This window comes from Crotalus tigris, unplaced genomic scaffold, assembly GCF_016545835.1.
Source record: "Crotalus tigris isolate CLP2741 ecotype Arizona unplaced genomic scaffold, ASM1654583v1 scf7180000024383.4638030, whole genome shotgun sequence".
Taxonomy (NCBI): Eukaryota; Metazoa; Chordata; class Lepidosauria; order Squamata; family Viperidae; genus Crotalus; species Crotalus tigris.
Window position 1 is genome coordinate 3,027,276 of NW_024100553.1, and position 72,089 is coordinate 3,099,364.

Below are 72,089 nucleotides of genomic sequence, written 5' to 3' on the forward strand. Positions count from 1 at the left end.
TGAGCCAGCCATGCTGAGGGGAAAGGGAGAGGTTTCCAAGCTGAGCCGTGCTGGCTCAGGAATTCTGGGAGTTGAAGTCCACGTCATAAAAGAGCCAAGCTTCCAGACTTCTTATCATCTTGCTCTTCTCTGCACTTTTCTCAGCATCTTTTTTTGTATCATGGTGACCATAACTGAATGCAGTATTCCAAGTGTGGCCTCACTAGTGCAATATTGACTGATTCTGTCACTTCTTGTGATCTTGATGTCCCTTTGTTGATACAATCTGGGACTTTATTGGCAGTTGGAGCACACTTATGGTTCATACTTAAGTGGTGTCCATTAGAACGCATAGATCCCTTTTGCATTTACTAGTGTTGAGCCAGGTTGTTATCATAGTTACTACTGTTGACCTAAAGATGTGATATCCAGAAAGCTTAAAAAAGAACACTCATTTTAAGAAGAGAAGCCCCTACTCTAAATATATAGTAGGCAGTATTTATACAATATCCACAGCAGTTACCTCAAGTTAAGGATAAATATATTCATCTGAAAGTTGCTGTTTATTTCTCTTGTAACATACTTCATCTAATAAAAATAAAATTAGTTGTGATTAACAAAAGGATATGGTTTTAAAACTGGCAGGTATGCCACACAACTTCAGATGAATGGAAGAATGAAACAATACCACAATAGGATGCCCAATGTGCTTCTGTAAAATGTTGGAAAGAAGGTCATGGGGAGACAGTACGTTTTACTGAAGACCTGATGACCATGATGGCACAATGATTAAAAGAGACAGGTGAACTAGCCCTTTCCACTTCTGCCTCTCCCCAAAATAAAAATACATCTGGTTGCTTGAGATCGAAAGTCAGCAATCATCACTTCAACAGACCGCATGCTTTAAACATTGTTCCCATGCTTTCAAGACACCCAACTGAAGGAATCAATTCCTGAAACCCTCTGAAGCAACGCTTGGATAGTCTGGTCATTTTTCTAGTTGTTCCTTCAGCAGAATGGGGTGGTTTATTCCAACTCTTTGGGAACAGGTACCTGTGGGAATTGTAATAAAATGCATGAATTGGAGAAGGGAACGGCCAGAGAGAAAGCTTTTAAATGATAGAAACAGCATATACATTGCAAAAGACACGGTAAAGTTGAAAACCATTTCTTGACTTGCTTTCCGGCAAAACATAACAAAGCAGCTCTTATTCAGCAAAACATATAGTGAAGCTATTTTTCTTGAAAGTAACTTGGTTGCAGAAAAATGCTATTCAGCAACTCAGGATTTTGCTGTTCCAAAAATAAAATCTTTGCTCTGGTATCCCACACCAAACTATGTTTCCGTTGCACAACAAAGTTCCTACCTTATTGAATGCAAGTGACATAATAAATCAGGGAGGCAACATTCTGGAATCTCATCACATTTTATGTATCTGGTAAAAATCCTTAACCTCGTTTTCTTTTCCTATTTCATAGGCAGCTAGAAGTTGAAAAACATTCCAATGCACTTATATTTGTCTTTTTGTCTCATTTATGGTATTTTACGGACAGTATATATTACACACACAGGGGAATGATAGCTTTTTTAAAAAATATAATAGTTGTCATCACTTTTGGTCAGATGTAGCTCAATGAAATTCCTGTTTTAGGTAACACTTAACTAGATTTTCCAAAAGAATCTGACAAACAAGAAAATGTTAATAATGTCAGTTCTTCTCATATGCAAGTAGAAATGTATTGTCTCTATGCATATTTAGAATAAATTGTAAATTATAAAATAAATTACATATTTGTTCTTCCCAGCTAATGTACTGATCCCCCCCCCATTCAACACAAAAGTTAGAACTTTAACTTGATTACATCCAAATCTGTGTCAAAATGTGACAAAGTCTTTATCTCAATGCAGTTTTTGTCTTATACTCATTACTAAACATTTATATTTTCTAGGCTTGACTTGCAATTCCTGCTCTGGTGGTTGTTGTTTTTTCATTATGTCTAGACTTTACCAGGCTAGAAACCAGGAAATTGTGAGTACTAGTCCTGCTTTAGGCATGAAAGCTGACTGAGTGATCTTGGGCCAGTCATTTCCTCTCAGCCCAACCCACCTCGCAGGGTTGCTGTTATGGGTTAAGTAGGAGGGGAAAAGAATATTAGGTATGTTCACCACCTTGAGTTATTTATACAAATAATAAAGGCAGAAGGTAAACCAATCAATTGATCAATCACATTTGAAACTGACTAGGATTTTCCTACATTTTCTCTTTTGAAAAGATAATTTACCCATAATGCCATAGTGCAAAGAACTACCATTAGCTGTAGTATATACAGCTTTGGCTTGGATCTTGGAAACTTATATCTGCACTTCTGAGGGTGGCGTAATTTACTGGGAATGACTTCGCTCATTAACAGGTGCAACATACTGGCCTTGTCTCAAGTGAGAGCTTCTGAGGCATCCCAATCAATCAAAAGAGAGACACTGAATCCAGAGCTGGTTCGGTATGAAATCCAGCCTGCTGTGTAAATGAGAAGGGATTGTGGCAGAAAATGCACCTCGTGTCCTACAGTGCTTTCAGTAGATGGCATTTAAGAAGCCTCATCCCAACTTTGAAGGATTTGTAAACATTCTCAAGTGCAGTGGTTAGAGAAGGAAAGATCAAACCAGGTGAAGCAGCAAAATGTTAATTTTATTTTATCTACTTCCTTGAGTGTGTGCAGGTGCATGCATGAAACGCAGAGATATGTACTTCAAGTACTTTAAGTTGAAGCCAATATAATGCTATTAGAAATACTTATAAAATGTTGTAGTATCATTTTTTGTTACCAGATTACCTTACGCTAGAAGTCACCATTGATGGGCAACTTAGAAACTTACTAAGCCTCCTTGTTTCTATTGAGTATTCACCCCTTGACAAGAATGTTCCTAAGATCACAGGCCAACACATAGAAAGCCATTTAAGCATTACAGAATGCTTGTCTGCATGGACTATTTCTGATTCTAGTCAAAGAAAGATTTATTCTGCCAAGTACAGTTATGAGCAGGTGCATATGAAAAGGTCAGTTTTATCTTCTAAAGTTATAGTTGTAAAATGGCTCTATGGCTGAGCAGAACATAAATCAGGAGCAGATAATAGATTTCTAAATCATCTGTGGGAGATCAGTAGGGTTTCTGTTTGTGTTTACTTATAATGATTTAGTAATGATGGCAACAAAATGCTTCCCTCCCCCTTACTTATCCTTGTAAACGTTTACCCACGTTTACAATTAGAAATTGGGGGAATTAGTAGTCATTTTGCTGGTGCCTCCTCCCCTCCCAGAATTTTGGAAATGTGGTTTCCATAATCTGTTGTCTGTGGCTATGATGGAAGCTGAAATCCAAACTTCCTGAAGAGTATGAAGCTGTTTATCTCCGTGCTAAAGCAAAGAAATTGTATAATAATTAAAACTGAATAGTTTTGTGAAGGAGAAAAGCATTTACAGGTAGTCCTTGACTTACAACCAGCAGCAACTGCCCAAAGTTACCAACAGACCCCCCCCATCCCCAAAAATACTTACAACCCAGTTCTGAAGTTCTGATGGCTGGCCGTACATTTCAGATGCTTGGCAAATTGGCATTTCAACCATTTGCACGTGATCATGTGATGGTGATTTACAATATTTTTTGCCCAAACCTGACTTTTACTTCCAGTTTTTAGTAAAAAAAACAACAACCAATGGATTTGCTTAATGATCACAGCATTCATTTAACAATCATTGCAAAAAAGGAAGTAAAACAGGTCCAGCCACATGATGACCTGCTTTATGACCATTGCCACATGACAGTAATAGGCATGTTGCATTACCATCGTAAACCAAGGACTACCTGTCAATACTAATCACATTTTATCAGCTGTCAATTCTGCCTTTTCTAAGAGCAGCAATCAAGTAAACAGCCAAGACTGCAAGACATTCCTTCATCCTCCGGCCACTCCATACTTACCGGTTTCAGATAAGCTACGTTACTCTGACGAATATCTTTAAGTAGCTTGTCTCTTGGAGTGGTCTCCACCAAAGGAGGGGGCCGTCTTCTTGGAATAGGTTTTAGGGTCTTAATCACATCTTTGAGATTAGTTTTTTCAGCTGGCTCTACATATTCCTGGATAGAAGGTTTGCGCTGGACTCTCTTGAGCTTCACTATCTTGAAAGCGGGAAGGTCACCACTGCTTTCCTTATCCGGCTCTTCTCTTCTAGCAGGTTCCTCTCTTCGGCCAATCGATGGAGCCTTGGGAACCAGCGTCACTGGAGGCTGCACTGAAAGAGGCATCATTGAAGCCGGTATTGGTCCCCCTAGCAATTCCCACATCCCAGGAGGCAACCCAAGTCCGTTCTCCAACATAGCGATGAGTTCTTTCTGCTGCTTTAACTGTTGCAGTTTTTGCTCCTCCATCCTTTTCTGTCTCTGCTTATCAAGGTTTCTACTAAGGAGATTAGTGACCACCATTCTGGGTCCTGGAAGTTCAAAGTGGTAGCCTATCTTAAGAAGTGTAGGGTTGGCTTTCAGGAGCCTGGCAATCTCCATTTCTGACTGATGACCCAACATGCTTCTCTGATTGTGGAAACGTAGTTCTGTAAGCTTCTCGTTGTACTGAAGGCATCTCATGATGGCGACAATCCCTTTACCTGAGATGAAATTGGAATCGATATTCAAAGTGGTGATACTCCTATTTTCACGCAGCATGTTGGCCAAGGCAAAAGCTACATTGTCATCTGCCCCAACGTTGGCTAAGCTGAATGTTTTGATGTGCTTGTTCTTCTTCATGGCATTGACAAAGTCCACTAGCATCTCCTTGGGGATGTTCTCAATGTTGTTTAAGTTGAGTTCTGTCATTTCTGGATCATTTCTCCGGACTCTTTCGAGACTCCCTTCTAAATTAGTTTGATTTCCTGAAGGCCGTGCACTTAATTTAATAAAACTAGTATCTAGAGCTAATTTTTTGGGAATATTTAGCTTTGAAATTTTCTTTTCATTTTCTCCTTCTTTTTCACTTGATTCTGTGCATGATCCTTTAGTTTCCTGGGTGCTCTTGCCATTCTCATGAAATTTTTTTGTTTCCATATCTTTGTTCTCTGATTCTTCTATTTTCTCTTCTTCTTCTTCTTCTTCTCCTTCTTCCTTTTCTTCCTCCTCCTCCTCTTCTACTTCTTCCTCTTCCTCATCCATTTGATTGTTCTCTTTGTAATCCTTTATATCTTCATTTGCAGCATTACTGGCCATTGGTTTTTCATTGCTACTATTGGCAACATTTTCTTCAGGGTGTTCTCTGATGGGTCTCTATAAAAACAAAATGCTAAGAGCTGAAATAATTTTAAATAGTTTTACCACATCATTTGACCAAGACTTAGAAAGGTGATGAATTTGTTTTTCTATTAGGAAGATTTACAAGTTCAAAAGGCACTGTAATATACTTCTGTGTTACTATAATTTGCATTAAGCCTTTATTTTTCACATTTTTGAATTACTCATCTCAGAATAACAGATTTGGAAGAGACATTGGAGATCTCCTAGTCCAACCCCCTACGCAAGCAGGAAACCCTATACTATTTCAGACAAAATCTCTCTTTGAGAGGGACTCTGGGCAGTATGCAATAAAATGTTATATAAGGACAATATATAAACTTAAAAATTTGGAAGGAGGCAAGGATGATTAAACACTGTTAAAATTAGTTAAAAGGTGAAGGGAGAGCTGTCAGGGCATCAGCCTGCCCCAGAGCTATGTGATCCTCTAGGGTCTCCATATAAGGCCACAGGGCCATGTTTTGACTCCTTTTTGGAAGGCCAGGAGAGTGGGAGCCTGCTTCACCTCCAGGGAAAGAATATTCCACAGGGTGGGGGCAATAGCAGAGAAGGCTCCCTTCCTAGACCTTGCAGCAGAATTTGGGGTCTGCAACATATCTTTTCTGCCTGACTGGATGGGATGGGCCAGTGTAATGGAATATAGGTAGCCTGCCCCTAAGCCATGTGGCGCTTATGTTGGCATCCATTCCCTCACCCCTCCAAAAAACCCCATTTTGATGAACAAAGGTCTAAGGATTCAAGATAGCAATAGGAATTTATTCAACATAGCAGTTTTCCTCCTACTGTTATTTTCTACTGGAATTCAGTGACTTTGGACACTGTATAAACTACAGCCCTAAATTATGCCACTCCCTAAGTCTACTTTATTTTTCTGAAACTACATTTCAGTGGCCTTTGTGCTAACTCTCTTGTCAACAAAATGCAGGTTTACATGCTGCACAACTGTCTTTCCTATATTAAAAAAATGAGGAGTAACTATTTTTTTTGCCTTTGCACACATCAACCTAGTTTTGTAACAAGGACTGACAAAACTGTGTAATAATCAGGCATCTAAAGAAGAATTAAAAAAAATAATGGTCTAAGAATCGGAGTTGCACCAAATAGTCATTCTGATACTTTTTGGTCCAGTCTACAATACTGGGTTTTCTTTAGGCCATACTTTATGATAAGCCATTGGACCTAATATGTATAGATGGAAGAGACAGACTATTTATACCAGGGGTGTCAAACTCAATTTCATTGAGGGCCTCATCAGCATTGCGGTTGCCCTTGGGGGGCTGGGTGGGTATGGCCAGGGTAGGTGCAGCCTACTGGGTGGGCGTGAATGGAGTAGGTGTGGCCTACTGGGTGGGCGTGGCCAGCTATACATCGTTCGCGTCAAGGGTGCCTGTGGTGACCTGGGCAGAAGTGGGACAGATCTGAGGGTCTCTGGCAGAAGGAGGTGGGATTGGTCCATTTCTTCATTCCCACAAAGGTTGACACTTCCCCAGCATGCACCCAGGGGGCAGGGCCAACCCAGCAGGGGCTGGTTTCTTGCTGTTTCTGGACAGCCTTGTGGAGCTAAGGCTGAATGCATTTCAGCATAGATGGCCACCACAAAATTGTACATTGGCTCCCGGCCGGCCTGGGCCAGGGCCAAGGCAGTGGGGGCTGTTCCCTCACTGTTCCCAGGATGGCTTCACGGGCCACATGAAACCATTTCGTGGGTCGCATCTGGCCCCCGGGCCTTGTGTTTGACATGTCTGATTTATACTATGTGGAATAAAAAACCTGAGCCTGGTTTATGTGTCTTTTCGCTCTTGCCCCCTTTTGAAATATGCATATCATTTGGAAAAACCCATGATGTAATTCAGGGGTCTTCAAACTTGGCCCTTTTATGACTTGTGGACTTCACCTCCCAGAATTCCTCAGCCAGCGTGCCTGGCTGAGGAATTCTGGGAGTTGAAGTTCACAAGTCATAAAAGGGCCAAGTTTGAAGACTTCTGATGTAATTTTTCATTCTTGTTCCCTGCTCTTCCAACAATCTTTTTTCCTTCCCCATCTGCTGGATGGAGGGATCATCACTTAGAACCCCCAAACGTCATTTACTAAGACTGGTTTGGAAAAGAGAAATAATATAAAACATCCCTTATAGTATTCATCCATTTTATTATGCTTTAATATAAGAATTACTTCATAAGAAAAAGGAGTGTGAGGTGAACTTATTTCCATCGCAAAATCAAGTCTACTATGTTTTTTTCTATCCTGTTGCCTTTTGAAAAAACACCTTTGGGACAAGATTTTCTCAGGGCCAGGTGAAAGATTCTAATTGTATTCTACATTACATATTCTGATAATTCTAGTATCAGCCTTTTCTTGGGAATTTGTGAAATCTTTCTTATTTTGGCTGAGAGTCACTCACCAATCCTTTGATATCTCTGTTGATTGCCTGCCTATCCAAAGTGTTCAGGTCAAAATCAAACACATTTGCCCTCACTGATACCCATTTTTGTAAAATATATCTACACTATTTCCTATGTTCTACAGATAGTCTTCAAATTACAACAGTGACCGTCTGAAGTTCCAACGCCAGTGAAAAAAGTGACATATGACCATTTTCTCACACTTATGACCATTGCAACATCCTCATGGTCATGGGATTTCCATTTGGATGTTTGACAAGTGCTTCATATTTATGACAATTGCAATATCCCGAGGTCATGTGATCCTCTTTTGCAACTTTCTGACAAGCAAAGTCAATGGGGAAGCCAGATTCACTTAACAACCTTGTTACTAACTTAATAACTGCAGTGATTCACTTAACAACCGTGGCAAAAAAAGTCGTAAAACGGGGCAAAACTCACTTAACAAATTTCTCACCTAGCAACATAAATTTTGGGCTCAATTGTGTCTACTGCCCTTCTCAGCCTTCTGAAGATAAATCACATCCCTCAGCCTTTCTCTATTCTCCATTCTCTATTCTCCATTCTGGCTCAGGAATTCTGGGAGTTGAAGTCCACGAGTCATAAAAGAGCCAAGGTTGCCTACCCCTGCTCTAGGTCATGAAATGTAAAGAAAGCTGACTTGTGCGATACTTACATGATATTTATCTAAATATTATGAAGATTTAAACACTTAAATTTAAATATTTGCTGCTGTCTGCATTGCAAAGAAAATACTTTACACTGAAGTTCTGAGACTCAGCATCCCCACTAGTGCTTTACAAGTGCGTGGAATGAATATGCAGGAATTCCTATTATCCATTCATTTATACATATGATGTGCCTCTCTGGAGCTACTTCGTGATTTTTTTTTTTTTTTAAAAGCATCCTGTCTAATGGATTTTTACTGTTTGGGAAAAGCATTTGGTTATTGTTTTACCTGTGTTCCCCCCAACAGACTGTATTAGTTAATGTTTTATTTGCTATATCTATATATGCCTTTAGTGACAAGATTATTTTTTTTAAAAAAATTACTATCTTTGCAGCAGATTTTCAATGTGCTTCTGTTTTTACTGGTACATTTTTCTAGCACATCAGTGTATGTTATTACTACAACAATCCCTTGGCTTTTCATATTCAGAAATTCTATATATGTATATTTCTCTCTCTCTTTTTTATTTTTTTAACCATTTTCTGCAATTGAGTCTCCTCAGACTCAACCACCTTTCTGGCTTGCCATTCAAAAAGTTGATGTGGTACAGCATAATATTTGCAGCACTTGGTTGAAGCACTGAGCAAAGCTACACCCTTATGCTCATGCTGTGTGATTTCTTAGCCTAAATGAGCAGTAATAGAAAGACACCATTTTGCTCTCAGACTTCACTTTAACACCCAACTTTCTCTGTACTGATATCCGGTGTTTCACTGATGTTAAACCATAAGACAATAGTTGAAACACATCAAACAAATTAGAAACAACCTAGAAAGTGCAACACTTTGTATATCATTTTCTCTAAGGAACTAAGTCAATGTTGCCAAACCATAGCAACCTGCAGATATGTGGTGTTCAATTCCTAGAATTCTCTATTCAGTTTGATCATTGCTGATAAATTCTGGGAGTTGTAGCCCACACACTTAGGAAATTCATGGGAGATGAAGTCAGACATATCAGAAGATACTGAAAGAAGGTCCAGATACTATGGTTTAGGCAAGTTCATTTGGCTCTTTGTGGAGGATAGGCTTTATTAGGTCCTTATGAATCCCCCCCCTCCAAATTTTCCTGGCTTGGTCTGATAAAAATCTTGTAAAATATTCTTCTCCATATAAGAAACATTTTAGTTTGCATAATTTAATTAATCTAATAGCTAGTCATTATAGTGGTGCAATGGTTAGAATGCAGTATTGCAAGCAAACTCTGTCCACAGCTCAGAGTTCGATCCTGACTGGTTCGAACTCCAAGGTTGACTCAGCCTTCCATCCTTCCAAGGTCAATAAAATGAGGACCCAGATTGTTGGGGGCAATACGCTGACTCTGTAAACTGCTCAGAGAGGGCTGCAAAGCACTGTGAAGCGGTATATGCTATTGCTATTGTTATTGCTATTTTTATTAAACAAATTTATTCAGCTGCCCAGGTAAACAGGAATATAAATACAATAAAATTAATAAAAAAAAGCATTTTGGAATTTTAATTATTAATATAATAGGTTGGTTGGATTGGGATTTCAAGATTATTTAATAGATAATAGTTTTTTATATTTTTGTATCAGGTAAGTAGTAGAATATCATGTATTTTAGACTGTTCTGTTTAAGTTCTTTTTTTATTATTATTCAACCAGACTGGAGATGTACATTTTATCCTAGGGATCCATAAAGTTACCTGAACCATAAAAATATAGAGCCAGGAAAGGTTTGCAGGTTGAACCTGCTGTTTAGTGCAGGAATAATAAATTATAACATTAGTATGTCTTAGTTTACTACAGAAGTCCCCAACCTTTTGGGCACCAGGGACCAGTTCCATGGAGAGAGGTTTTTCCATGGACTGGAGGGTGCGTGGTTTTGTGTGCTGCTTGCATCCCCAGATGGGGCTTTGCTTGTTTCTGAAGCCTGGTTGCTGGCATGCTGCTGGCATGCTACTGGTCCACGGTCCTGGGGTAGGGGACCCCTGATTTACTACATGCAAAAAATATTCTAAAACCTCTTTTAAAGTATGCACATCTGCTAAAATGCTATTTATTGGAAATGGCAGCATGTTAGCAGGTGCTGATCAAACCCTGTGATAAAATATGGAATAGAACCTGTACACAGAATATTTGCATTTCCTGCTCCTTACCTCTGAAGGTAATAGCGTGACAGGTACCCTTTCATCCTCATGCATTCTTCTGGAGGCCTTCTCCCAATACAGGTAATCAACAAGAGATCGATGATCAAAGTTTCCTGTCGGTGTTTTTTCCGTCTGATCCTTCTGTATCATTCCGACTGGCACTTTGGGGTCTGGAGCCATGACTTCCATTTCACACTGTAGCTCCTTCAGTTCTTCAGGAGAGAGGTTTGCTAAGATTTCATCTTCATCTATCTCTCCCGAACAGAAGTCCTCTTGGTCAGAGTTTTGGCTGAGCTCAGACATGTTCTTTATTGATAAAAATAACCACGGGGGCAAGTACTTGGGGAAAAAAACAACAACCACCCGAAGTAGTAAAAAGGATAGTAATTCCTTTGGCAGCCTTATGAAAAAATCTTCAGTGTTCCTAGGTGTTTGTATTTTTTTCCCCTCCGTCAGAGAGAATAACACAGCTCTGTCTTAGATGATGCTTCAGGAAGAGTGAGGGAGGATTGAAACATATGGTACAGCTAAATTAAGCAGGCTTAGCTGGAGCAAGAAAATTTATGGAGGTGCTGCCATATTCTGTTTTGAATAGCTTATGTCAGCTGTGTAAGCCCTTTTGACATTTTGGTGCAGCTGCTCAGGGCATCGCCATAATCATATTCTAGAGGATTCCTGTAGTTACACAATATTAAATGGCTCATGATATACACTCAGCTTTAGAACATGAGAAAATGATGGCTTGTGCATGAATTTGTATTTGGAACGGTAGAGATTTTAAAATTTGCTTTGGTGACCTTATAAACCAATAGTTTTCACACTTGATCCGGAGCTTTACAGCTGTTTCAAAATGATTGATTTATGAAGGCCAGATTAAATGACATTGGCAAATACCTTTGTTATTATTGACCCCAGAACTAAGGGATGCCTTTGAGTCACTAACAAATCAAATGGCCAGCACAGCAGCAGCAACAGCACTATTAATTGCAAAAGAAAATGAAAATAATATTAGAATGTTATAATGTACATTGTTCGATGTTTTTGAAGAATTGGTTGGATCTCATAAAAAATTATAAAGATACCAGATCTGGTGTGAAAGGATCTGTACCATCATTAGTTGATAGCAAGGAGATACAGAAAATTCATTCTGCTGTCATTTGGTGATCATATGGATTGCCGTATCTGGTGGCTTTACAAATGATCTATGTAGAGCAACCAATGGGCAACTATCTACTGCAGGGCTTTTCAACCGGTGGTACATGTACCACTTGTGGTACATTAATGAGTGGCAGGTGGTACGCAGCCCTGCCTAGCCAAGTGTAGTAGGGGAGGGAAAGAGCCAGCACAGGCAAGGACTTACAGTGAGAGAGTCTTCTGGAGCTGCAAAGGCCCCAGGCTCACTTCTGGTTCACCCTCCCCCATGAGAAAGGAGGAGGGGGTGGAGACAGGAGAGGCTATAAAAGGAGGCAGTTTGGGCAGGAGAGGGAGAGAGAGAAAAAGCAGCAACCTTGGGAGGAGGTGCAGTCAGCTACACGGAGGAGGAATCAAGGAGGAGGAAGAATCAAGCAGGCTGGCCATGAGCTGATCTACAACTGCTTTGGCAGCCACCTGTGCTGGCAGCAGCAAACAGGCAAGAAATGCAGTGGGGGAGGGGTCACCCTCCAAGAGGAATGAAAAAAGGCACCAATGGCTGGAGGTGAGGCACGAGGGAGGGAGATGGAGAGTGGAAGGATTCTTATGTGGTTTTGTGACTTTGAAGTTCTGGGATTTGTGCAATGTGGGCTTTGTGTTCTTAAGGAGTGTTTGGCAATTTCTATTTGTCTGATGTCTCGTGTTAGCTTCTATTGCTTTGCTGTTGTTAGCTGTAAGTTTTGCTGCAAGGGATTTTGAAGTATTTTTCTCCTGAATGGATTTTGCCTGTAGCATTCCTTTACTTATGAATGGAGCCATTTGGGGAAGCTGCCTTGGCCTACAGCCAGTACTTAGTACATTTTTTTTCTTCCTTAAGTGCTGGCTGTGCTCCTTACTTTCCTTTCTAGCCAGTAGCTAATTCTTAAAGAGGGATGTGCCTTTTAAAGCTAGTTCACTCAGCAGCTTGTCTTTTCTGTCTCTGGAGGCCTTTCCTTGTTTGATAAATATATGGAAAAGGGAAAATATGGGAGGGGGGTTTCAAATTCTTCCTTCAGAAGGTGATGGGAATGAGAAAAAGAGAGGCAGGGAAGGGAGGGAGGAAAGGAAGTCCCGCCTTAGCACTTGGCTACCAGCAGCTCTCCCATTGACTTTGCTTGTCAAAAGGTTGCAGAAGGGGATCACATGACCCTGGAACATTGTGACTATTATAAATATGAATCAGTTGCCAAGCATCCAAATATAAATCACATGACCCTGGGCATGCTGCAATGGTCATAAGTGTGAAAAATGGTCATAAGTCATTTCAGTGCAATTGCAACTTTGAACAGGTTTTTTTTTGTCATTGAGTTTTTGACACCTTGCTAGGTGGTACTCAAATATTGCCATATCCTAAAAGTGGTACAATTGGTAAAAAGGTTGAAAAGCCCTGATCTACTGTATTTTGTTCAAAAATCTGAACGTTGTTAATTATTTGGTTTCAAATAATTAGAATTGGTTTTGTCCCATTTTACAACCTTTCTTGCCACAGTTGCTAAGTGAATCACTGCAGTTGTTCAGTTAGTAACAGGGTTGTTAAGTGAATCTGATTTGTCCATTGACTTTGCTTGTCAGACGGTCTCAAAAGGTGATCACATAACTCCAGGACACTATGACTGTCATAAACATGAATCAGTTGCCAAGCATCTGAATTTTGATCACATGACCATGGGAAGGCTACTATGGTTATAAGTGTAAAAAATGGTCATGTTACTTTTGTCAGTGCCATTATAACTTCAGACAGTCGCTAAATGAACTGTTGTAAGTCAAGGACTATCTGTAGTAATAACATATCAAGGCAGATTCTCAATGTTCCTAGTTACTCTTCATCACACTACTTAAACAATTGCATGAAGAACCCTACAATGTATTATCTAGCAGAGAATAGTTGTAAAGCAACTGCTTATTCTTGTTTAGACTGCAAGCATGGACTAGCATGAATTTCATGTCTCTGTCACCAAGGTGGGCAACCTATAAAACAACATGGATCAAATGTCTACATTCAGCGATGGACAATCTTTCTATTCATCTAGGACAGGGGTAGGCAACCCAAAACACTCAAAGAGCCACTTGGACACGTTTCCCATCGAAAACAAAACACTGGGAGCTGCAAAACCCTTTTGATATCTAAAATGAAGAAAACGCTGCATATATCCTTTTTTACCTTTAATGTGTGTGTTTGTGTGTGTATGTGTGTGTGTGTGTGTGTGTGTGTGTGTGTGTATAAAATAAAGGGTCTCTGTCACTTTCCTCTCTCTTTCTCTCTTTCTCTCTTTCTTTCTTTCCTCTTTCTCTCTTTCCTCTAACTTTCTCTCTTTCTCTGTCTCTCTCTTTCCTCTTTCCTCTTTCCTTTCTCTTTCTCTTTCCTCTCTCTTTCTCTTCTTTCTTTTCTCTTTCCTCTCTGTTTCTCTTCTTTTTCTCTCTTTTCTCAATCTTTTTTCTCTTTCCTCTTTTTTTCTCTTTCCTCTCCCCCTCTTTCTTCTTTCTTTCTTCTCCCTCTTTCTCTCTCCCTCTTTCCTCTTTCTCTATCTTTCCTCTCTCTCTTCTCTCTCTTTCTCTTTTCTCTCTGTTTCCTCTCTCTTTCCTTTTTCTCTTTCCTCTCTTTCTCTTTCCTCTAACTTTCTCTCTCTCTTTCCTCTCTTTTCTCTTTCTCTTTCCTCTCTTTTTTCCTCTCTCTTTCTCTTTCCTCTTTCCTTTCTCTTATTTCTCTTTCTCTTTCTCTCTTCTAACTTTCTCTCTCTTTCCTCTCTTTTTCTCTTTTCTCAATCTTTTTTTCTTTCCTCTTTTTTTCTCTCCCCCTCTCTCTTTCTTTCTCTCTTTCCTCTCCCTCTTTCTCTCTCTCCCTATTTCCTCTTTTTCTCTTTCCTCTCCCCCTCTCTGTTTCTCTCTTTCCTCTCTCTCTCTTCTCTCTTTCTCTTTCCTCTCTCTCTTTTTCTTTCTCTCTTTCTCTTTCTTCTCTCTTTCTTTCTCTTTCCCTCTTTCCTTTCTTTCTTTCCTCTCTCTTTCTCTCTCCTCTCTTTCTTTTCCTCTTTCTTTCTTCTAACTTTCTCTCTCTTTCTCTTCTCTTTCTTTATTCTCTCTTTCTCTCTCTTTCCTCTCTCTTTCTCTTTTCTTCCTTTCCTCTTTCTCTCTTTCCCCTCTCTCTCTTTCTTTCTCTCTCCCTCTCCCTCCAGATGAAGAGAGAGAGAGAGCAAAAGGCAGATGGCACCAAATGGACAGGGAAGAGGAGCAGGACGGGAGACAGCAGCTCCCAGCTGCCCCTCCGCCGCATCCTCAGCTGAACGGGCGGGGAGGGGGAGCAGGACAGGAGGCAGCGGCTCCCAGCACCCCCCATGTCCTCAGCCGAACAGGTGGGGAGGGGGAGCAGGAGAGGAGCAGCTCCCAGCCGCCACCCCCACCGTCTCCTCAGCCGAACAGGCGGGGAGGGGGAGGACAGGAGGCAGCAGCTCTGGTGGTGGCGGCAGCAGCGGTGGCAGCTCCAGCAGTGGCCACTACAGCATGGTCAGGGTCTCCACTGCCCCCGGCCCGGCCCCCGCCGCATCCTCAGCCACTTCGCCGTTGCAGGAGGAGGGCGCCAAGGCTGGGTGCACCGGCCCCGCCGGCCTCATGGCCCAAGGTCTCCTCCTGCAGCACTGAGGGCGGTGGTGGCGGCGGCTCCCCAAAAGCAGCTGAGGAAGGCGTCACAAATGGGGCCGAGGTGGGGCCGGGTAGTGGAGAGCCCTGCGGCAGCCAGGCAGGCTTCATGCCTGATTACCGGCCGGCCCGGCCTGGGGAGATATGTGGCCGGCTCAGCTTCCCGGGAGTGATGCCCGCGCCGGCCACTGCCCCAGCAATGACTGCCGCCCAGCCTGGGGAGACATGTGGCCGGCTTGGCTTCCCAGGGTGCAATGCCCTCACTGGCCACCGCATTAGCCATGACAGCTGCCTGGCCGGGGGCAACATGTGGCTGGCTTGGCTGCCCAGGGGCGGCCCGGGGATGGCCCAAGAAGCAATGCCCCAGCTGAGACTGCTGCCTGGAACAAGTGAGCCGGGGGGCGCCACCTGCCGTGCAGCCACTTCACGGCAATGCTCCATCGACTCAGAGCCCCCTCCCTCCCCCCGCCACTGACCCTCTGTCTCCGGCTCTGCTGCTGCTTGGCCAACGATCACACCGGCTGGGCATCGGAGGGACTGCTCTCCCTGGGCCGCGGTTTGTGGAAGGGCTCGCTCAGCAGAGGCTTGGACGGGCCGCTCCCAGAGGGGATCTTGGGGCTTCCCCGCACAGCTCCCCAGCCATGTGCGCCTCAGATGGGGCCAGCCTGGGAAAGGGACTTCCTGGCCACCCTTCTCCCAGGGGGTGGGGCACCCTGGTGCAGGGCCAATCAGGAGCCCTGCGAGGGGGCAAGTCCACATGAAAGAGAGAAAAAGAGAGAGAGAGAAAAAGTGCCTCTCTCTCTCTCTCCTTGTCTCTCTCTGAAAATGGCGGGGGGAGGCTCCGGAGCCGCAGGGGATGGCTCAAAGAGCCGCATGCGGCTCCAGAGGTGCGGGTTGCCGACCTGTGATCTAGGAGGTGGATATCAACTCTCAGCAATCCCAGCCTGCATAATAGTAATAAGAAGAAATATGAGGACCTCCACAATGCAAAATGTGGAGCGCAACAGGTTTCCTTGCTGTCAACCTTGTGAGGTAATCCAGACAAGAATATAAGTGCACCCAGATGAACTGATCCTACTTTACTGCAAAGTTACATTAACATAATCTTGCAAGACTCTGTATTTCTCCCCTCTCCACCCTAGAAGGAACCCCCTCTAGTTTTCCAGTAGTCCCTGGAAAACTAGAGGAGGCCCTTCTGAAATGCTTCTCATGCTTTCCCCTCACCTGAAGACTGATTTGTCGCTTATCAGACCATTATCCTTGCTGTAGGGCTTCCTCCTGTCTGCCAACATACCTCTCTACATACATATCTCCCAACAAACGTTTCTACATACCATCTCACCTGCCAAGATGATCACTAAGTGTAGCCTTTGGCAACCCGCAAAAGATATTGATGGAGCCAGTTCCAGTTTAAGCGCTACCGCATTAGCAAAAGGCAATGGCTACTCATGGAAAATTAAACCACAGTGATTGTTAATAAACTCAGTGAACAAGTTGCTTCCTGACCTAACTTATCTGCACATCTAACAGACATTGATAGAGTTCCTAGATGTGTTACATCTGATCTCATTGCCACATACCAGTTGAACATACTTCTTTCCACAACAAATAAAAACGACCTTAGCAACCAATTGGACGTGCTTGATCGCTTGATTCCCCCAGAAAGGACACCGAACCATTTGTTCTATTTTATATCTATTTTGCTGAAACAGTTCTGACTTAACAGAAAAATTAAGTTCAAAGAAAGCCAATATGGAATGTTATATTAACTGCAAGGTACCCACAGTAACCACTTATGCTCACATATTTTACTTTCTTCAACAGAAAAAAATACTTAGGGATGGAGAACTTGCAGAATCAGATGTTGATACATAATAGGGGCAATCTTCAGCATAGGCACTGTGCTTATGTAGCAACTATTATTTTTCTATTGAAATCATACTGCACAGGGCAGTTGTTTTTCAGCCCTGCATACACAGACACACACACATAAATGCACATCAATATGAATGTCCATAGGAGGTATCATTTGGTTGTTTATAATGCTTTCAAAAGAGAAATGAAGAACTGGACGTATGAGACCATCTTCAATTACATTGGAATTGTTTAAAGATCAGCAGATTATATTGTGATGGGGAGAGACTACAGGTCGTCCTCGACTTACAACAGTTCATTTAGTGATTGTTCAAAGTTATGATGACGCTGAAAAAAGTTAGTTATGGACATTTTTCACTCTTGCAAATCATTGTAGCATCCCCCTAGTCACGTGATCAAAATTCAGAAGCTTGGCAACTGACTCACATTTATGACGGTTGCAGTGTCCCGGGGTCATGTGATCATCTTTTGTGATCTACTGACAAGCAAAGTCAGTGGGGAAGCCAGATGCACTTAACAACCATATGACTAACTTAACAGCTGCGCTGATTCACTTAACAATTGACAAGAAAGGTCATAAAATGAGGGAAAAATTCACTTAACCACTATCTTGCTTAGCAACAGAAATTTTTGGCCTTAATTATAGTCGTACGGTGAATGAAAACTTGCCTTAGATGTCAAAGTGGGATTAGCTTGTGTTTAAACAGGAATTTTTCCTGCCAGTTCTGGGGAAGCTAACAGTGGCACGTAGAAATCATTTGAGCTGTGGATTTTCTTATGATTTGTACAATTTGATTTTTATCAGGAAATTTAGGTGTTTAACTGAAGGCAAAGCTAGATGTTATGTCATAGTTGGCAACTGTTAAAAGTGTTTTTTAAAAGTGAAATCATAATGCAAGCTCTGCTCCTTTCAGATATGATTTCATAAAAATAAGCAATGCTTTCGTCTCTACTCTCCCTTGCCTGTAGATGCCTCTCTTGCTTAAACAGCCAAGTTCTAAGCCATTAAGCTTTAAAGCAGTGTTTCTCAGTTTTGGCAACTTTAAGATATGATGACTTCAACTCCCAGAATTCCCCAGCCAGCATTTTTTGAGAAAGCTTGCTTTAAAAGTTAGTATGTGGGATCCTTGTTGCTCTCTGAGCTTGGCTGTTTTCTTGCAGACCTTTCATTATCCAAACAAGCTTCTTTCCTTGATTAGTTTCATCCATTGCTTCTTGTCCTGCCTTCAGGTAACATCATCAATGGTAGTTAGTATACGTTAACATGCACACCGTAAATTAAGCCAGAAAACAGCTGTAAGCAATCTAGAACTTTTTCTATAGTGCTGCCCTATTTTTTTTTTTTACCTATTTCAGGGGTCTTCAAACTTGGCCCTTTTATGACTTGTGGACTTCAACTCCCAGAATTCCTCAGCCAACGTGCGGGGCTGAGGAATTCTGGGAGTTGAAGTCCACAAGTCATAAAAGGGCCAAGTTTGAAGACCCCTGACCTATTTTGTACCACACAAGCTTCTAAACTCTTTTTACAGGCAGCTCTACATAAAATGCATTGCAACAATTTAAATGAAATATAAGGAGGGAACAGATAATAGCTGACAAATTGAAAAGGCAGCAGCTGATACACTATGCACAACTGTTCAAACTAATTTCTACTTGAAAATTCTGGGGCCTGGAGTAAGATCAAGGAATACTTTTTGAAGTTGGAAACCTGATCTTTTGGGAAAATTAACCCCCTTTCTGAATCTGAGTAGTCAAGTCAGACTTTCAACTGATCAGTTTCTAATTTTCATTTAATCCAGAGTATTATCTAATTTAGACTCCATTCAATGGTGCAGACTTATTCCTTAGCATTAAATGAATGCTGAGACTCCATTGCTGATGGGGTTGTTTATTCCCCTTTCACTTGTGGTTTGTATTTTATAGTTTATATGATGCTTGTTACTATGGTTTTCATATCTGTATTCGTTGTTTTTATAGTTTCAGTTCTATTTATTGTCATGCACTGCCCAGAGTTGCCTCTGATAAGACAGGCAGCTATATAAACTCAATAAATAAATAAATAAATAAAATACAAAAAGGAACAATAATGCTGGGTATTATCTGCACACCAGTGCCCCTTAACTCCAAAGGTCTGCATACTCTCTTCAAGCAGTTTCATTTTGGTTTCAAATCACACAGACTACAAAATAGAATCCAAAGGGACACACATAAGCACAATCCAAACAGAATAACAGAATAATAGAATTAGAAGGGATGATGGAGGGTATACTATTTCATACAAATAGTTGTCCAATCTCAAGTGTTGGAGCCTTCACAACTTCTGGAGGCAAGTTGTTCCACTGATTAATTGTTCTAACTGTCAGGAAATTTCTCCTTAGTTCTAAGTTGCTTCTTTCCTTGATTAGTTTCATCCATTGCTTCTTGTCCTGCCTTCAGGTGCTTTGGAGAATAGCTTGACTCCCTCTTCTGTGTGGCAGCCCCTGAGATACTGGAATACTGCTATCATGTCAGCCCTTGTCCTTCTTTTCATTAAACCAAACATACCCAATTCCAGCAGCCATTCTTTCTATGTTTTAGTCTTCAGTACCCTGATCATCTTTGTTCTCTGTTCTCTTTTTTACATTGTGGTGACCAAAACTGGATGCAGTATTCCAAGTATGGCCTTACCAAGGCATTACAAAGTGATATTAACAATTTAATTTTGGGGGAGGGAGAGTTGAAGATGCATAAAAAATGAAATTGGATCTGTGATGTGGAATCAAACGCAAGGCCTAAAGGAAATATTTACTGCATTGTTTATTAAACATTCTTACTGGTGTCTCTCCAAAGGATTTGAGAGAGGCCCCCACTCAACAAAGGGATGAATTCATATTTATACTCAAAAAAATACATCTCAGAAAAAGCAGGAAAGACCAATGCATAAACAACAGATGATGTAAGCATACATGTTCATAGGTAAAAGATCTCCATTTTTAGATAATAGATCTCAGGTTACTTTGGGCACTTTTCCTTCAGAAACCAAAAGGAGAAATAAATCAATAAAACAATAAAATAGGGAGGAAAACATCTCCCATTAATCAAGAGGAGGGGGCAGTTTGGGAATGCCAGATGCTAAAAGAAAAACATTTCTCACAGCAAATCTATGGGATTGTTCTAATAAGATAACAGATTGTGGTCTTATATCTGAATATATCAACTTGATTTAACTGATTCCACTCATCTAAGAACATTTCCCCCCCCCACCGTGGCCCTCCACTACATTAGTTACTAAAGAAAGTAGCCCTGAACCATTGTCACAAAGATGGTACTAAAAATTAGCATTATGATTCTGTAGCATATCATTTTGCCAGTTTGTTTTTTAAAAACAAACAAGAAGAGCAAGAAAACTGGCAGATGCCAAAGACATGTATGCACCCACGTTAATCCTCCTCATAAGATTCACGCATAAATCATTTGCAGATTGGACAGCAGCACTTCCAAGCTGGTGGGCATGAACATACTGTAGCTGCCAGTTGATCCTAAAGCCCAGCACCTCTTTATTTAGCAACTAACCTATGAACAGAAGACTGAGGCAAGAGAGGCTGTTTAGTACATCTTTTAGTGCAGTTTAGTTAAGACATCTTTTAGTGCAGTTTAGTTAAGAGGGAATGTTGCTTAGCATGATGGTTCTCTTTTGGAGGATCAAGAAAGAAATTAAATAACAGCATCAGTTCAATGAAAAAAGTGGCCACGTTAGACTTCTTTTTAAAATGAGAGTTCTGTTTATTGTCAACTACACATTGGTGGTTAATCTTTGTTCCTGTGTTCTTAAAGCTGGGCAACAGTTTGCAAATTCCACTCTAGAACATCTCATTCAATCAGTGTGATAAATGTCTTGGTAAATCTTTTTTAACAAAAGAGAATATATTAGTAAACCCACTAACTCACTGTTATGTGTGCATGTGAGTGAGTGGGACAGCACACCACTTCTACAAGAGGTGAGTAAGCCTCTGAGAGAACTTCCCCAAATTCTTAGATCCAGTTCCTAGTGATCCAGGGCCATTGCAAGCAGTCACTAGATGTGGCTGGTGATCTCTCCAGCTGGCCAATGAGAAAATGCCAACATTGACATCTTGGCCCTGCTTTGTCATCCCCATCCTTTGGCACACTGTGCTTGTTTTTACAACATGGCCCAAAATAGCAAACTCTGTCCCTGGCAGACTGGCTGCCCCTGAGTCCAGGGTGATGGCACCCAGAGATAACATGGGATCAGGGAGACCAAAGGAGTTGAGAGTCCATTTCTGTCCCTGTGAAACAGGAGCATTCCCAAGCCCTAAAGAACCTGGCTCTCAAATTTTGAAATTTGGGACAATTAAGTTGGAAACAAAATCTTGAATACAAGGGTGGCTATGATGCCACTTTGGATGCCACCTTGTGTGGAAAGCGCCTGACATTTCCTGGCGTTTTTGTTATTGTAGACATTATGGGGCAAAAATGGCAGGGACTTAATCAAAATCTGAACCACATATATAGAATTGGAGAAAGTTGAACTTTCTCAATCCTCTTGGTGTCCTGTCTCATTCCTCTACCCAATAATCACTACTGGGGAAGTAAATTCCCATTTGGTAGCTGCTCCTATCTCTAAATCGGGAGGCTGGAAGGGGACATTACTAAGAGGTTTTGATGACAGTCTAAGATCAGTGACAAACCATGGGTAAATTTTTTAGATAGGGTTTTTGTTAATTGTTTAATTCACAATTTATCCATGGTTTAGTTTGCATATTACACTTAGAATGTCATTTAAACCAAGTACTCATACAATAGTGCCTTATCATCTAAATTCATATATGGAGTCCTACTTAATATTAGCTAATTCATAAGTCTGTTTTTGATATATTATTCTAATATCCGGTTCAATTCCACCAGTAGATAATGGTAATAACAATACCAATCCATCCTCTCCTTCTGTACTACTGTCCTCCAAAAGCCAATTTATAGCCAGGTATTTTATGTTATTTATGTACATAATAAGGACACACAACCTTACACTTTGTAGAATTTCCAGGAGAATTCCATAGCTGAGGAATACACAACAGGTCCCGTCAGTACGATTATTCTGGGTGGCGGGGTCCAGGAGGAAGTCCTCCTCTGCTGTGGCTTCTACCCTCTGAAACATCTTCCCGCCCCCGGTTGTAAGGTTGGGCCCCAACCCTCCCATCTTTTTGTAAGGCCTAGAGATGTGGCTGTGCCAGTCGTCTTGGGGCCCCAGTGGGGGAACAACGCAATGGAGATGGTTGATTGAGTAATAACAGATCCCACCTTCTCCCGACTCCACCCCCACCCTCCCCATGTGTCTTTAATGTCATTTTATCTTTCAACTGTATATATAACTGTAAGCTGCCCAGAATTACCCTAGACCAGGGGTAGGCAACCTTGGCTCTTTTATGACTCGTGGACTTCAACTCCCAGAATTCCTGAGCCAGCCATGCTGAGGGGAAAGGGAGAGGTTTCCAAGCTGAGCCATGCTAGCTCAGGAATTCTGGGAGTTGAAGTCCACGAGTCATAAAAGAGCCAAGATTGCCTACCCCTGCCCTAGGGTAAGATGGGCAGCCAATAAATTTTATAAATGAATGAATAAGATGGGCAATAAATAAATAAATAAATAAATAAATCAGCCAGCCAGCCAGCCAGCCAGCCAGCCAGCCAGCCAACCAACCAGCAAGTCAAACTCAGCCTACAAACTGGACCATCAAATAGACAACTAAGAATCCTTTTTGAATGGTGCAATTAAGAAATTATCTAGGAATCTTAATTTCTGCTTTGACATCCCAGAACGCTGTTATTTTGCATTGTGTACTCATAAGTACAACCCTGTTCTCCCTTGTCTTTTAAACTTCAGTACAGTCATCTTTGATGTCATCCATAAATGGATTCCTGATCTTAAAAAATAAATCAACTGTGATCACTCCTTGGCATCTTATTCTCTGAAACCATACCGTTTGGGTCACTGAAGCTATCCATTCACCCTTGCAAATCTCTTGCTGATTTCTTGCCTGTAAATAACGCACTTAGCTGTCTTCTTATATTTCCCTGATCTGCAAACATTCCATCTTTAGGGCATGAGCTTATTTAATCGGGCTGTGCTAAGGTCATGGTCTTTGTTGTAAGAGAAATAATCAAGAAATAGGCAATAGCACTATCTTTAAGGGCAGCCCCTTTAATTTGGCAGTTTCATTTTTTTTATTGGTGGTAGAGTTATATTCAGTGAAGAGCTGTTGTTTAAGATGAGACTTAACATTGACACTGATGTCAGAAACTTTTTGTTTGTTTGTTTAAAGTAGCAAGTGATACAAACTAGAATCTGAACAGTTATAATGCCTTGTGTAACTGAAAGTCCTAAGAATTACCAAAATAGTTTAGTGTAGCTTGTACCCCTACAAAAAGGTGTCATGAAACTGAAAAGAATTAAATGCTTTAGCCTGCCTGATCTTGCTATGTAACTCTTTTGTTCTTTCCCAGGGCTTCCTGTAACATGAAATTGATCAAAGGTTATGTGAGAAACTTCCTGACAATTAGAACAATTAACCAGTGGAACAACCTGCCTCCAGAAGCGGTGAATGCTCCAACACTGGAAGTATTTAAGAAGAGATTGGACAGCCATTTGTCCGAAATGGTATAGGGTTTCCTGCCTGAGCAAAGGGTTGGACTAGATGACCTCCAAGGTCCCTTCCAACTTTATTATTATTATTATTACAATGAGAAATATCACCATTTTTAACATCTAGAGTGAATGTACGCATTCATATCTATATACCCACCCATTATATTATTTCCTTCTAGTATAAATAACATTATGCAGGTATAGGAGATAATTAAGAAATAGTAAGGCGAATAAATAGGAAACAAGAAATACCCCCCCCCCAAAGAAATAAAGCTAAAGCTAATTTTCTATAAGTAATTGTTTTTAGAACAATTTTTCTCTGAAGATGTTACATAGCCTGATAACAAACATTCAGAAACCAACCCACAAGCTTGGAGAACAAACCTTTCACCCTCATCCTACACCCCAGCTACAGATATTTGCCACTATTGCAAACAATTGTTCTCTTTTATGCAACTTTTCTCATCCATAGTCTCTTTCATTTCATCACCAAGGAACTTGTTTCTTAAGTGTCTTTAGCATAAATCCGTACACTTCTATGATGCCCGGTAACTTATTTTTTTTATCTACTCTGTTCCAAGTAACTTCGCATCCTCTTTCCTTATGCTCACTGCATTAATTTTGTTGGGAGAATAAGCTGTCTTTTCATATAGGACTCATATTTTTTCTTCCCTGCTGTCAACATTCTGCTTTCTCTTCTACATTTATTTTTCCAAGCACCGACTCTTGACACTAGCAAAAATTGGTCTCTCACACATTCAGAATTTCTAATCAGTCTTTTATCGTATACTTTATTAATTCTCCCAATCTTCCACCACAATCAAACCATATCTTTCAATTCATTTCTTAGCCATGTTCACGCATTAATTATAGTTAAACCACATATTCAAAAGAAAGAAACCTTTTTCAAAGCACTTATTTACTTGTCATTTTTCTGCTTTATTTTCTGAATGGCCCTATCGCTTTTTCTCTAATTTAGCACATTGATTGCAGTTCACAGGAAAATATATATAGCATGTATAATCTGGAGTATAAAGGGGGATTAATTTTATCCCAAGAAAACAGTATGTCTATCTTTTAATTTTATATCTGTTTAGCTCTTTAAAGAGGAAACAATATTTTGATTTTGTTTTTATATTTTTAATTGTGGCTCATTGGAATTTCACCTGAATTTTTACTTACATTTTATTATACTCTTCTAACTGAAGCAAAGTAAGAAAATATTTATTTTAATTGGCTATTTATTGCACCATTTTTAGTTTCTTGGACCAGGACTGTCAGGTAAACACGTTTATAATTTACATATAATTTCTTATACATACAAAGCAAAATATCTGCAAAGTTTCTTCAAACGTTTGATGACTTACAATCTTTCTTTAAAAAAAATAATTTAATTTTAATGGGATGGAGAAAAGATATCCAGGTTAGAATTCTAAGATATAATTAGAATCTTAATACTGCAGCCAAATCAACCAACCAGAAAACATGAAAAGACTTTCAAATGACACATATAATCCCAGGGCTGTCACGTATTCTGAAATAGTTATACTGATATGAATGGAATTTATTTCCACATCAACCTGAGTAGGATTGGCGCATTTTCATGTTTACCAAAGTATACCTTTGAATATAACACAAGGCAAGGACATGAAAGCCACACTTTCTCAAAAGAAGATCTGATGTAAGAAGCAATGAGGAAGTTAACATACACCCATTTCCGATGCAAATCCTTATCTGGGCAAGTATACAAACCCCAGGAGATGGGTCACAACTTGTCTTCCAAAGTTCTAGTTTTTCATTCCGCATCTGAAGTAAAAGCAGATAAAAGGGAAGAAGCCATCAGAGCCTCCTCCTCCTGGGTCACCACTTAAATTCTAAGAAGCAGGGTCATCAAAACATGCCTGAAGTGCCTTAAATGAGGAATGGATTCTATTTTTAAGATAACTGATGGGACAAGTGCTGACCTCAAATACTTATCAGAGCAAAGCTGCCCCAACCATCTCACATTTTATCTGATAACCACTCGTCTCCTTTCCTGCTCTTTTTACATGGACCCTAGGATAATGCCAGGAACATGCTGGACCAAATGAACCCGTGAAATGTAAACCTTTCCTCATTCTTTGTCGGGAGGCCTGGTGGAGTCTAGTGCTGAAGAACACCAGCAGGCACGGTATTGTAGTCTTATATCACCTTGTTACCCTATAATGTAATATCAGGATTGTAAAGAATTCAATGATAATTCTATGTTAACAGCAACAGCTTGACTTGACTCAAGATGCTTTGAGAGGATCATAGAGACAGATTCCAAGATAGTACAGTATAAGCTTCTCCTACAAAGGGCAATAGCAACTCCCAAAATAAAATTCCAGGCCAACGTTTGGGGCATTTATGTATTTCTCTTGATGTAATAAGTCATCTAACTCAATACTGGATCTCAGTGACATAGAAATGAAAAACAATTATAATACTAAATGATAGTGGAAAAGAATAAACACAATGGTAAGATATAGACATGCACCATAACCAGAACAGATAATATACGGTAGATGGAAAGATATTAAATGTAGTCCAGATGTTGGGGGTGGGGAACAAGTTTTCTAAGCTCATTTAAAAGATCTCAGAGTTGAGATAATCTGAATCTCAAGGGAGGGTGGGCAGGTGCTATGATAGAGAAGGTGTATTTCTGGGTGCCATCCAACAACACGCCTTGATGTATGGGGGTATGAAGTATTGTCAGTTATGAAAAAGATGTGTAGTAATAATGGGAGAGATGGTCCTTCAGATAGCCAGGTCCGACACCATAAAGTTCTTTAGAAATAATTACTAGGTCCTTGAATTGCACCTAGAATCTCACTAGCAAGTAGTGTTGTTCATATAGCAGAAGTACTATCTGAGGTATGCCCTTGACTGCTTGTACTATGATATTCTGGAGCAAATCAGCTTCTGAATAGTCTTCAAGGGCAGCCTCATGTAAAATGCCAAGCTGCAATCTGCATGCAAAGTGGTCAACACATAAGTGATCATGAGAAAGAGCCGAGGTGGCGCAGCAGTTAGAGTGCAGTACTGCAGGCCACTTTAGCTGACTGTGTTCAGCAGGTCAGCGGTTCAAATCTCACCGGCTCAAGGTTGACTCAGCCTTCCATCCTTCCGGGGTAGGTAAAATGAGGGCCCAGATTGTTGGGGGCAATGTAAATATATATATATACATTGCTTACTGGTGTACACCGCTTAGAGCAGCGGTTCTCAACCTATGGGTCGCGACCCCATTTGGGGTCGATCGCCCATTTTTGGGGGGTCGCCAAAGGCGGCCATCCGCCATTTTTCGCGGTGCCGTATGCGCGCCGTGCATGGGGGCGGCGTCGTGCATGCGCGCCGCGCATGGGGGCAGCACTGTGCACGTGCGCCGCGCATGGGGGGAGCGCCGCGCATGCGCATCACGCATGGGGGCGGCGGCGTGCACATGCGCCGCGCAAGGGGGGCATTGCGCATGCGCGTCGCGCATGGGGCGGCACCGCGCATGGGCGCCGCGTGTGGGGGGGCCGCCCCCAGCATGTGGCCCGGCGCATGCGCAGAACGTTTGTGTGACGGGGGTCGCCGTCACACAAACGTTGAGAAGCACTGGCTTAGAGAGTGCTTGCACTTAAAGCGGTATATAAGTCTCATAAATAAATAAATAAATAAAGGACTCCCTGTCCAAGTAAAAGCACAATTAGTCTCTAGGTGAATTTGTACAAAAGTCTTCCTAGCCTGAACTGCCACCTGATGTTTGAGCTGTGAGTCCCAGAAGACTCCTAAATTAAGCACCAGCTCTGTTTGAGGGAGTGCAACTCCATTCAGGACAGGAAGCACATCTTTACTCAAAGACGGACAATCTCTTTACTCAAAGATGGACAATCTCTGGCACTGGAAGAACCATGAACTTATAGCCACTTGGTTTTATCATAGTTAAGTTTAACTATCTAGAGTCTTTATGTAGATGTTAAACTTAAGTGAGGGTGTTGATTACCATCAATATATTTTTATTTAATTTCACCAGTGCAGTGAAAGAGTCTTTGGTCTCATCTAGCACCCATGTTATCCATAGAAGATTATGTTAGATGCCCTTAGGAGAATCACAAGCAGAACAGGATGGCCAACACTAGTTATTTGTCCTCAGCATCTAATTATCAGGGACACATTGCTTCTTCATAGAGTGTTTCTGTTCTTTGCAGTTATAACTCATTGTCGATGGATCTGTTGCCTGTGAATTTGCTAACCTTTAAAAAAAGGTGTCTAGCACTGAATCTTGAGGCAAAAAATTATTCAGGTTTTTCCCCCTCCTGCCTTTATCTAGCTTGACTGTTCATTTTTATTTATTTATGACATATAACCTTTCATCTCACACAAGTGAGGGTGGCTTGAAAGATTAAGCACTCTCACCCCACCCATCTTCAATGTGACACAAGGATCTGTATTTTTGGCCAACTTCTATGTCTCTGTGCAAAAGAACAGTATCAAGAACATTTCATTGGCACATAAATTGAAATTTCTATTCTGTTAGCATGAAGGTGTAAATAGAATAGTTTTCTGTTAGAGAACCTGGGAGAAATAGAACCTGGGATTATACTTTGCACTAAGCCATAATCTGATCTGTTTGAGTCTGGTCTACATGGTCTTATGAAATGTCTGCAAAAAAAACAACAACAACCAAATTCAGTGAGCACTAAGAACCCCATAGATGTCCCTTTGGACTGATCTTAGGCCCATGATTGAAATTTAAGTTTCAACTTAAAAGAGTTCCTCCCATTATGACAATAGCATAATGGCACAATCAGGCAGAAGGCAGCAAAGTCAGAGGTTTAAGAATGATCTTGCTTAAGATGCTTTGCACGCCCTACATCAAGATGCTTTGCACACCCTACATTCAGCGGCACCTTCCAATAGTAAGGCAGAGCAGAGGCTTTAGAAGAAGAAAAAGTAGAGAGCAGTTTAAATCAGAAATGAAGAATGGCCCTCAAGTGAATGAAGCCCACCATTCTTTGGCCCAATTAATTGGGGCATTTAACGGAAATTAATAGCAACCCACAGGACAGGGAGAAGGGAGAAAGCACACTGAACACTAATTCATACAATAAGGATCTAGGTCTCTTGGTGATTTAGAAGCTGAACATGAGCCAACAGTGTGATCCCAAAGGTGGTTTTTCAAGAGACAACTGGACTTCCTTGTTTTTCTTTGAAGACCTTTTGCTTCTCATCCAAGAAGCTTCTTCAGCTCTGACTGGATGGTTGAGAGAGGGGAAGGACACGACATCATCTATCTTCAGTCTACAACACAGTCCTTTCAGCAGTTCCACACCCATTTGCACTACTCAGGTGACACTGAGGACACAGATAAATCTCCAAGTGGCCTCCATGACTCTCTAAAAGAATGCAAATGACCAGCTTTCTGCAAGGAGTATAAATCCTTCCATTCCCCACCATCCAGTCAGAGCTGAAGAAGCTTCTTGGATGAGAAGCGAAATGTCTTCAAAGAAAAACAAGAAAGTCCAGTTGTCTCCTGAAAAAGCACCTTTGGGACAATCATGACCTGGATGATTGAGAATCTCCATAGACAACAGCGTGATGCAGCTGCCAAAGAAGTACACGCAATCCTCAACTTATGATCACAATGGAGAATAGAATTTCCATTGCTAAGCAAGATGGTTGTTAAATGACTTACCTGATTTTATGCCCTTTTTGCCACAGTTATTGAACAAACCACTCCAGTTGTTAAGTGAATCCAGCTTCCCTCATTGACTTTGCTTGTCAGAAGTCACTTGGGAAGGATGCAGATGGTGATCACGTGAACCTGAGACATTGCAACCATCATAAATACATGACAGTTGCCAAGCACCCAAATTTTGATCATGTAACCATGGGGATTCTGCAACAGTCATAACTGTTGTAACTCACTTTTTTTCAGAATCAAGATCACATGAAGTATTAATACCACTTTACAATGCCTGGGTAAGGCCACACTTGGAATACTGCATCCAGTTTTAGTCACCACAATGTAAAAAAGATGTTGAAACTCTAGAAAGAGTACAGAGAAGAGCAACAAAGATGATTAGGGGACTGGAGGCTAAAATATATAAGGAACGGTTGCTGGAATTGGGTATGTCTAGTTTAATGAAGAGAAGGACAAGGGGGGACATGATAGCAGTATTCAAATATCTCAGGGGCTGCCACAAAGAAGAGGGAGTCAAGCTATTCTCCAAGGTGCCTGAAGGCAGGACGAGAAGCAACGGATGGAAACTAATCAAGGAGAGAAGCAACCTAGAACTAAGGAAAAACTTCCTGACAGTTAGATCAATTAACCAGTGGAACAACCTGCCTCCAGAAGTGGTGAATGCTCCAACATTGGAAGAGACTGGACAGCCATTTGTCTGAAATGGTATAGGATTTCTTGCCTGAGCAGGGTGTTGGACTAGATGACCTCCAAGGTACCTTCCAATTTTATTATTATTGTTGTTGTTGTTGTTGTGCCTTTATAACTTTGAACGGTTGCTAAATTAATGATTGTAAGTCAAGGATTACCGGTACCTGTAAATGCAGCCCTAGGCTGTAGCAATAGAAGTAATCAGTAGCGTCGATATCAGGAGAACTCATTGTTCCTCTCTGTTTTGTGCAGTCCAAATCACATCTAAAATATTGTGCTCTGTTTCAGAAAGAACACTGAGAAATTGGAGTCTGCCCAGTGGAGAGCAGCCAAGATGAAAGGCAAGGCCAAGGAGCAAAACCAAAGAAGAGTGTTTAGAGGCACTTGATATGTTTAGCCTGAAGAAGGAAAAAAAAGGATAGAGGTTTATTATGTTTTTGACACTTTCCCTTGTGGATTCAGTAGACGAGTGGTTCCCAACCTTTTCTATGCCCCGCACCCCTAGAACACTTCAGATATATTCTCGCACCCTTTACAAAAGTTTGAAATAATGGCAATGAATTATGCATATACACTATAATTTTGAAAACCCAAGTTTTCGCACCCCCTGGAGTATCGTCTCGCACCCCCAGGAGGTACGAGCACCCTTAGTTAGGATATCTTGCAGTAGAGAATTGTTCCTGAAGATGGGACAAAAATCAGTTGATTTAAAGTACAAGAAATAGATTGGAGGACAAAAATGTCTAAAAATAAAAGTTGTCCAGTAAATACATCAGAGTGCCTTTAAAGACGGGCCTTTTTTTTTTTTTTGCTGGAGGTGTTGAAATAGAGATTGGACAGCAGTGAATTTCTCTGCTAGGGAAGGAGTGATCTAGGTCAGGGCTTTTCAACCAGTGGTATGGGTACCACCTGTGGTACATTGGCACCTGGCAGGTGGTACGCAACCATCCCAGAAAAGTGGTAGTGGGGGAGGGGAATGAGCTGAACCGGTGGCAGCACCACATAAGCCTGAGCAAGAGATGGCTGGAGCTGCAGGGCTGTCAGGGCTCAGCGGAAGCACCAGGATCAGCGCTTCTTCGGGACTGTCAAGGCTCAGTGGAAGCATCAGGATCAGCGCCAGGCTCCAGCTGGAACTTGGTGCTGATCCCGGTGCTTCTGCTGAGCCCTGAAGAAGCACCAATCAACTGGAAAGCAGCACTGATCCTGCTGCTTCTGCTGAGCCCAGAAGAAGCGTCGATCAGCTGGAAGGTTGCAGCATCTCCAGGGTGTTGTGATTTACATTCAGATGCTTGGCAACTGATTCATATTTATAATGGTCACAGTGTCCCAGGGTCACGTGAAATGACCAAAACCTGCTGCAAAACCCAGCAGATGGGGGGAATAAAAACCAAACACCCCCCACTCCACCCCTACTGCCAATCCTCAACAGAAATGCTCACAACAATGAAAACCTCGGACAGGAGGAAGAGCATCGCCGGGTGGGCAGGCAGGTGTCTTGCTCGGCTGTGGCTTGGAGGGCACTTTTTTCAGTGCCATTGTAACTTCAAACAGTCACTAAGTGAACTGTTGTAAGTCAAGGACTACCTATACTTCATCACTTTTTTCCTTTTTTGCGGGGGGGTCATCAAGTTTTTGACATCTTGTTAGGCGACTGGTGGTACTTGGATGTTGCCATATCCTAAAAGTGGTACAATGGGTGAAAAGGTTGAAAAGCCCTGATCTAGGTGGGCTAGGTGGACTAGATGGACTAGGTGATCTCCCAAACTGGGTTTCAGCCTTTAAAATGTGCAATTTGAACATTGTAAGCAGTTAATTTTTAAACCTCTACAGCAGAGGCCCCCAACCTTTTGGACACCAGGAACCGGTTATGTGGAGAGAGGTTTTTCCGTGGATTGGAAGGGGTATGGTTTTGTGTGCTGCTGCATCCATGGATGGGGCTTTGCTTGTTTGTGCGGCCCGATTGCTGGCATGCTGGGGGGGAGAACCCCTGATCTACAAAACCCTTTTCTTGATTTTCATGGAAAGACCATTTAGCTTGTAATGATGCTAATAGGACACTAGAGGTCCTCACAGCCCCAGATGAGAAAAGTTGCTAAAAGGATTCCTTTGGTTTATGGCAGACATTACCCAGTTTTGCTACAGCTGATCAAGATTGCACTTGTCACTTTTGAACAAGGAGTCCCATTGTAATGATCCCTGATCATGTTGACAGTTTTGTCCATTGAATTGGACAGTTTTGACATGAGTAAAGAAGAAAGGATGTTTGGCTCAGCTGGAGAGACTGGACTATTATTCTTTCCCTAGGCCTGGGAGAGCAGGTAAATATTCAGTGACATTCTGAAAGCCCTTAAGATGGGATCCATATAAATCAGGTGCTGCAGCAGAGAGGTATTACTTGCTAGGTCCTGAGATGACACCTAAAAGAAATGCCTAAAGGCAGTCAATCTGCCTGATCTCACCTGATGGGCTGAAGTCGTCAGAGATAGGTGTTCCTTCAAATAGCTAGGTCCTATCTTTGTATTATATAGTTAACATGGTAGAAATGAAGACATTAAACATTATACTTTAGAGACATGTATGATCCTACTTCAACTTTGTTGCAAACACTAAACCATAGCTTATCTCTAAAAGTAGGCTTTGGTCTTCTTAGACCTTGAATATAGAGGCCATTAGAGAATATCAAGGCTATAACCTACATAGATTGGGAGGCAAAAGACATCCTGGAAAAAGACATTTCTTACTGTTGTCAAGGTCAAGAAAACTCTAGGAATAGGAACATCAGGATAAAAATATGCTGGATTGGATTTCTGACCCTTCTAGTCCATCAGTCCCAAAATAGTCAATCAACTGCAGAAGGAATCCCACTAGCCTCCCAGCAGAGGCAGTCACACTGCTATTAAGACTAATAGCCATTGAATCCCAAGACACATATGATTTGGTCCAACCTTTTTGTTTTTTTTTTTAAGCCAGCCAAGTTGGTAACCAGCATTACATTTCATGTTAAGAGGCCCATGCCATTTCCTAGAATTGAAGAAGTCCGCTTGAAGAGGCCATTATCTTTTATCACACTTTAGATAAAATAATGGTTCTAAATAATTTCATCAAAATTGTGCATTTTGATTGAAATATTACAGCTGCTACTTCTATTGCTCCATTGTTTTCTCAGGTTGAACCTCTAAGGGTTAGACCCTTAGTAATTCCTGAAAACAGCTGTACCACTAATCTGTGAGCTACTGTATCTAGACTTTGCATGCCTCCTTTCAAATTTTGATGGTTGCAGAGTCTGTTTAGGGCAGCATTAGGAACAAATGGTGGAAGATAATCAAACTGACTTGTCAACAGTCTGATTCTAGTTGCCCCAGCTCTGTTTGGACTTTCCAGGAGATGCAGTTAAGAGCAACAGGTCACCCATGACCAGGTCTTGGCTGACTTGAAGCTTTGTCTCAGCAACGATACAGAAGTAGGACTGTCCATCATGGAGATCAGCAGGGTTTGGTATCATCATGAGGGTTTCATGTTCTGATTTTGTCTTTATGTAAGGGGATCCCAACTCAGGCAAATGTTTTTTAAATCATTATTTATTGTATTGCATTTATATCTCTTATACCACGTGATTTGAAATTGTTTTCTTATCTAAATACACTTTGTAACTTAGGTGTGTTGTGGCCTGGTATGATTTGCTGGGTGGCATTAGCTTGGTAGCTAAAGATCTGCAAGTATGTGCAATGACTATATGAATATAGACTATCAACATTTTGGGAGAGGCCAGCTATTTACTACTGGGTCCTGCTGGTCATTCTGAATTCCATCGAGAAAAAGTTCATTAGCTATTGCATTGGATAGCAAAACTGGTTATATTGCTGGCTATTCGGTACGATTCACTTCTAAGGATTTATTCCTACAATATATTAGCTCTCACAATCTTGTTGCTAATGGCAAAATGAGCATTAGAAATTTGCTCTTACTCAATAGAAACTTGGGAAGGCTCATGGTTGCCTTTGAAGAGACTCTTTTCTCATTTTAGCCCTTTTTCCATTATATCAGAAGCCGTAGTGATGCAGTAGTGAGAATGCAATATGCAGGCTAACTCACTGCTCACTGCCAGGAATTCAATTCTCACTGGCTCAAGGTTGACTCAGCCTTCCATCCTTCAGAGGTCAGTAAAATGAGGATCCAGATGGTTGGCAGCAATATGCTGACTCTGTAAACTGCATAGAGAGGACTGTAAAGCACTGTGAAGCGGTATATAAGTCCTAAGTGCTATTGCTATATCCATAGCCTAAATTTAGAAGGAGCCCTTTGGATTAAGGCAATACCCTAGTAAGACCAAGATTCTATATTATACACTGATCAACCAGATGTAGCCTTTCATTTCTTTTATGTCTCCACTATAGCAGGTATTTAACTTATTCTAGCCTTGATTCAGAAAGTGCTATCCAGACATCAGTATTGACAGCTATTGTATGTTTTGCCCTCTCCCCCAATAAGCATTCTAGTCTACTTTTAAAACCATCTAAATTGTCAGCTGTCATCACGTCTGATAGCAGCAAATGTCATGTCTTTGTATACAGACCTTCACTTTTCCAATTCTCACTCAGATCTTGTTTCATTCTCCCTGGTTGTCACCGTTTGAAAAACTCCCATCTGTTGACATGCACGTTTGTGTGTCTCTTGCCTTTGATCTCCCCTCTCAATATCCATCTTTTCTGCCATCTTGTTCTTGAATCTTTGCAGCATTACTCAAGTTTAAGGGCGGCAACTGTATATGTTTAGCTCTTTGTTCACTGGTTGCTCTTTCTCTCCCAGGTTTCAAATATGGCAAAGCTGGGGGGGGGGGAGCTGTTTAGTTCTCATCCCCACTTTGCCTTGAAAAAGTACTGTTAGGAATTACCACAAGGCAAGATTCAGAAGCCTTCTTGCATAGCATGTGGTCATTTCAGGTGGAGATACTATTTTGGGGGACATTTTCTCCACTGCACCTGTTTTGATCTAGCCTGCTTGGCCTGAACTATGGGCAGCAGCTACTAAGGGGCCAGTCCTGTCATATACAGAAGTGTACAAAAGGTGTGTGTGTGGGGGTGTCCTGCTTCTAAAGCACATTTGAAGCACTGCCAATCAAGCAGCTTATCTGAGCTTCCTCAGTTCATTGTTTGCAAAGGAAGGTTATTTAGGTTAGCTGCTGACAGGTTTAACTTTCCTTCTTAGGTCAAGGTGAGGTGAGGTGAGGAAACTTAAGACTCCATTGTATGCTTAGTAGGTCCCACTCGAGATGCCCTGCCTTTTGATAGCAGAGAGAAAAATGGGTATTGAGATTGGACCATTCTCTGAATTCAAGCCATTTTTTTAATGGAATTAAATGTTCCTAATCTAGAGCCATTCTGGAAAATAATTTTACTCGTTGGCCTTCTAGGAAGTTGATGTTTTATTTATGGCTCTGCCTTTATGGCAGAAATCTGTGAGTGCCCACAGACAATTTCAAAATTGTAAGTGTATTCACTGGTTCCCTCAAAACTGAAAGTTCTGGCATGGGCAATGTATGTTCAGACTGTTTATACAGACAGGCCTGTGCAGTTGTTTCTATGTTCCTTAATAATAATATAAAGTTGGAAGGGACCTTGGAGGTCATCTAGTCCAACCCCCTGCTCAGGCAAGAAATCGTATACCATTTCAGACAAATGGCTGTCCAGTCTCTTCCAATGTTGGAGCATTCACTGCTTCTGGAGGCAGGCTGTTCCACTGGTTAATTGATCTAACTGTCAGGAAGTTTTTCCTTAGTTCTAGGTTGCTTCTCTCCTTGATTAGTTTCCATCCGTTGCTTCTTGTCCTGCCTTCAGGCACCTTGGAGAATAGCTTGACTCCCTCTTCTTTGTGGCAGCCCCTGAGATATTGGAACACTGCTATCATGTCCCCCCTTGTCCTTCTCTTCGTTAAACTAGACATACCCAATTCCAGCAATCGTTCCTTATTATGTTTTTGCCTCCAGTCCCCTAATCATCTTTGTTGCTCTTCTCTGTACTCTTTCTAGAGTCTCAACATCTTTTTTACATCGTGGTGATCAAAACTGGATGCAGTATTCCAAGTGTGGCCTTACCAAGGCATTGTAAAGTTGTATTAACTTCACGTGATCTTGATTCTATCCCTCTGTTAATGCAGCCTAGCACTGTGTTGGCCTTTTTGGCAGCTGCAGCACACATATGGCATATAGCTCGTTTTTCTCTCCATGGCAAACTTTGATATAGCTGTTTTAATTTCAAAAGAATATATGAGATAGAACAAAGAAATATGGAGAAAACAAATTTTCCTGTTGAGTTTTTCAAAGTGTGCCTTATTTGTTAGACATTTTGTTATATGAGCAGCTTGGTTCAGACAAAGATGAAAACACCAGAAACTTAACATTATGGAAAAGATAGCCCAAATTCCACAAATGTGCTACAACTTTTCCTCTGAGAATTTCCTATGGCAATTACAAAATCTTGTGATGTCTCATGTTAGTATTGAAAATTTGTAAGAACTGGTAATCTTGCAAGTTTGCCTGAGGTTTTTTTTATGTTTATTTTATGCTCTAATGCCCTTATCGAGAAGGAAAGCCTTAAACAAACAAAAAGAAAGTAAGGAAGTATTTAGTAGCATAAAGTTTATTTACCTATACAAAATCATAGGTCTCTGAAAAGTCTGCAGCAGTAAAAGAATAAGCAAAAAGATTTTCTTGTTTTTAAAAGGCTATATAAATATGCACAAAGAAATAAATTATACATTTTACATTTTCAATGTTTATTCCAAACTTAAAACTTTAATAATACAAATGACTAAGGACCAGCTTAACAAATTCAGCTTCTCTTTGTGAGTGTACACCTATGTGTTTACGTGAATACAGACTCACATATATGTTCATATGAGCATATAGAGAATTCTTTGTACATGCTTTGGAGTATCAGTAAAAAGATTTGTTCCCCCCTCCACAGAAACTATTGTATTCACAATATGGATAAGGAGTGATGCACCCTATTTTTTAAAGTCCCAAAGAGCACCATTTTAGAGAATCCTGAAGCACAGTGTAACTGAGAAACACATATAATTGTTTTATAGGCTGCAAAAGTCTGATAGATGGTGTTTAGTTTAGTCCTACAGATAGATATGAGGTAGGCTGATCCTTCGTGGCAAAAACCTGTAACTGATTTTTATCTCTCCCTTTTGCACCAAACCCAAAATTTACTGAGTTTATTAGAAATAGTCACTTATTACTCTGTGGTCTCAAGTTATAGTGCACACATTTCCATTCACAGATCAGATCAGTTGATTTCACAGAAGGGTGGAAACAAAACACGTATCCAGCTCCTGATTTACCAAACGGGAATTCAAGATTGTCGGCTCTTAATTCAATTCCCAACCTGGATTGCTTCCTGCTTCACCCTGTTCCCACAATGCCAATCCTAGCCAATGGACCCTCCTCAAATATCAGACTTCTTTGTGCATTTATTCTGCACATCTTGTACTTTTTTTCTCATTTTATTAATGCCTATCGATTTAAAGGCACATACATGGTGTAATTAATGCATTTGCATTCACTATTAAACAAAGAGTAACACTGGCCCAGATAGCCCCAATTGGTCAACTGCAAAGTTTCTGTTTCCAGTCATTGGATATTATGAGGTTTCTGGACAGAGGAAGCACCTGATGCTTGTATTCAAAAGTTATTGTGCTGCTTTTCTGCCTTTTTTTTTTTTTTTTACTGTAAGGATTTTGTTTTTGTTTTTTCTGGAAAGAAGAAACACAGAAGAAAAAAAAAAAGGGGGGGGGGAATCTGGGAGTGTTGCAAATGGAAGACAGTGTAGCTGTTGTAAACAATTCTGTGAAAGCACCTCAAATGTGTCCTGGTGCATTCTATATTAAATCTTGATAATTACAAAACAACATGGGAAAGGATTGGGAAGAGAAAATGTAAAATTGCATTTTTTTAAAAAAATCAGGCAAACAATAATGCTTTATTACCTTTATGTGCAACTGCTTCTCTGCCCTCACCCCCATCCCACTCCGTGTTTAAACTTATGGATATATATACCCAAGATGGCATACCTTTAAAAGAACTTTAACCTTATTCGGAATACTGTTTTTTTAAAAAAAAAAACACACTCACACACACACACGCGCACACACAACCAAGTATCCTTCAAGTAGCATTGCAATACCAAGCCAGTCTTCCACTCTGCTCATTATGCTCGTGGCATCCTTCAATAGAATCTTCTTGATCGGCATATGCGACTCTCACATTGCCTGCTTCTCTCTCTCTCTCTGTCTCCAAATTGTGCTGCTAAAAAATAACCTCATCCCAACAAGTATCTTCTTTTCACATTGTGGGATGTTTTGCAACGTCCACAACAACTCCATTTTCTTAAAAAATAAAAAGTGCTTTCAAAAATACTTTTAACCCAAAGTAGCATCTGAAGGTTAGGAGCTTTAAAAGCAGGCAACTGGAGTCCTGTTCCTTTGCTGAGAGTATTCAGGTTCATACTGTTGTGCTAGCTAGCACAGGTGAGACCCTTCCGGTTTCTCTCACTGAATGCTTCTTGTCCTCCCAGCACAACCTCCTTGACGGAGTGGCTGCACCAGAACCTCATTTTCGTAGGGAAAATGTGTAAGGTGCAAGGCACATGGGGCGTTTGAAGGAGAGGGCGGGTTCATACTAAAGTCCCAGGTTTTGAATCCTCGTGCCAGAAAAGTCTCTGCTCGCTCTCTTGCAGACCGTCTTGCAAAGGGTTCCTATTGCTGCTGCCCAACTGGTTAGTTTCAGGATATATCCTGGAAAAGAAGCACAACCATCAGTGGTAGGCCAGGTGTTCCTTAGAGTTCACCTTCTTTCTAAGCAGACCTCTCCGTTCTTTCAAGGGATGCCTTGAAGCCAACGTTAAGAGAAGGCAGCTTGCACTGTGCTATTTCCTGATTGCGTCATAAATGTATGGGCATCCAAAACCCCATAAAAGCTAAGAGTCTTTGGAGCTTCTCAATCATCCAGGTCAAGGGTCTTCAAAGTTGCCGCTGACTGAGAAATTCTGGGAGTTGAAGTCCACAAGTCATAAAAGGGCCATGTTTGAAGACCCCTGATCCAGGTGATGGTTGTCCCAAAGGTGCTTTTCCAAAAGGTAACTGGACTTTCTTGGGATTTTTTTTGTTTTTTTTTAAATGGTTTGCTTCTCATCCAAGAAATTTCTTCAGTTCCAGAACTGAAGAAACTTCTTGGATGAGAAGCGAAACATTTTCAAAGAAAAAACCCCAAAGAAGTCTAATTGGCTTTTGGAAAAGCACCGTTGGGCCAGAAAGTTAAGTTCATTCAAGCATTATGAAGGCTGGGTGTTGGAAAGACACTAATGGATGCAGTCCACAAGCCATACAGTCAATAGCCATTTAGATAACAATCAATCTGTTATACAGGCAGACCTCAACTTATGACCGTTCATTTAGTGACCATTTGAAGTTACAATGAAAAAAAATTACTTATAACCGATCCTCATACTTATGACCATTGCAGATCCCCACAGTCACAATATTGTGATCCAGGCACCTGGCAACTGGCTCACATTTACAGCTGCTGCAATATCCCATGGTCAAATGTTTGTGACTTGCGAACCTGCCAGCTGGTTTCCAACAAAATGAAATGAATGCGAAGCTGGCAGGAACAGTTGGAAACTTGCAATCACGTGATGACAACCACAGCAATAAAATTGGATGCCTTACTTAACAACTGCACTGCTTAGCAATAAATTATCCAGTCCCAACTGTGATCATAAGCTGAGGACTATTTGTGTATTTTTTTTAAGTCACTGCCATGAACATACAGCAATAGTAAATAATATCCTTATAACTAAACACCCATTAAAAATACACAGAAATGGTATTTCTATCTTATCTCACCCTGAAAATTTAAGACTGCTTTATACACAGAATAGTGTATATGTGTGTATTACCTATACCTTATGACTGGAATGGTGAAGCGTTAACTATGAAGCAAGCCACAGTTTACAACATAGTCTTGTTGGCAATAAAACAGATAAGATTGTCCACATTTAGCAACCATAATTGGGATCGTCAACTGAGCAGTGAACTGTGTTTATGATCTTATTTCAGCTTTCCTCTGCTTTACAGACCTGTGGAGGTTGTAAAAGCGGGCACTGGTTGCAAGTTACTTCTTTATTATCATAACTATTGAATGGTTGCTATATGAGACAGTCGCTAAATGAGGACTACCTGTAATAGTTTAGAGCAGTGTTTCTCAACCTTGACAATTTTAAGGCATGTGGACTTCAACTCCCAGAATTCCACAGCCAGCATTGCTGGCTGTGGAATTCTGGGAGTTGAAGTCCACATGCCTTAAAATTGTCAAGGTTGAGAAACACTGGTTTAGAGCAAGGGTGGAGAAGGAGTAGCTCTTGGTTATTCATGGCACCCCCAGCTCCTACTCTGCAGCCCTCCCCCAAAGTAACAGAATATGCTGCTAGAATTTGACAGCAAGGCCATCTCATTTTATTTTTGTTCTGTGGTAAAAATGTGCTAAATAGACCTTGGCAATTCTCCTAAAAGATGACATTAATCAAACAATAAAAGAACTCACAATTTTTGTTTGGTTATATTTTTTTTTTCACCTTTAAGCCTTATTTTTTTTTTTTTTAAAAAAAGAAACAGGTCAGTTTTAAAAGTCCTCTTTAAAATGAAGCAAATGCCACAATATCACAAATTCACTTCACGTAAGTCTGCTCAGCAATAAGCAATCCTCTAGTTCATGTGACGTGTCAAACTCGCCGCGTCACGTGTCATGTCATATCACGGCTTTTTTGCATTGCCAGAGCTGGGCTGAGCGCGGCTCCGTATGATGCCTCTGGCCTGTGGGCCGGCAGTTTGACACCCTTGCTCTAGTTCAAACCACCCACCCCACTTGGATCTTCTTACTTCAAAACATTTAAACATCAAGTCATTCCTGCAGATGTTAAAGACACAGAAAGGCTTTGCTCTAAGGGAGGAAAGAATTTAAGACAAGGAAACAGAAAAGGGAAGGGGAGAGGGAGTGGGAACAGGCACAAAACAGGGATTAGGGGAACAAACAAATAGAAACCTCAGGATTGGGCGGTGGCGGGGGGGGGAGCAATTGGCAGCACTGGAAGGAAACTTCAAGCTACTTGCTATTGGCAGAAATGCCATGAAAGCCAAGGAGAAAATACAAGGGGGAAAAAAAAGTAATTAAAAACGAGGCATGAGGATTATTGGTGGTGTTCTTAAAGATGTCATCTGGAGAACACAAATGCATTTTGTTTAAAATGCATAAACCTGTATTTGGCAGCTTGGTGCCATCCCAGCTATTAAGCTGCAACTCTCAGCCTCACCAGACTCAAGTAAACAGGCTAAAGGAGGCTGCCCTACCTAACTTTATATCTATTTTCAGAAGCCAGATTGGAAAAGAAAGAGACAAACAGAATACACAAAGAAGGCCCGGATGTGGCGGTGCCTTTGTTTTATTTATTTATTTATTCATCAAATTTGAATAGCTAGCTATCCATCTCACAAAAGGCAAGTCTGTATACAACAATAAAATATTTTTATACTTCCATTTATTTATTTGACAGGACTTAGAACTCTCCCCAATCCCACAGGATTATGAGTGTCATATAACATCAAACAAAAGGAAAACAAAAGAACAGGATAAATAGTTAAAAGGATAAATAGTTAAATCCAGAGCAGTACAAAAAAAAAAAAACCCCACCTCCCAACCCTGAGGAAAGATAAAACTACAAATAATACCTAAGATAGGTGTCCAAGGCAATCACCTGGCACCAAAAGGGTGTTGAAATAAAGACTGGATGGGCATATTTTGTTCTGGCAAGGAGTTGACAGAGGCATCTTGGTGTTATGCCAAGTTGAGTTTTAAAAGTAATTACCAGCTCTTTGAATTGGGCCTGTATTGTACTAAACAGGTTGAACTGATCTAATACAAGGTAAAAGGTAGACTTCAGGAAATCAGGTCCTGGAAATGGACAATTACATCATATATAGCCTTATGTTTGGGCTATTTTTTCTCCGAGTCTGGCTCACTGTTGGCTTCATTGGGGTGAGATGCAGCACCTGATTATTCCTATACAGATGTGGTCTTTAACCTTCTCCCACCCCAAGTTCGCCACCCCAAGTCTATGGTTTTGCAACTGTGTGCTACAATTTATAAAGCAAATTTTTCAGCAACATGAACCATACTGTAGGGGTCGCTGTCCAACATGTAGGTCTTTCTAGGTTCGCAAAAGCTGCAGAGATAAACCCACGCCTCACCTGCTCTGCAGTGGGTGGTTCCCATACACATTCCCGTAACAGCTGGCAAAAGAGGACTGTGATAGTGTATCATAATCAGGAAGTCCTAACAAAACTTGATTTCGCCAGTTCACGGAGGAATTTGTTGAGGATGCTGCAATTGAGGAAAGAAGAGATAAGGAGAAAAAGAATGACAACAATGAATCTTTTTTTCATTTGGATAAGAACTGCTTAGATAAAAAATTGGCTACAGGGTTGAGTTCAAAGAAATACTGTACAAAACATCCCAGATGAAAGGGAAATGCCAATTTGATTAGAACACTCCTTTTAATGCAGCCCCCTCTCCCAATCTAGCACCTGGGAGTTGGATCCTGATACATCTACATGAATTAACATTGGGGAAGGTTATCTTAAAGTATTTATACATTTTACTCCAGCTTTGCCGATATAAGGTGAACTTTAGCAAATTAATGCTGAGCTCACTGGCTTTCAGCAAAAGATCCAAGATGAAAGATAAAATTAAAAATGACCATCTCCTTGGTGATGTACTGATTAGGGCAGTGATGGCGAACCTTTTAGAGACCGAGTGCCAAAAACCCGGGCCTGCCCCATCCCCCCCTCCGCCCCCCGCACTGTCCCCACACCCCGCGCCCACCCACAGGGCCACCCACCGCCTCCACGGCCTGCCGCAGATCACCCAGGCAGCCCAGCAGCATCGGCAGCCCCCCCTCCGCCCACGCCCCTCCGCATCAACTGCGTGCAATGGGGCGTGACAGCGGAGTCTTGTCCCCGCTGCCCAGGTGCCATGTCCTTGGCTGTGCTGCTCTGCACAGGCCGTGTTCGGGGGCGACCTCTGGGGGGGCTGCTAGTGAGGAGAGGAGGGAGGCGGCGCTGGAGCAACGGCACAGGTGTCCACAGAGAGAGCTCTGAGTGCTGCCTCTGGCATGCGTGCCATAGGTTCGCCACCACTGGATTAGGGTGTTGGATTTGGACTGAAAAGGCTGCTCCATTTAGCAAGAAAGCTCACCTGGTGCTCTGGGGCTATCGCTCTTTATCTAATATTTGGAACTTATCACCAGCAATGGCAGATACATTTGCTAGAGTTAGAACCTGTCCTTCCTATAGGAGTTCATTATAGCCCCTTTCTCAATTTTATCCTCTCCTACCCATGTGAGTTGGTTTGGGGGAGAGATTGAATGTGGAATTTTTACCTGAGTTTTCTTAATTCTAATCCAACACCTTCGAATACCATTTAGGCTCTGCCACATTTTTAAGGTTTTCTGAAGTTTGTGTATTATTTTTTTTTCATTTTCAAAAGCCTACCTAATTTCCAGAATTATATAATATACACCTGTACAGAATCCATATATTTGGGATAACATTTTACAATTAAAGGCTGCCGATAGTTTACCTCTTTTTCAATAACACTGAAAAAGTTGCGGGATAAGAAGCCGCAGCAGAATAAATTCTACAACTATTATAACTATCTTATGGACTTTTCCACTGCACAAATATGGGATGCCTTTTAAAGGTTATCTCCTGTGATTAAACACTTGGTTCCTTCCAGGCCCTCATCACTATGGGAGACAGGATGTGGGATTTGATGATCCATTTGTACAAACCTGTAAGGCTTGTCTCAAATTTCTTAACCTCCTGCGCACACTGTTGACACCCGACTGTATTACAAACCAGTATGACCATTCTTTTAAAACCAGTATAACAGAAATCTCATCAATTACTTGGATAAAATCCACAACACTTGGTTGAGAGTTTTTCTGATTCTGATTTGTGAAAGATACGGTGCCATGACTAAGCTGACCTAATGAAGAGGAGCACTTAAATAGCAAGTTGCACATTAAAAGTTGCATGTAAATAATGAATAAAATAGTGGGTAAGTGCTGACATCTAAATTCACACATGAGTAATTCTCTCTCTCAAGCTATAATCTATAACAGGTACAACCAAGATCCACATCCTCTGACATTTTGGACTATTGCTATGAGCACTGGTCATGCTGGTAAGTATTTCTGGAAATTACAGTCTAAGACATCTGAAGGATGGTAGATTAATACTATTCAGGGCATCTCAGCCTTCCCTAACCAGATGCTTTTGGGATGTTTTAAGAGTACAGTTCCCAAATCATCAGCCAGATGATGGCTACCATTGCTGGGAATGCAAAGTATTCCATTTTTATGTTGCATTCAGCCCATTGTGTAGCTACTCATGTTCCAGATTCTCAAATCACTCAAGTTTTTAACCTCCAACGACTGGAGTATTCTCTTTTCTATACCTTGCCCCGCCATTTGCAATCTAATTAAACACTTCCTTCTATCATCTGATAATGAGCTTCTATGGGAGGAGAATTTCCCACTTGTTAAAATAAGAGCTTTGCTCACGCAAATGAATGGATGGCGTTTCATGGTGACTAGATAAACCTCCTGCAGACTGAGGCCATTTTTCATGCATTGGACCGAAGCATGCAAGATCTCCGAGAAACATCAACACGAAACAGAGCAGTTACAAAAAAACCTGACAAGCGGTACAGTTACCTAAAGAGAAAGAAGATGAATGACTGCTTTGACAACTTAGCATCTGTAGCCCAGCACAGCCTAGGCCTCTCTGGGACTCACGATCAGCATCAAAGCCTGCCTGCAAGCCAAGAACCTGCTCTTTTTGCCCAGAGGCACGCTGGTACCAGCCACGAAGATGCTCCGCAACTAAGGCCTTGTGGATATTTTTAGTGATGTGCTCTGTTTTCATTGATGGCTTCCGTGGCAAGCGCAGCGTGGCGTATGGATTGTGTGGCACTCGCTCCATTTCATCTTCATGGAAAGATCTGAATTCCCGATATCGACGTTCGTACCCATAGTGTGCTGAGGAACGATAGGAAGGGTTGACCGTGTATTGGCCCTCTGTGCCGTTCTCGTATACATAGCCACCATTGTAATATATGTCACCCCCTGTAGAAGGGGCATAGCCAGAAATGTAGCAACTGGTTGGCATCTGTCCTTGCTTTTTTGCGTAGACCCCATTGCAGTTGTCCTTCTGGGCTAGGTTAGGCATACTTCCTGAACTGGAAGCAGAAATGTTCAGTTTCTTGGACCGTCTCCTGTTTCTAGTGCGGTTGTCAAGTGTTTGGGTGCTATAGCAGGGCTTTGAATTTGGGGTCATGCAGTAATACTCTGCACTGGATTGGCTGGTGTAGGAGGATCCATCATCTAGGATTTCTGTGCTGCTGCTTCTTTGGGATTTTGAAAGGGTGAACACTGGCTTTTCACTGGTGGTTTCGGATAAGAAGGCAGTTTGGGTCTCCAAACAGTGCTGAGGGGAAGTATCGGGTCTGAAAAAAGAAACAGGTTTTTGTTACAAGGAAAGCAGACAATCAGTTCCCATAAGAGCATAGAGCAATAGATTCAAAGAAAGTAAAGTAAATTTCAAACAAAGTCAAGTAAACACATCACAGCAATTCAACAACACAGCAGGATATCTACGGATGGCGGTATCACCTTTTTGAGATTTTTCTCAAGGAAAATCCTAACAGGGAGTATTTTATATATATGAAGTTGAAAGGGGCCGCAAATTTGCTTCATGCTATATTATGCAGCAGATCTTTATTCTATAGTTCAATAAACTCCCTTTTTTACGATCCTGTAATTCAGGGTAGAGTCATAACGACTGATGGAATCAAGCGTTTACTGGCTGGATGCCCTTCCTGATGCCTATGCCGAGTTTGCAGCAAATATTTATCTTTGAGTTCTAGGAGAGAAACATCTATTGCTACCTAGGATTAACCTCTCAACCTTCCAAGTGGGAGACAAGTGTCTTCACCAGTAGGCCACCACACCGTTCTTTTAATAAAACTATAGAATTACAAGCAAGTTTGTATTTCACTGCTGACGAATAAATCCTACATACCTGATCACAGAAATAATTCGTAAGTGAACAGTGAATCAACTGTACAATCAGCGCAATAATATTCAACTAAATGGTAAAATATTATCTTGCATGAAAATTAAAAATGAATTCATATAAGGTGGCAATGAATGACATGAAAGCTGTAACCAATGTTACAGGTGAGCCATGAACGTATGTACATAATATGTATAGTAGGAAAGCAATTGAACCAAAACATGAGACTTGTCAGTGACATAGGATTTGAGGATCTTTGATATAATACAAATAAGAATAATAGCTATCATCAGGGCTCAGTAGTTAAATAAATATGAGAATTAAAATAAATGATGTAATTAAGAATTGCAGTGCTACAGAACACTTTTCTGAGATGCAATGTAGTATCAAACAATCAAGCATCAAATCTTCACAAATCTGTCAAATTTTGCCCGAGACAGAAAATGTAAGAATATTCTTCAGCAGTTCTATCACTTTTGCGAATCAAATATTTAGTTGTTCAGTTTTATAAATTAGTTAAGTTTGCAACTGAATTGCGCATACATGTTGCTTTCTCAACTATGTGGTCATATAGTGTGTGAGTGTGTGTGTGGGGTGTATGTAGAAGGGGAACAAAATCCAATCTCCATAGTAATCCTACAGTTGTAAGTAATAATCATATGGCATAAACAAATATTGGATACTATTTATATTTATTTTGGAAAGATACTTTGGAAAGAACAATCTTTCAACAAGTCATGTTTCTAATAATCAACCACATTCTAAAGTTACTGAGAAATACTGATCTAAGAGTTTCCTAACATTTTCTCAGCTCACAATCTTGCTGGGTGTTAAAGCTAATCATTGTTGTGACTGATATTTATTCAGGAAATTTCTTTCTAGTAACTAGATTAGGTAAACCCTTCAAACTAAGTTAGGTAATAATATGACACTATTACTTCTAAACCAACTTTTAGGAGAAGTGGGCATTCTCTGTGGATCCTCAAATGCCATTCTTTGGTCCTCAAAACTTCAAGAGGCAATCCTATGTGTTCATATGTGATTTCCATAGGAAGTAGTACTCAAATTTACTCTGAAGTACTAAAACTCCTCAACTCATTAAAACCCAAAGTCTCTTCTTCCCAAACCTGCCACATCCATTTGGGTAAAACCATAATTGTCCTGTCCTTTGTACTTCCTGGCCAACCCTTTTTTTTGGCTGACTCAGTTTCTAGCTTTGAAGACTATAAGCCCATTTAATTCTACTGTACCTAAAAATAATTAGAAACAAAGCTTCCTGTTCAAGTACTCTGATTCAAAGATATTTATGCATCAAATTCACCTCAGCTGTAGCAAATCGACTGAGAATTAGTGTGGACACACCTATAGGTTTTGGCTGTAATATGCCTTTTGTACATGAATAGGAAATAACTTTCAACTCAAGTGAGGAGAAAAAAACAGCACGGGAATGACTTACGGCAAGTGAGTGCTACTGTATGCATTGCGTGTGAGGACTGGTGTTGTGGGCATACTTCTTCCTCCATGGTGTTGCCTCTCGGCTGTCCGGTATGGACTGCTATGAGTTGACAGAGAATCTCTATGATTAGAAACAAAGGGATCTAGTGACCAGCATCATTCTAGTATCTTCAAACCAATGCAAAGAATACCAGCATGGATACGATTTTCCTACAGGTTGACAATGCAAGAACAGCGCTTGTAACAGCGAGTGCTAACAGATTTCACGCAGAAGAACATCATACGGCAACCTACTTTGCAAAACGGTTGCTACTAAGCAGGGAGAGGCTTAAAAAGGTAGCGCAGGCAATGAAACGGCAGAGGGATAAATGATCACAAAGTTAATCTAGCGTTCATAGCATACAATCATTATGAGCTATTAATATATTATTCTTATATATTGCAGTTGCAAACAAGGAAAAATTGAAAGCTTCAGCTAAAGAAACTCTTTTCCAGTGAGAGGGGTGGCATATAAACTTAATCAATAAAATAAAAAAAAAATAAAATAAGTGAAGATTCGGAGAAGGCCTTGGCTCTATTCATATGGCGTCATGCAGGTATAAGCAGGTCCCAGTTTTCTGGTTCCGGGACTTTGGCAAGGAACTGCTTAAAATGTCTCCCTGACCAGCAGGGAGTTGGGGAGGGAAATCACTTGAGTCTTAGTGGTTTAGGCTTAGTCCTGCCATTTTTTGTGTGTAAAGCTATCTCCTGGTGCCAAGCAGTTGAGATGTTTTGAGACCACTGCAAAATCTGATCAGTTACGAGATATCAAATCACTGTTAATTTTCTGAAATAAAATAGATTGATCTTCTCCGGGACGATCTGTTCCGGAAGTATCTATACACTTACATTCAGATCATAGGTGAAAGTTCAGAAATGAAAACAGAATGCAAGCTCTTTTGTTACAAGGCATTTCGTATGCATCTTTTAGTAGAAAAAGTAAACAATCAATCATAGCAACAGTTTCAAAAAAAACCCTCACCACTTTAAAGTATCTGGCAATGCAAAGAAAGTTTTTTTTAAACAACAACAAAGCAATAAAGCTATTGCAGCTTGAACATCATCAATGGTCCCATACCTGGAGTGTCTCTGTTCTAAGAGCTGTTCATTCATGGAAGACTTCCTGAGATGGATCCTCTCCACTCCAAGAGTTTTGGGTGGTGGAGAGGCTGGCAGAGAGATTATTCTTTGGACTGCCACAGTAAGGGAAGTATTGCCTTAAAAAGAATTAATTGGAAGAAACAACATGATTTTGTGTTATCTAATCCTTACATAACTCTTTATATTTCTATTGGAAAGAAATATTCTATTTCTTTCTTTATGAGCCCATGTTACTTTCACAAAAGTGAGATGAAGAAGCACATTAGACTATTGAGCCAAAGTACTGCTCAGTGATGAATCCAAATTCGATCATTTCACACAGATGGATGCACACCATCTGGATTAATACATCCAACCAAGGAAAGCCAACTAATTCCCTAGGCACACAGTCATCTTGTAATTAAACACCCTTATTCCATGTATAAGACTGTGGAATGACAATTGGTTTTCGCTAGTGCTTCTTTAAGAGACAGCTCTTAAACGACTTTGAGGATGCATTGTACCAAGGCTGTGTTTTGATTAGACAATTTTTGAGAAGAATTTGTTATGAATAAAACTGGAATGATTTTGACCTGAAAATCCTATCTTTAGTTCAGCTAGGACTTTAAAGAAGTCTAAAGGGATAGATTCCATTCAAAAACTGGAGGATTAAAGCTTTAAGCCACAGTGATAATTTTTTATTAGCCATTTCTTACTTGCTTACTTAGTGTAACTATTGTTTGAAACTTTTGACTGATCACATCATTTTTTTTTTCTTTCCCCAGTTAGGAATGTACTATGTACAGTGATAAAAACAGTAAAATAAATGCTGCTGGCTAATAAACTGGTCAGTGGTTGACCACTTGTGAAAAACTCAGGCCATGTTTATAACTTCCAGAGTAAAAATTTATGCACAAAAATTGAGGATTTAAAAAATTTCTCTGCTTCAAAACATGATCAGGTAAGGGACTGTATAGGATTCATTCCAATGCCGGTAGCTTTGTTCTTGACAGTAACCCATTGGAAAGCATTGCCTCATCAAAATGAAAGAATTTGGCACATTTTTATGTGATAATAGGATTGTGGGGTTCTATTTAGGACTAATGACTAACCAAGGGAGTATAGCTAACCCAGCCCAGTATTAGCTGGCAGGAAGTAACAAACCCAGGTATCATTATGGCAGCACTGAAAGATTAAAAAGGATAATAATTGCTTGTTTATATGAGTTAAATGTTCATGAAGATTAGGAGATTGTATCAGCATATTGTCTTTCTTCTTTCTGCTTTAACCCACTAGCACAGTGTTTCTCAACCTTGACCATTTTAAGGCATGTGGACTTCAACTCCCAGAATTCCACAGCCAGCATTGCTGGCTGTGGAATTCTGGGAGTTGAAGTCCACATGCCTTAAAATGGTCAAGGTTGAGAAACACTGCACTAGCACCTGAGTTTCGTTTTACATATATATAAAAATGAATGGCTCAGAACCCTCTTTACTATCTGGGATCTGTTTGGCTGAGAATTCAATGGTGAAGTGCACAATCACACTGGAGGTGGCTGATGGACCAACAGCAGAACACACACACACACACACACACACACACACACACACACACACACACGGTACCTTCTGCTCCCTACCTCCCCATCTTTTAGTTATAATCTGTATTTTTACTGTGATTTTATTTTGATTTCATCCTGTGTGTATGTTTATGGTTTTATTTTAATGTTAACACAAGTCCTATTTGCTCACATGATATTTAGCCATTAACACCTCTTCCCCATGGGATTCTTAAAAACAGGAATTTGAAAAAAGAAAAAAAAACAGATCAATCTTTATTTCCAAATAATGTTCAACTAGGTGTCCTATCATCTCAGCTAACTTTATCACTAGAAATCCAAGAAAATCCAGAGACTATTGCTCCACTTTTTATTTGGTAATAATCCTGAAATCCTGCTAGAAGGAAGACACGACTCATAGTGGCTTCCTTACTGTGCCTTGGATCAAGTTTATTTATTTGTTCTATGGCTGTCTCTCTCAGTCAATGACATGTTATTAATAGAAATTGGAATATTTATATTCTTTTTGTTGCTTCTGTCTAGAACCAGAATTTAATTTTAATTCTACGAGTAAGTTCCAAGTTCAAATTCTTTACTCCAATTACTCTGGCCCTCGGTGTAATTCACTATATTCAGCATTTTAGTTAAATTCAATTTCCAGTTCTTATACACTGTCTTTACATTTTATTAGTTATCTCTTGGTTAGACTAGAACTTATGAAATAGGATGCTAAAGTAAGTTCATGGATGGAACCAACTCCTTCCCTTTATAGTGACAATACAGAAGACCATTATTATTTCAAGAAACTTAATAACTTATTTTGTCTCCTTCATATTAAAAACAATCTAGAAGTTTAGAACTCACTCTAAGATAACCTGTTTGTTTTCTACTCATGCTGAATAAAAAAGGAGGCCTAGTGACTCAGTGGTTAAGATGCTGGGTTTGTCGGTTGGGAAGCCAGCAGCTCAGGTTGGAGACCTGAGCGCTACATGATGGGGTGAGCTCCTGTCCTCGCCCCAGCTCCTGCCAACCTACCAGTTTGAAAGCACGCACATGCAAGTAGATAAATAGGTACCACTTTGGTGGGAAGGTAACAGTGCTCCGTGACATTATGCTGGCCACCTGACTGCAGAAATGTCTTTCGAGAGTACTGGGTCAATGGCCTTCAAATGGAAATGAGCACCCCTACAGTCAGCAACGACTAGCAGAGTAAAATCCGCAGGGACTCCTTTATCTTTTTTTTACCTTGCTGAATAGAGGAGGAAGGGGAGAATCTTCACATAGCTTCCCACATTGTAAACCTGTGAAAATCTCACAATCATGTGCCTCCAAGTTAAGATCAGGTCTTGCAATCTCATAACTATAGCTGGGCTGTGAAGTTATGTTGCCAGGTTTTGATGGAAACCCAGGAATTGATGTTGTTTGTGGAGAGCTTCTGCACAGAACTTAGCATTGAGTACTATGGAAATTGGCCACTCTTGAGATATTCTCTACTGAGATTATGAAGGAACTCCTCACAGCTTATAGGAAATTTGGGCATCATTGTGCTTGGTATGCATGCTTTTTATGTCATTCCGTTCAATCTGTGTGCTACAGTTAAACAATAAAGCTTAAAGTTTCTTTATTCACTGGCGTGATTCATTTTGGTCTGGCTCCAAAATCACCTGGGAACCTGATCACTGCCCTGAGACTTGGACAAAACATCCTCCCACACTGTTGAAAATCTGCTTCCATGTGTTTGTTCCTCCAAACACATAGACAGAGATATGACTGCAGAACAGAGAGGCATTGAAAACATTCCTTCTGTGAACATCTCTAAAGCCCAACTGCTTGGACATGCTCATCTGCTAGCAGGAATATTTATTTAGAAGTAGCCTGGCCTTTGTAAAGGTGCCAGCTATTACAGAAATCAAGTTTCCTCTCTTTACCTCCACACCCAGAGAAGACAAGCAATACAGAATATAACATTTCCCGTGCGAATTTTGCTTTTAAAATTAAGAGTATGGGAATACGCACCATCTTCAAAAGATGTTGTATCAGACAAGGAGCTGCTCTCAGATGGTATAATTTCATCTGTGGAGAAGCAAAAAACAAAACAAAACAAAGGATACTCATGAGTGACAAAGCTGCAGTTTGGAACCTTAGATACATTACAGCATACAATTATTAAGAATGCATGTGATCACTCAGGGATCACATACTTCCAGGATAGGTTGCTATGCACAAATAAAATGAATAATTAAGAACACTCATCAGTAAAGTGGAGTCTGATTTTTATTAGCTGGAGTGTTAGCTCCAAGCAAATCATTGCTAAGATGCTCAAAGAACAGACTAAGTCACTGATATACTGAAGCCAAACAAGTCAGCTGCTATTAATTTTTAAGATTCTTTTACGTGTTACAATAGTGGCTATTGAAGATAGACTACATAGTCCCACAACATTTGCTGCACTTTGCACAAATGTTAACATACTGTAGTGCGCTGGCATCCTAACATCATAAGCACTAACTTACGACAACTGTACAAGCATGCGAGATATATTTAATTTATTCCCAGAATATACTGAAGTCAAACCTGCAAAACTCTCTCTCTGCAATTGCGTCTTTAATGAACTGTTTCAAAAAAATCCTCATGACCAAAATTAGAGAATCATACTGGATCATTGGAGAGCATCTGACTTCCTTTCCTGATCTACACAGTTTTGTTGTTATTGTTCAGTCACTAAGTTGTGTCCAACTCTTTGCAACTCATGGACCATAACATACCAGGCTCCCCTGTCCCCCACTGTCTCCTGGAATTTGCTCAAATTCATGTTCATTGTCTCAATGACACTATCTTTGCCTTCAACATTTCCAAGCTGTGTTTATAGTTTTGCTCTTATGATTCTCTCTTATCCTTGTATGTCAATGTAAGTCAAGAAAGGGAAAAGCTAGAACAGTGGTGGCGAATCTATGGTATGCGTGCCAGAGGCGGCACTTGGAGCCCTCTCTGTGGACACGCATGCTGTCGCTGCCAGCAGCTTGTGCATGTCCACTAGGCTGCTGCTGCTGCCTGGGGCAGCAGCCGCACCCAGAACAAAGGAGGCGAAGCTGCCAGATAGTGAGCTCGAGTAGAGGTGGTAGAGCATGCCCACATCCAGCAAGTCAAAGGCCACCCCGAGCAGGGGAAAGCCAGATCCCCATCGGCGCCATGGCCCTCCCAATCCCAGCTAGGATTGCATGCCACCCCCCATCTATGTTGGGCCTCCTGCCCATCACTTCACCTGCCAGGGACCCCCTGGATCTCCCCCAACCCTGCCCGGCCCCCACAGGCGTCCCCCCCAGAAGCAGCATCGAGGTGGCCACGCCCACCCCTGCCACACCCACCCAGTGGGCCACACCCCCATGCCCCCCTGAGGGCACCACAACGCTCTGGCACTTTGCAAAAAATAAGTGGGTTTGGAGTTGTGGTTTGGGCACTCGACCTTTAAAAGGTTCGCCATCTCTGAGCTAGAACTACTGAATGTAGTTAATCAATGCATGACCTTTTTCTAATCCTAAGGTCATAAATTGGTAAGATGGTGCCAGCTCTGCTCTAAACTGAAGCTCTTAATGCTAGACCAAAAGGTGAGGTATAAACTGCAGTTTGAAAATCAAAGTAAATGCCGGGCCTTCATCAGAAATAATGCTGATGACAAGAGAACAAATGCACCAAGGGTTGTGTAGTTCCTGGGTTCACTTGCTGAAATGTTCAGCAAGCTTTCTACTGAAGGAACTGACTCCTTGTGGAACATGCTTGTTGAATCATTGATTGCAGCTCCAGTTGTCAAAGCTCTAATCAGTTTCTCAACTTTCATTCTAAGCCACTGGCAACACTCACAGTTTTTCCAGCTTCTTCAAAGCATCCATTTTTAGTATTCAAATCATTTTCCTCCATGAAAATGCTTTATGTATAATTCTAATCTGCTTAAGCTTTCTGTTTGATAAGGTAAGTGAAACTGAACTTCATATACTTCTCCCTGTACCAGTTGGTTTTCCAACAAACAAGTCATTTAGGGAGCTCTCCTACACACATTTCAAAATTTTTCAAAATGCAGGCATCAGCTCTAGGCCAAATCATTCATACCTATCAGTCTTCTTATACCTTCCCTCCCTACTTTTCTGCCCAGCAGGGAGTTGTTTACAACTAGATGAAGTGAATGCCTTATCAGAGCTCCCCAGATAGAGTTATAACACCTGAATGCCTGGGGCCCTCAAACTTAAATCACTGCAAACACACTGGCTTCTCAAACAATAACAAGTAACAGAAAATAAATAAGGTGAAGTGTTCTTGAATAAGCTAAAATCTCTAAAGTGACTTTAAAGTTCAAAGAAACAAGCACCTTCCACATAACACCACCATTATTGATAAGAAAGAAAAAGTCTGGATATATAGTTTTTCCACCGTGGCAATAAAGATATATAAAATCTAATAAAGTGTGAGATTGCTTAGGATTTGATTGATGAATTAATCTTTTGCTTATTAAAAGGTCCCTTCGGCTGAAGGTATGCTGAGAGATTACTAAAGCTGCCTATGTAAAAAAAATAAGGGGCAGGTTGCTACCCACTGACAGAGTCCTCCATGCAGCAGCGATGGTTCATGTATGTAAAACATCAAGAAAATGATGAAAAGTGAAAGGGAGCAGTTATAAGAGCAAGTGGATAGAACAGATACAGGTATTGGACTTTAACAATATGTGAAAGTTTCCCCAAGGCCCAAGTTTGGGACATAAACAAGAGGCCATGGGCAGTTGATCCAAAACATGCAATTCTCTGACATTCTTAGATTACAAAATATAGAGCCAATTCATTAAATTCCTTGTGCAATCTGTTAATAATAATAATAATAATAATAAAAAGGGGGGGCTGCAGTGACTGACTACAAGCAGCAGCATGACAAAGTAGCAACAATGGTGCATTGGAAGATATGCAAAAAATATCATTTGCTTGTAAGCAAAAACTGGTGGGATCATAAAATAGAGAAAGTCATAGAAAATGATAAAATTAAACTGCTCTGGGACTTCAGAATTCAAACAGACAAGCACCTGCAACATAACCCCCCAGACTTAACATTGTCGATAAGAAAGACAAAAAAGTCTGGATAGTGGACGTGGCAGTGCCTGGAGATAGCAGAATAGAAGAGAAAGAACTGGAGAAGATAACAAAATACAAAGACCTACAAATAGAAATAGAAAGACTGTGGCAAAAGCAAGCAAGGGTAGTACCAATAGTAATAGGTGCCTTGGGTGCAATCCCAAAACAATTGGAGCACCACTTGAACACCATCATCGGCATTGACAAATTCGCTATTAGTCAATTGCAAAAGGCGGCTTTACTAGGAACTGCTTCCATCCTGCGACGATACCTGTAATACCATCAAACATCCACATCTGCCTATCCCAGGTCCAGGGTAAGGACTCAATAGGTAGACAAAATGCCAAATCCAGTCTGAACATCTGGCTGACTGTGTGATAATCCATAATAATAATAAAAAAGTTGGAAGGGACCTTGGAGGTCATCTAGTCCAACCCCCTGCTCAGGCAGGAAACCCTATACCATTTCAGACAAATGGCTGTCCAGTCTGTTCTTAAAAACTTCCAGTGTTGGAGCATTCACCGCTTCTGGAGGCAGGTTGTTCCACTGGTTAATTGTTCTCACTGTCAGGAAGTTTCTCCTTAGTTCTAGGTTGCTTCTTTCCTTGTTCAAGCCCATCTTCCTTATGCTATCTGTTCACTGGCCAGAACTGGACCCACAAAAAGTGAAAAAGGAGTGGAATCCCCTTCAAATGATGTGCCCTCTGCTGTACCCTATTCTCACCACAGTCATACTATGGAACAGGTGAAAAGAAAGAAGATGTTTTAATACTTGTTAGGCTCCAATCTTTTCTCATTTTAAAGACATTTGCCAAGAGCCTGACTCTACCTCTTTGAGGAATGTTGAAATTCTGAGAGCCAAGACTTTTGGCTGCTATTTTTTTTTTTTTTTTGGACTGCCTTGGGAATCAGCAAAGGTGATATAATAGGCTGGGCCCAAGGGTGTGAATGCACTCTCTCCTCATATAACCTCAATTTGGAGAACTGAATTATCAACCTCTGGATCTGTTTATTCCTCTTCTTCCTCCCTGGTTGAGAATTCACAGAGTTTTTGGTTCCCAAACACCTGGGGGATTCCGGTTTGGAGCACACTGCTCTGATACAGGTAGTCCTCGTTTACTGACTGCCCCATTCGGCAACCTAAATTATGACAGCACTGAAAAAGTAGATTATGACCAGTCCTTGAATTTGTGGCCTTCACAGCATTCTGTATTCCTGTGATTGCCATTTGTGACCCTCTGGCAACCAAAATCAATGGGGAAGCCAGCAGGAAATCACAAGTCCCAATCATGTGAAAGCTTACTTAACAACCAGGGTGATTCACACAATGACTGACATTGTAAGTCCACATGGGCACATGATGTTTCACTTTATGACCCCATCACTTTAGCAATAAATTTGCTAGGCCCAATTGCTGCCCAATTATAAATGAGGACTGCCTCTATATACCATTTTTGCATCATGATACAATGCTTTATTTTTATGCTATGCAGGCTTCAATCTTTTTGTCTTGCTGACTCACCAAATCAGCTGCCTTTTTATCTCCTTTCCTTCCATCTCCTCCCCTCCCAGCCAACACCTGTTATGAGGTGGACAGGTGGGGGAAGGCCCTGCTCTAATGATCTGCTTTGGATTGCATGTTAGCCAACAAACACACTAAACAGCCACATTCTGCTCAAATAAGCATCTGAGTCTTGACAGAACACAGCACCACACTAGTTTTTGCCTGGAAGAATGCCACCAGGCCTTCCAGCCAAATTAAAATGCTTTAATTTGCTTTTCCCCTCCAACGCGTCGGCACTTGTTGGAATAAATGCTTCATCTGTGTTCTGTCTCAACCACATCTTACATGAAAACATGACAATCAGATTACAGGTAAATTTGCTGAAGTCAGGCTTATAGTCCAACTGTTTTTTTCCCCCCTGAGGAGCCTAGATCTTTCATTTCTGTTACATAAATATGCTAGAAAAAAACATAACATTGAAAAACATATAGGTGCATACAGACAGACAAAGCCCTGGCAGCACGAATTAAAGGCGGGATATTTTTTTTTGATACCTGGTAAAATCAGGGTTGACTTCTGTGCAGGTTTCTTCCCACATTTAATTCTATATTCATTGACGGAATTTTCAACCTCCTGAAGCTTTTTCACCGCCTCTGTGTACTCTTGTTTTCTTTTCTTTTTCACGTTTTTGCACAGGTCTGGCTCGCCAGCCAGTTTCTTTGCTGCTTCCACCAACTTTTGCTGGATGAGAAAGTTGCTTTTTAGATTTTGCAGCTTTGGGTCCTACAGAGATTTAAATCAATCAGTCAATCAATCAATCGATCTATCCATCCATCCATCAATCAGGATTTGCCATAGAAGAAATGACCTCAATTTAAGCTATACCTTTAAGGTTTCTTTTTTTCCATACGTGTAACAAAGAATAGCTGGTCTTTTCACCAGCTTAAAGGTCTTTTTAATTCTGCTACAGCCCATCATTAAGAAGCCAATCGTTTTACTTCATATTATTAGGGTTAAAGCTCAATATCTTTCCAGGAGCAGCTATGAATTTGCATAACTGTCATTCTGTGAACAAAAAGCTGCCACGTTTTCCTGCAGTCTACTGCATTTAGTAAGATGATAACACTAATATAATGCCCATACATCTGAAAATCTTATGTATCAATGTTGGTAAAGAATCAGAGAGACTCAAGCCAATTGTATTGTCAATGTTTTGACAAACACGTCACCAAACTTCAGTGGTGCAACCAAGAATATCTGCAGGGTTAAAAACGTCAAGACGGTATGTGACTTGCATGGTCCAAGTTCTTCCTTTTTATCCGTTATGCATATATTCACGACGTGTAAAACAAGTGATGGAGATTAAATTGCACACCTGGGGGGGGGCACCATTTTTAATTTTTGAAAACTCTTCCTCTAGATGCCCCTAAACTAGAGGTGGCTTTGGGGAGGGAAGGAGGGGAGGGGGCTTAAAAAAAGGAGGGAAAGAAAGGTTAGACAGTTGCCGAATGCCATCTAAGGCAAGGCACCTTTCAAACACTGAAGGACAATTCAGAGAACACATGAAGAAGTATAGTACAGGTTCTCCTTGACTTACAACAGTTCATTTAGTGACTGTCTGAAGTTACAATGGCATTGAAAACAGCGACTTATGATCATTTTTTACACTTACGACCGTTGCAGCATCCCCATGGTCACGTGATCAGAATTCAGATGCTTGGCAACTGACTCATATTTATGATGATTGCGGTGTCCCAGGGTCCTGTGATCACCTTTTGTTATTTTCTGACAAGCCAAGTCAAAGGGGAAGCTAGATTCACTTAACGAAAGTATGTGAACAAAACAAGCTCATTTGGTGGGGCGAAACTCATACTTCCTTCCTTGGAAGCCTGCTTTTCAAGTGACAAAAACAAAACAAAACAAAACACCACACAACCTGCTCCACCTCCACCCTTACTTTGCCCAGCCTGGGTGTTGAACCCAGTTTTCTTCCTGTTCCACTGACAGTTTAATGCAATCTTGCTGGTGTTATGCTTGAAACCAGTGCTCTGTTTTACAGCATAGCTATTCCTTGTTTATTTGTTTATACAGACATACATGAAAAGAACCTTAAAAAAAATGGGAAGGGAGCAACCTGCATTATGTTGGCTTCCAGATATCAGCTTGAGAGTCCAGAAAATAGAAGATCATAACATGTCTATCCTTCCATATTGGCTCATCTCTAAATTTTGAAATACAAGGTAGTCCTCAACTTATGACCGCAACTGAGCCCAAAATTTCCATTGCTAAGCAAGACAGTTAAGTGAATTTTGCCCTTTGCCACCTTTCTTGTCACAGTTGGTAAGTGAATCACTGCAGTTGTTAAGTTATTAACACGGTTGTGAGGTGAATCTGGGCTTCTCAATTGACTTCGCTTGTCAGAGGGTCGCAAAAGGTGATCACATGACCTCTGGGACTCTGCAGTTGTCATTGATACATGCCAGTTGCCAAACTGCTGAATTTTGATCACATGACCCCTTCCCCCAGGATGCTGCAAAGGATGTGTGAAAAACGGTCATAAGTCACTTTTTTTCAATGCCATTGTAACTTTGAATGGTCAAACAGAAGGTTGTAAGTCAAGGACGACCGGAACAGTTCTATGACACAAAATGTAAACAAAGATGTCTATTTTACCAAAAAGTGCTTCCCAAAACAGAGTTGCACGTCCCATTTTGTAAGTAATTGCAACATAGATTTGAAGTTAAGACTCTGAAAAATTAAACTCCAAATGACAGGTTACAAGAATTGTTGCAGAGGATCTCGCTATATTTTGCTTCCTACGTTAGCTTTCAACTGATACCAGAAAAGACTGGCTTCCAACAGACAGGCCTACATAAATCCAAAAGGAAATGATGAAACCTCCTAAAACATGTACAGCTCTCAGTCAGAAGGTGAAATAGTTCACCTCCCACACATAATTTATGCCCACGTTATGGAGTAACATGCTCTTCAAAGAGGTAAAAGGGAAGGCATCTTTTCCAATAATGTGCAATTCCGAAAATTTGTTAAAAGGCACTTCTCTGCATTCTATGTTTCACCAAATCCCAACAATCCAAATTTCAGGCAACTCAAATTAATAGAGTTAAAATTCTGATTAAGACCAGCTCTTGAAATAATTGTTCAAAGACTGAAACCCACCCACTGATAATTAATCTTTATTTCTGGGAGAACTTACATGGGGGATTCAAGGCCCTTATCCAACACACAAAAAAGTGAGTTTTAACAAGCAAGGTATTTAAAAGAGATCCCACTTGAAAATTTTGGGGTGACCTGATTTTGATAATGAGGCAACCTTGGCTCTTTTATGACTCATGGACTTCAACTCCCAGAAATTCTGGGAGTTGAAGTCCATGAGTCATAAAAGAGCCGAGGTTGCCTACCCCAGCTCCAAAGTCAAGTCTTTACTCAGGAGCTGGGTTAGGGTGAAGTATTCATCCAAGATGGCTGGAGCACCAGATTTTTGTTTTACATTTTGATTTTTACTGTTGTAGTGAGTCACTCAGATTTGTGTTCTTAAGATGGGCAGCTGTATAAATATTATAAAATCATAAATAAATAAACAAATAAAGATATGCCTACCTCCTCACTGGGTAGCATATTGTCATCCAATCTGAATGCTGTACCTACACGCCTTCTGACTTGAGGAGGCTTCTCTCCAGTGTTCAGAGGATATTCCTTTGGCATTTTTCCAGTGATCTCCTACAGAATATGAGAACAGCACTCTTAGCAACCTGAGAAAGAAAGAATGAATACTCCCAAACTACGCTTGACTGGACAAAAACAAGAAATCTCACCGCTTCCCGCAAACAGATCTTCTTCAACTCTTCAACTTTCTGCAAGAGTTTTTCCTGCAAAAACTTTTCTTTCTTTCTCAGTTCTAAGATTTTCTCTTTCTTCTGCTCTTCGCTGACTTCTGAATCTTGAGATCCTATAAAAAAAATATAGACATGTAGACTCAAAGGGCTTGAGGCAAAATCCAATATTTGTGGATGTAAGAAAAATGAACGAAACAAAACAAAAATTAAGGGGAGGAAAAGTACAAATGAATCCCTGTGAGTAGACATGCTCAGCAGCTATAAAATGCTAACTAACTATTTGCATACTGGTGGGAAAACAGTGTTTGGGAGAATATAAATGCTTAGAACACCACAACTTGTATTGCAACTCAATTTGTAAATTTGTTAGCTTAGCTTTCAAAAGTATGTGTCTTCATATCTTTCCGTAAACTAACCATGATTTTTCAGCAGCACTCCAATGGAATTCAATATACATCCACTACTTTCAGCTTAGACAAACATGCATATGCTCTCTTTAAATCAGCGTTTCTCAACGTTTGTGTGACGGCGACCCCCGTCACACGAACGTGCTGCGCATGCGCGGGGCCACCCCCATGCACGGCGTGCATGCACAGTGCGCATGTGCGGCGCCGCCCCCTGAGGGGGGAAAATGGCGGATCGCATTGTTTGGCAACCCCCGTAAAATGGTCGATCGACCCCAAATGGGGTCGCGACCCATAGGTTGAGAACCGCTGCTTTAAATGTATGCAAATTGTTTAAACTAATTAGATTATGAGGTAAATTCAAGAATGTTGTAAGAAGTAAACGTTAAATCACTGCATAATTTCTAGCTGCAGTACTTTATAATTTAAGACTTTCTTTTCAAACATGTTTTCTATATATACTGAGCAGATCCAGAAAAACTAGATGGTTGTAGGTTCCTCAATAGATTAAACAAAGTTTGGAATGGGTTTATTCATACGGAAGATTAAAGTTGTCCTTCTTACAAATGTACAGAATCTGAAAAGGCTCATTGGAAGTATGATTAAGGTGCTAAGGTGGTGATCGTGGACAAGCTAATTCAAATTCTCACTTGGCCATGGAATTTAGAGGGAGAGTAAATCAACAGTTTTCTCTCAATTTACCAAAAGCTATGAGGCTAATATAAGGGGTAAGCTTAAAGTACATTATCTTGAGCAATCTAGAGGAAAGTTGGGTTATAAGATGTTGATAAGTGCCTCTGGCCATAATGGTTAAGAATTCTGGGAAATACAGTTTCAATGAATTCAATATATTGAAATACAATATAAGGTTGGGGACCTTTATAGTACAGTCCTGGAAGACTAGATTTTCAGTTCATTACACTGAAACACAAATTCCAGAATGTGGGACAGGTAAATTGGCTACTGCAACTATATACAGAACAAGACCACAGGAGACTTCTGGTTCCAGAGAGTCCAAGGCCATCTGGGTGGAACAGATAAAAGATATGACATGTGAATGTCCTAATGCCACCCTGAAAGTTGTCCTGAATAAACCTGCCTAGCAACAGTAGGGCTGAATGTAAACCAGATCAAACAGACTGTAAAATTATGTTTCTTCCTTGCAACCAGCAACTTCTTGCATGAGTAGCCAAGAATGGGGTGGCTAGAACTAGCTATTCCCAATATAATTGGTCCTTTACTCTTTTCTGAAACTATCACATTTACATAAAACGTCTCCTGCTGCTTCAAAACCAAAAAATGCAGAATAAGCAGGAGAGATAAATAACCTCAAAGTTTGATTTTGTTTCTCAGCAGTTCCATTTGCTCAGGAGTTCCTCTCCAGATCTATGTACTTTATCTCTGTCTCTCCATCCAACCACTACAGAAGAACAAATATATGGAGAAACACCTCCCCCCTAAATATCTAGCAAAATCCCACATAAGAAGCCTGTCATCCACATTAGCCTAAGGCCTGGGGGGGGGGGGGAAGACCCAGCTTTGAAGAGGACAGAAAAAATAAGAAAAAAGTTTATTTCCAAGAATATATTTCAATTCATGTTTCTTAGATGGCCAAGCTTTGATTAGTTGATTTTTTTTTCCTATTACAGATAATCCTCAACTTACAAGAATTCATTTAGTGGCTGTTCAAAGTTATAGTGGCACTGAAAAAAGTTAGTTACAACTGTAGCAGCATTGTCAGGTGATCAAAACTTGGGCATATATTTATGACAGTTGCACTGTCAGGTGATCAGCATTTGCAACCTTCCTAAGCTGACTTCCGACAAGCAAAGTCAATGGGAGAAGCCGGATTCACTTAATGACTGCATGATTCACTTAACAACTATGGCAAAAAGGTTGTAAAATGGGGCAAAACCCATCTAACAACTGACTTCCTTAGCAACAGAAAATTTGGGCTCAATTGGGCTCAAATCGTGTATGTGTTGGATAATTATCTACTTTTCTGTGCTGGAGGACAATGAAGATAATTTTCCCTGAAAGTCTCTCCCTGATATTTTTGAAATCTGAAGTACCACCACCACCATTAACAAGCAGGATGTACGGTAAGTTGCGGGAAAGGTTTTGTTTTCATTTTACTATCACTTCCTTTTATAAAAACCCATTATGATACCCAAAACTGGTTGGGAGATTTCCCCCCCCCCCGAACCTCTGCTTAAAGGATTAGCCAAGGACTAGCAAGGGTTTTTGTTGGATTTGTCATGTTCAATAATACGTTTATCTGAGGTCTTGTATTAGTAGGTTTTCTTTTAGGTTTTTACCATTTAGAGCAGGAGTGGGGAACATGTTGGACTTCAACTCCCAGAATTCCTGAGCCAGCAGAGGAATTCTGGGAGTTGAAGTCTGCAAGTCATAAAAGGGCCACATTGTAGTTCCCCACCTCTGATTTAGAGTGGAATCACCAGCACACTCTATGGTACAAACAAGCCTCAGAGATGCAAACGTTTCAAACGGGCAAGACTTCCTACCTGAAGAGATTAAGCTACCATTGCTGGCCATAATAAGTTGATTCTTTGCTTCCAAAGCTGTTAGCTTTGAAACTTTTGGCACTCCCGTATCTGTCAGGTCCATTGCAATATCATCCAAGCTTCTGGCTGAGGGAATTTTTGCCTGAAAGAATTTTGAAGCAAACAAACCAAAACAATGAACTACCATGTGTCACCAAGTTAACTGTAGTAAAAATAAAAGGTACAAAACACATTTCATACGGTCCCCAAAGCTAAATATATATTGTTTTGAGACTTAACTTGTTTTCTGGATATCAGTGATTAATTAGCCATTAGAAATGTTCAAAATGAATATAGGAAAAAAGAAAGGAAAAATGAAATTCATCAATCAAACATTGTATGTGTTTTTTGGAACATTTCTCTAGCTGTGGCTGGAAGCAGCACAAAATAATTGCACTGCTGCTCAAATATAATACTAAAAAAATTGACTTTATTAACTGTAGCCTTTCAACCCAGGCTTCCATATTCCCAATGAATATAGAAGTATTTACAAATGATAAAAGAGTCAATTCTGCTTGTTGTTCAGAATCACTAAATTGGATATTTTTACAAGGTAGGCTACAAAATGCCATGTGCTAATTTGCAAGGATAATATAGGGAGACCTCAGTTAGTGACCACTCATTTTTGTGACCATTTAAAGTTGTGATAGTACTAAGCAAGTGGCATTTATGACCAATAATCAATGTTCTGGCAATTGCAGCATCCCCATGGTCACAAGATTACAATTTAAGAGCTTGGCAACCAGCTCACTCACACTTATGTGTGCCTTTGTAAAAATAATAAAGGTGGGATACAACAAAAAAACAAACAACACTTGCAGGGTCCCATGGTCACATGAGCGACATTTGCGATTTTCCCCTGCCAGCTTCCCACAAGCAAAGTCAATGGGGAAGCTGGCAGGGAAGGTTGCAAATTGTTCCTGCCATTCCTTCTCCTTAGGAGCCCACTATGGAGTAGGAGTAGGAGCCCACTATGCAATCTCATGCTCCATAGCTTGCGCGGCCGCCCACACTCTATAGTGCCTGCTCACTCCAGTCACACCTCACTGGAATACATCCTTCTCTCCACGCTCCGTAGTACTCGCCTGTCCACTGGCCTGCTTGAAAGACACCTGGGACTTGCAACTTTGTGCTGGCTTTCCAACTGAAAATACTTGTTGGAAGCTGGCAAGAAGTCATAAGTTGTAATTGTGTCAGTTTCTTGCTTTACAACCCCTGATCTTCTCTCAGCAACAGGGACAGCCAGGATTGCTAACACTAAGGAATATGTTAATGTGACATCGCTCTTTACGAATGCATTGCTTAGCAATGGAAATTCCAATCCCAATTGCTGTTATAACCCAAGGACTATCTCTATATAATCACCCTAAAAGGTTTCTGGTCCATGGGACAATTCTATAATTACATTAAATATCACTGAGGACCACTTACTTTGCTTTGTTTCCTGTCCAAGTAAAACTGATGTTGACTGATTGCCATCATCCAGATGGATTTGATTAGAGAAGTATTTGCATACCAGGTTTGCACTACAAGGCCACTCTGTCCAAAGGTCCGTCTTGATACTGAAATTCTAAGCATTTTTATAAGTTTAAATGAACATTGCTTTTTGAGAGAGAGAGAGAGAGAGAGAGAGAGAGAGAGAGAGAAATAGATATTCTTCATTTGAAGTCAACCCCTTAGATTAATCTTTGCAATCTGTCCTCTAGAAGTTAAATAAGCAAAGCAGCAATTAACCAACCAACAGACGCCCAAATAGTTAACACTTCAATTTTTAAATGTTTATGTTGTACCTAGCTTAGTTCTCACTAAGATAGCAAACCCGTGCCTGGCTGTACCACTTAGATTATATAAGAGGCAGCAGCAACTGCTAGAAAGACTGAACATTCATTCCCAAGAAGAGGGGGGAAGTACTATCAGAGAGAGGAAAACTTTTCTCAGAGAGGTTGGAATTTCAGACATAGTGGAATTTACTCACGACCATCCCCAACCTCCCACCTTTCCCACATGGCTAGAAACGAGGTTTCTTTATACACAGACTTTCTTTTCACTAGAAAACTGAGCTAAAGCCATTTCCTTCACAATTGTAAAAATCAGTTTTGAACTAATATTGACATGAGGAACAAAGCTGCTGATCACAATGGGGCTGTTCTTGTGAGTGCTTTTCTGCTCCCCCCCCCCCCCCCCCGGTCTAGTTTAGTGCACAGAGTATAGATCAAATATAAACCTGTCCTCTTTTGGATGACTGGATGAAGTGTGTAGTGATTATGTTGTATTCTAGCTCAGGGGTTTCCAACTCCCGGGTCATAGATTGGCACGGGACTGTGGCATGCCAGAAACCGGGCCGAACAAACAAGTGAAACCCCATCCACGGAATGCAGGCAGCACACAAAACCATGCCCCCTCTGGTCCGTGGAAAAACCTCTCTCCACAGAACCAGTCCTGGTGCCCAAAAGTTTAGGGGCCCCTGTTCCAGCTTATTCTTATATCAACAGAACTAGTTTCTTACAGTTTATTCTGTGGCTTCTGAATATATGAAGCAAACTTGGGCTTTCAAAAGGTTTAAAATTTGTGTGAGTTGGAAGAGATGCTTTAAAAACAAAACACCAAAATATGTAGTTCACTTTAAAGGGTGGTTTGGGATTCATTTTAAATGTTTCCAGGATATTTGATCTGCTTGATCTGCTTCTGCCCACTAAGAATTATGTATTTGCTTATTTTAGCCTTCTGCAAAGTGATGCATCAGGATTACAAACTCCCCAAAATCTCCAGGCAGAATGAATGCTGTAGGAATTCTAGAAGCTGAATGCTGCAGTCCTAAACATTCTATAAGGCATTAGAATTTATGTGGATAATTTGTACCACATTTTTTCAAAAGACTTAATCTGTAACATTCTCCCAAGTTTTATTTTTAGTTTGCACCAACTTTTTTTGTTATAAATATATTCATGGCTCTTCTTCAGGAACTGATTGGAATACTAATGGAAAAACGGGCTACAATACCAATCCTCTGTTATATTAGACATAAATGCTACATGGAGCTATTTCACGTAACGCAGATATATCCGGGAAGCAATGATGTTGAATTCATTCCTTTCAGGTCAGCACAATGGGGAGAACCATACTATTGTAAAACATTCCCCCCCCCCGATGGATGAGCTAAGAATGAACCACATTACAGCTTAGCATCATTTGTGAATATGGCATAAGCCTAGACTCTATAGAATTAGCAACTCATCCAATTGGATAGTTAAAATAAGTTCCTGGTTTCTTACCTGTGAGGATCGTGAACTTCTACAGCAAACTTCTTTTCACGAAAATAGAGATTCTCCAGCTGCTTCCATTGAAATAACTAGAAGAATTTTTTTAAAAAAGAAAATATAAATATCTCAGAACTCATAATTTATTTTCTCACAATGCTACACCGCTAATCATTCCACAGAACTGTAACCTAACAGTATTCCAAGCTACAGGTTAGAGTTTCTTTAAAGTATTTGTAAAATTAAAATGCCTGCAGCAATATACTTTCTATATTTCTATCTTTATATTGTGCCACAATCACAAGGATATTATAGGGCATTTTGCATTTGCAAATAAAATTAACCTACATAATGAAACATGCGATGTTCTTCTTGCTGTGATGTTTGAAATGATCAAATTGGGACCATCACCAATGGTGACTTGATATAATTTTTATCTTATAATAGCATATCATCAGGCAGGATAACTAAACTGAACCTGGACATAACTTCTCTGTATAGAGTATGAATATACAAAATTCCATATAAAATACATGTAACTAATAGGGTCTGAATAGGTTGCCTAAAGCTGCAGTTTTAATAATTTCAAAGCATTTCCAGGCTTGTGGACTGCTTCTGGAGGACATGGACCAATCATCTGTTTACACACACACACACACACACACACAACACACACACACACACACACACATCATAGTGTTTTCTAGGACTGGGATTATCCAACAAGTTGCAGGAAAACAGAGCCCTGAATAGAGGGAAAAGTTGTCAGATCCTAGAAGAACTCTTTAGGACAGATATTATGCAGTGAACTATTTGGCCGTTAGGTGGAAGGCAGTCTGCATTTGTTATAAATGCTTAACTGGATATAACACCCACTAAACTGAATAGTGTTCAATTTGGAGTAGACAAATTACAGCATTGCCCTTTACTTTCTTTTTAATGTTTGTTATGGCTTCCCAGGTAAACACTGATTCAGCTCCAACTCTTGACATGTTCCCTTATATAAAAAGGGAAGATCTGTGGAGAAGGAGAGAGGGAGGGCATCTCAACAATCATGAAAAGAACGTCAGCTGCTCCTGCAAACCATGTCTCCCATAGACATCTAATAACAATTCTCTTTCCATGAACCCTCATAGCTTTCTTTGTCTTAAGTGGCAACAAGCTGCCTTCTTTAACCTGTGTGACAAGTATTATTTCTCTGTCTGAGATGATGCTGAATGGAATGAAAACTCTAAACAAGTTTGCTAAAATAAAAGATGAAAGTGTGACAATGGGAATGGAGGGCAAAGGAAGATCATTATACATCTCCTATGTTAATAAATAACAAAAGAATCGCTTTTCCAATAATAGTTTAATATCACTCATGAGAGAGAGAGAGAGAGAGAGAGAGAGAGAGAGAATGAGAATGGACTTCAACTCTTGAAATTCCCCAACTAGCCCTTCCCCCCCAGCCAGATAAGTGTTTCTCAACCTAAGGGACTTGAAGATGTGTAGACTTTTGACTCCTAGTAGTTCCCATTCCACACATCTTCAAGCTGGTAAAGATGACAAACACTGATCTAGAATCTGAGAAGACATAGAGCAGCCTGTGGAATGCATACTTCAAGAGTTCCTTATGCAGGTTTTTAAAGGGATATATTCTCCACATAAACTTCCAGTTGATTCAGAAACCCTGGGATACACGTTATTATGAGCAAACGCTAGTCAGGGGTAGGCAACCTTGGCTCTTTTATGACTCATGGACTTCAAACTCCCAGAATTCCTGAGTCATAAAAGAGCCAAGGTTGCCTATCCCTGCGCTAGATCATTCTTTTCTTCCTGAATTGTTACCCATGCTCTTTTAAACTCATGCCATAAGTTGACACTGCTATACCCTAGAATGGAATATATTTTGTTTGGAGGTGGAGAGTCCCAGTATATAGTGAGTCATTGTGAATGCAATTACGAAGAAAACATATCCATCCTGCTTTTCTATACGAACATTTCAGAGAAAGAGGCAAGAAAAATGGATGAGGTTGACATTATCCATCTTATTCTGACTACAAGCTAACAATGCTGCCCTTTCACTGTGGTTGGCACTTGGTACTGGCAGCAGCAAGGATGCCTCAAGGGTAACCCCAAAGTGTTGAAAGCAGCTGGGAACAGGAAGTAAGAACTATGCAACAAGGAAAGGATGGAGTTCAGAAGGGATGATGCAAGAGTATAGAAGGAATTTAAATTAGCACAGAAGAGGTGAAATGAAGTGAAAAGGATGCACATGCTTATCCATAAAACTAGTGAAGCATTAAGAAAACCTAGGTGGCTATCTTAAACTGAGTGAGATCATCTGCATCAACATTACAGGCAGCCCTCAACTTACAACAGTTCATTTCGTGACCATTCAAAGTTACAACAGTGCTGGAAAAAAAGGGACTTAGGACCATTATTCATACGTACGACCTCTGCAACATCCCCATGGTCACGTAACCAAAATTTCCACATATTTATGACAGTTGTAATGTCCTGTCCTGTTATGTGCTTCCCCTTTCGCGACCACCTGACAAGCAAAGTCAACGAGAAGCCAGATTCACTTAACAACCGTGTTTCTCACTTAACAACTGCAGTGATTCACTTGATAACTATGGCAAGAAAGGTGGTAAAATTGGGCAAGACTCACTTAAGCAACTGTTCAGTTCCAAAATTGAAATTTTGAGCTCAGTTGCGGTTGTAAGTCAAGGACAATGGTGTTGAATCTACAACCCTTGCTGAACTACAGCTCCCAACATTCTCATCCCTGGCCATGCTGACCACGGCTTGTGGGACTGGAAGTTTAGCATCCTCCCTAATCTAGACTTTGTGACAGTAAATATCCAGGATCGATCCCAGAGATCTTGCCTGGAGCAATTTACAACCAAAGTTTATATTCTACCATTGAGATATCTTCCTTCCGGGTTTTTTTTTTTTTTTTTTTTAACTCTTCCTAGAAAAGTACCTTTTACTGTACACGTCACCACTTCAGAACTCTTAATATACAATCAATCTACAGCTGTCCCCTTACTGTATTTCTTGGAAAGTGCAACAGTAAAGAACTCTGCTTCCTAAAGTTCTCCTTAATAAGCACCTGTGCACAACAAAGCTAACAAGTTTTCACACACATCTCTGAAGTGTATGAAAGATAATGAAGTGCACTTTAGTTCCAAAACCTTTTATTGCTATTGTTGATGTAAGAGATGAAAAGATACTTAAACAGCTGGTTTGGCAAGTGAACTTTTTAAACTTCAGCCCAAGGTAAATCAAAGTAAGGACAATTTATCTGGAACTGCACAGTTCCAGGTTTCACAAAATCTCCGACGCTTTTAAAAATGATTATGTTTAAGTCAGTCTCTCAACAGCTAAATCTTGTGCTTAGATATAGGGAAATTAATTTCCTATCCACTGTGCTCCTGAAAAACAGTGCTGGGGGATGTTAGGTTACAGTCTGTGCCTTTTCATTATTAAATCTGAGTGCAACTTTCATAGCGTTCAATCTCACTTACTCTCAATGTATATATGCAAAGGAATGCTACACTCAAAGTACAACACTGTTTGTATCTTGCGAGGAAGCCCTTTGATCAGAATTGAAATGGCTTCTGAGTAAATGTTCAAATTATTCATTTCAGTAGATAATGAACTTAATGGATACATAGTCAAAAAATCTCATCAAGATATTTCAGCCTTTATCGTATTTAACACCAGAATATTTTGAACTATCATATATCAACAAAACTGCCAAAAGTAAACTATAGTCAGCAGTATAAAGCAATCATACATTTCATAAACACGAAAGATTAAACTTCTGTGCTAAATACACTTTTGTCAGAAATAACAACTGATCCTTTGTCTGTGTTCATGGATGAGCCAAGCAACATTATTTTTACCAGCCTTTCATCTTCAAAAATATTTCCAGCTCCAAGCTGTACTTGGCAATTGTTTTATTAGATGTTCTGTTTAAAAAAGCTGTGAATAACATTGGATTTTGCTTGACAAAACACTCGGCTTTAGTTTGCTGGAATGTTTCAACCGTCCATTTTTTATTCCATAACAAGAATATTAACATCCTCAAACTAGGATAAATAACTTGCAGGAGTTTTGAGACATCTTATTTCATTGAAAAATGACCGCAAAGCAGAAATTATAACTTTCTCTATCCAACAAACATGTAAATAAGAAAATTTAGTCCTGATCTTAAAGCATATTATATAGCCACAAATTGGCTGATTTCACACAAACTATGTCCCTTTGGGCTCACCAACTCTTTTCACCTCCTTTCTCCCCAATTTGCATAACAGAAAATCTGTACACTTTAACGTTGCACACAATACTTTAGACTTGCAGCGGAAAATAAAAACAATCCAAGACTGAAATTTCCTTGTGCTTACCTGGATCTTTGCAGAGGCTGAAAGAATCGTTATTCTATACGTTCCAAAAAGTGCAATAGGAGATTTTTATTTTGAAAATGCATGCTTAAGGTAATCCTCCTTCCCTCCTCCAAGCCTTTCTCCCAGGAGCACGGTAACTTTTTGCCTCAAAGCCTCAGACACTTAGGTGTAACTCTAGTTTCACCGACTGACTCTCTCTGCTGACACATTGCTGACATCATCAGTTTTTATTGCTGGGTCTATCTCCTTATTCCACCCTCCTTTTCTCCTCCTCCTCCTCCACAGAGAGCACAAGGGAGAAAAGCAAGCAAACCTGCTTGGTGTCTCCCAGAAGGAGGGGTATGCCAGAAACCCAAGAGCGGAGAGAGTGAAAATGTTTTTAATGCAGCCCAGGCGAGAAGGACTGGT

At 40.6% G+C, this 72,089-nt stretch overlaps 2 protein-coding genes across 8 annotated transcripts in view; both read right to left on the reverse strand.

The window, feature by feature from the left end:
- Window positions 1-523: 523 nt before the first annotated feature.
- On the reverse strand, window positions 524-11,082 carry LMOD3 (leiomodin 3). Its single transcript, XM_039328643.1, has 3 exons — window positions 10,566-11,082; window positions 3,959-5,290; window positions 524-1,032 (listed from the first exon to the last, which is right to left on the reverse strand). Exons 1-3 carry the CDS (start codon window positions 10,857-10,859, stop codon window positions 1,006-1,008), a joined length of 1,653 nt encoding a protein of 550 aa, XP_039184577.1. The 5' UTR covers window positions 10,860-11,082; the 3' UTR covers window positions 524-1,005.
- Window positions 11,083-38,040: 26,958 nt separating this feature from the next.
- FRMD4B (FERM domain containing 4B) overlaps window positions 38,041-72,089 on the reverse strand; it is a 256,120-nt gene continuing 222,071 nt past the window's right edge. For 6 of the 7 annotated variants that reach the window (XM_039328770.1, XM_039328768.1, XM_039328766.1 and 3 more), the window contains 12 exons: window positions 67,300-67,376; window positions 65,459-65,597; window positions 63,989-64,130; window positions 61,039-61,172; window positions 60,824-60,943; window positions 57,760-57,988; window positions 52,608-52,664; window positions 49,032-49,170; window positions 47,916-48,035; window positions 45,100-45,890; window positions 42,572-42,704; window positions 38,041-39,064 (listed from right to left, as the gene is read on the reverse strand). In XM_039328770.1, coding sequence (XP_039184704.1) covers window positions 38,944-39,064; window positions 42,572-42,704; window positions 45,100-45,890; window positions 47,916-48,035; window positions 49,032-49,170; window positions 52,608-52,664; window positions 57,760-57,988; window positions 60,824-60,943; window positions 61,039-61,172; window positions 63,989-64,130; window positions 65,459-65,597; window positions 67,300-67,376 — 2,202 coding nt within the window. In that variant the 3' untranslated portion in view covers window positions 38,041-38,943. The remainder of the gene's footprint in view (window positions 39,065-42,571; window positions 42,705-45,099; window positions 45,891-47,915; window positions 48,036-49,031; window positions 49,171-52,607; window positions 52,665-57,759; window positions 57,989-60,823; window positions 60,944-61,038; window positions 61,173-63,988; window positions 64,131-65,458; window positions 65,598-67,299; window positions 67,377-72,089) is intronic. The other variant, XM_039328769.1, reaches the window with a different exon arrangement.

Excerpts from the sequence above, each read along its gene's own strand:
- LMOD3 (XM_039328643.1), bottom strand. The coding sequence starts at position 10,859 with ATGTCTGAGCTCAGCCAAAACTCTGACCAAGAGGACTTCTGTTCGGGA. Across the intron at positions 5,291-10,565 it reads TCACGCTATTACCTTCAGAG|AGACCCATCAGAGAACACCC; the intron begins GTAAGGAGCAGG and ends TTGTTTTTATAG. Across the intron at positions 1,033-3,958 it reads ACGTAGCTTATCTGAAACCG|GTACCTGTTCCCAAAGAGTT; the intron begins GTAAGTATGGAG and ends CAATTCCCACAG.